The sequence below is a fragment of the Neofelis nebulosa genome, chromosome 16 (assembly GCF_028018385.1).
Source record: "Neofelis nebulosa isolate mNeoNeb1 chromosome 16, mNeoNeb1.pri, whole genome shotgun sequence".
In the NCBI taxonomy this organism is placed as follows: Eukaryota; Metazoa; Chordata; class Mammalia; order Carnivora; family Felidae; genus Neofelis; species Neofelis nebulosa.
The window spans coordinates 10,463,323-10,524,401 of NC_080797.1; the positions used below are offsets into that span (position 1 = coordinate 10,463,323).

Here is a 61,079-nt window from a genome sequence, read left to right on the forward strand (position 1 = left end):
AGGGGAGCGCGGCTCGGGGAACCGTGTGGGCAGCCCGGAAGCCCCTCTCCGGATGGGTGGTTTGGCGGCCTTGGCCAGGTCGGGGCTGTTGCTCTCTCCAGGTTGTGCGCTCCCAGAAGGTAGGCCTGGGCTTTTCATGTCAGGAACCCAGCATGGCCCTGGGCCATGGGCAGGTGTTCGAGTCAGTGGGGGAAGCGAGGGACGGAACCAACGTGGGTGTGAGCGTGCAGGGGCCAGGCAGGCGTGGGGGGCTCTCACCTGACGCGGCTGTGCTCCCTGGAGCACCCCGTGCAGAGTCCACGCAGCCCAGGAATCGCAAGGCCCTGTGAGAGAATGGCCCTGAGAGAGCACCTGGTCCAACCCTTGCCCCTCATTTACAGATAGGTAAACTGAGCCCCAAGAACAAGAGACTGCCCGGAGTCCCAGTGGCAGCGCTGGGACCCAAACTTGGGTCTCCTGATCTTGGTCCAGGTCTCTTTTCTCTCCATATGCCATGTACACCAAGGACTTTCAACTTGAAAGTCAAACCATACCGGGAACGAACAGCCCATAAGAAATTCCACCACAGCTGGGTGGGATTTTCCTGCCAGGCTGAAGGCCAAACGGAAACATTTTCTGTTGCAAAGCTGCCCTTGGAAGTCATTTGCCCCTTGGCCTCCAAAGCAGAGGGGAGTCCTGTTCCGTGTCCATGAGCTCACCGTGTGTCTCTTCCGCAGGCCTGCTCAGCGTACTGGACCTCTCCGGCCAGGCCATCATCTACGAATTGGCCACCGCAGTCTACATGGTGAGTTTCTTATGGTGGTAACTTCCGCACGCCCTCCATGCCGGCCCGGCCCCGCTGACGGCCTGGGGTGTCACAGAAGAGGGGCAGGCTGTCCCCCTAAAGGCCATCTCTCTCTCAGATGACCTCCTTGTGCCCATTAGGTCCGGGCCCTGCCAGACACACACAGGTGGCCCCCAGCTGCTCCACCGAGAGCAATACTGAACTCCCATGATGTTAGAATTTTTAAATTAATCAGTGCCACTTAAAAACGGGAATATTTCACATCATAATCTGAAGTTTTGCATTTTCTTGGAAAACGGGACATTCCGTTTAGCAGCAGGCCCGCATTCCTGCAAACCCGAGTCAGCGAGAGCTCAGTGACCGCGTCCCTGGCTGGGGGGCTCACTGCTGTCCCCCACCCCCCCACAGCCCCATAGCTCCCTCCTCTTCTTACAGAGACATGGGTTGTCCCATGTGACTGCGTATGCCTCTGCCAGCTTTCTGGGGACATGCAGACTGCGACCCCTTGGGGACATGCAGTCTGAGTTTAAGGAAATGATTCACAAAAGTCTACACTTACAGCACTAAGGTATAAGGTGCTTAATTTTACAAAGGGTTTTCCCAGAATTTTGTTTTTCTAACAGGGAGCTTTTCTGGCATACTTAAGACCACATTCAACTCTTAAAAATGCACTTACTTACGAGGTTTTGGCAACACATTGATTCTGGTTGCAGGGCCAGTCTGGCTGTGATTTGTTTTTTAATTTTTTTTTTTTAATGTTTATTTATTTTTGAGAGAGACAGAGACAGAATATGAGTGGGTTAGGGGCAGAGAGAGAGGGAGACACAGAATCGGAAGCAGGCTCCAGGCTCTGAGCTGTCAGCACAGAGCCCGACGCGGGGCTCGAACTCATGAGCCATGAGGTCATGACCTGAGCCGAAGTCGGACGCTCAACCAACTGAGCCACCCAGGCGCCCCTGCCTGTGATGTCTGATGGTGCCGGTGGGGGCAGGACTGACGGGCTTGCTGAGGGTGCCCCCACCCCATCTCCCAACCTCAGCTGTGAATGCCCTCTCTCCTCACGCTGCCTTCCTGGGATCCATCCTGTCTTCCTGCTTTCCTCCAGCTGGCCCCCTGATGGAGGGTTAGAGGGCTGTTCCCCCTGGCCCCCTCCGCCGCCCCCGGCACAAGCCTCTTCCTGGCTCAGGATCCAGCCCACCAGCCCCTTCCAGGGGCAGGAGGTTGATTCTACTGATGGCCCCTTATCTCTGATCGCAGATTCCCCTGGGGCTCAGCAACGCCGTCTGTGTCCGAGTGGGGATGGCCCTGGGAGCTGCAGATACAGTGCAAGCCAAGCGGTGGGCCAAGTCAGGCATGTTTTGCACAGGTGGGTGGAATCCTCTGGGGGTGGGGGCGGGGCTTGGGAAGTTGGAGCCTGGGGCAGGGGACAAATCTTCAATACCTGGCCCGGAGGAGCCCCAGCTGAATTGACGCCACCCTCCTACCCTCCCCCCCGTCCCCACCCCCACTCCCTCCTCTTCCCCCCCACCAGCAAACCTCTCTTGTCCTGCATTCCTTCCCTGCTGCTGTTCTCGGGTTCTCCCAGGGACAGGTCACCAGTTTCCACCTTCATGTGACCCTGTGAAGTCCCCTTCTCCCCAGACTTCTGCCTCCATGTCCAGGGGCCTTCTGCAAATTTGCCTTCCCAGCATCCCCAAGGATCTCAGGACCTGCCCCATCCCACCCCTCAGGACCAACCGATCTTGTGTCCCCTTCCCGGGCTCTGCTTTCTGAGGCTGACAGATTCAGATCAGCTGTGGACACCAGTGGTTCTCAGGCTTTAGACTATCAGAATCAGCTGGAAAGATTAGAATCAGATTGGCAGGCCTCCCCCCCATTGGAGTTTCTGATTCAGTAGGTCTGAGATGGGGTCTGAGAACCTCCATTTCTCTTTTTTTTATGTTTATTTATTTTTGAGAGAGACAGAGCGTGAGTGGGGGAGGGGCAGAGAGAGGGGGAGACACAGAGTCCGAAGCAGGCTCCAGGCTCTGAGCTGTCAGCACGGAGCCCGACGCGGGGCTCAAACTCACAGACGGCGAGATCATGACCGGAGCCAAAGTCGGATGCTTAATGGACTGAGCCACCCAGGCGCCCCTGAGAACCTCCATTTCTAACAAGTTACTAGGTGATGCTGTTGCTGCTGGTCCCGGAACCCCACTTTGAGAACCACAGGGGGAAAGGCATTTCCTATGCCTTCCTGCCTTGCACTGACCTAAGCTGCTCCTCCAGGGGTTGGGGGCAAATGCTCTTCCTTTGGTCTCTTCCAGGCGGCACCTCGCTGGTTGTGGGCATTGTGCTGAGCACCCTGAAAAATAAACTGGGGCGTATTTTTACAAATGATGAGTAGGTAATCAGTTTTCTTCACTGACTTCTGGGAAATGTCAGAGTGGCTTGCAGCTGGTCCTCAGAGATTCGTCACCTGGCTGGCTCAGCACCAGGTCCAGAGGAAGCAGGACCAGCCTCAACTTTGCTCTTGCTGGGAAGAAGCTAGCATTGATGCTTCTCCCCCCGGACCACGGCCTCTGTCACTTGCTGGTCCGTAGACAGGATGCCGAGGGCAGGCAGTACAACATTGCGGGGCTCTCCTGGAGCTTAGGGCTCCATGCAGAAACTTAGGGCTGGGAGTGTCAGGTTTGTGTGTGTGTGTGTGGGGGTAACTACCTCCGTTCCAATCATTTTTAGGAGGAGGCACAACAGGGAGGGCGTGGGTCTCAAGAACGCAGTGATGTCTTAATGCTCCAAGTGAATGTTCTTTTCGGTTTCTCCCGCAGACAAGTCATTGCCCTGGTGAACAAGGTCTTGCCAATTTACACCGTCTTTCAGCTCTTTGAGGCCATCTGTGTGAGTACTGCCCTGATGTGAAGCCAGACTCCCCTGTACGAGTCCATGCTCACGGGCCCTCCCTGAGGCCTCGTCGGGCTGCGAGGATTAACCCATTCAAACATGTAAAGGGGGATGGGGCGCCTGGGTGGCTCCGTCGGTTAAGTGTCCGACTTCAGCTCAGGTCATGATCTCACAGAGGGTTCGAGCCCCGAGTCCAGCTCTGTGCTGACAGCTCAAAACCTGGAGCCTGCTTCAGATTCTGTGTCTCCCTCTCTCTCTGCCTCTCCCCTGCTCATGCTCTGTCTCTCTGTCTCTCTCTCTCTCTCAAAGATAGATAAACATTAAAAAATAAATAAAAGATGGGGCGCCTGGGTGGCGCAGTCGGTTTAGCATCCGACTTCAGCCAGGTCATGATCTCACGGTCCGTGAGTTCGAGCCCCGCGTCAGGCTCTGGGCTGACGGCTCGGAGCCTGGAGCCTGCTTCCGATTCTGTGTCTCCCTCTCTCTCTGCCCCTCCCCCGTTCATGCTCTGTCTCTCTTGTCCCAAAAATAAAAAAAATTAAAAAAAATAAAAATAAAAAATAAATAAATAAAAGTTAAAAAACTTGTAAAGGGCTAACTCTGTAGTAAGTGCCCAATGTGTCTGCTTGGATTAATTCTATTATTATTCAAAACAATGAATCCCCTTCTCTTCTGCAATTCCAACAAGCCAAAAGACGCATGCGGATTGGCAAAAAAACCAAAAACAAAACAAAAAAAACACCTGAAAAATTACACCCACATAAACTCACAAATGTGGATGATGTGAATTTTAAAGAGCATGACATAAAACAAGAAAACACTGAAGTCTCCTTTTATTATTTTTTTAATTCATTTATTATTTTGAAAGAATGTGCATGTGCACAAGCGGGGGAGGGGCAGAGAGAGCGATGGGGAGAGAATCCCAAGTGGGGTCCGCATTGTCAGTATGCGGCCTGATGTGGGGCTCGAACTCACGAACCTCAGGATCATGACCTGAGCTGAAATCGGATGCTTAACCGACTGAGCCACCCAGGTGCCCCCAAATCCTCATTTTATTTTTATTTTTTTTAATTTTTAAAATTATGTGTGTTTATTTGGAGAGAGACAGAGTGCGAGTGGGGGAGGGGCAGAGAGAAAGGGAGACACAAAATCCGAAGCAGGCTTCAGGCTCCGGGCTCTGAGCTGCCAGCACAGAGCCCAATTCAGGACTTGAACCCACGAGCCGTGAGATCATGACCTGAGCGAAGTCGGACACTTAACTGACTGAGGCACCCAGGCGCCCCTCCCCTTTAAATATTGGACAGAATTCACCAGTGAAGCCATCTGGGCCTGGGTTTCTGTCAGAAGATTTTTTAATTAATTCAATTTATTTATTTGTCTCTTCACTTTCTATTTCTTGAGTTACTTTCAGTAATCTGTGTCTTTCAAGTAACTTATTTACTTCAACTAAATTTGTCTAATTCTCTGGCACCAAGTTGCTAATAGTATTTTCTTATAATCTTTTTCTGTATGGTCAGTAGTAATGTCTCTTCTTTCACACCTGACTTTGGTCATTTGGGTCTTCGCTTTCTTATTTTCTTGGTCTTATTTTACCAAGGTCAAATCCTTGGCAAATGTTCATCCTTTTTGTGGATATTATCAAATACCTAAAATTTTGGGTTTCGTTGATTTTCTGTGGTTTTTTTCTGTCATCGATTTCAGTAATTTCCCCTGTCATCATTATCCCCATCCTTCTGTTTTATTTGGGTAGAGTTTGCTCTTCCTTGTTTCTTAATGTGGGGTATTATTAGGCTCTGGATTTGAGGCCTTTCTTCTTTTTGGATATAGGCATTTACGGCTGTGCGTTTCTAAGCACCGTGGTAGTGGCACGTACTAAATTTGATATGTCGTTTTATTCTTCGTTCAAAATATTTAAAACTTTCTCCTGCTACTTATTCTTTGTGTTAACCAAATGTTGGGAGCATGCCCATTTTTCTTTCTTGTCGGCGTCTCTAATTGAATTCTCTTGTGTGGCCTTGCACAGCCCCATCCCAGAGAACGTCAAAGCGTGTGTGACCTTTCTCTGAGGCCTCTTGTCGTATTTAGGAATTTGCCTGGACTATTTATTTCTGTGAATCCCGCCTCCTCTACAGCCTGGAGCTGCGATCTCTACTCAGTTTTGTTTTCTGGGTTTTTCTCTATGCTTATTTTAGGCTTAGCTTCCTAGGGGTCACACCCTTTTGTCTGCACAGCTCGGTGTTGAGGCAGTTGTTGGTCGGAGGTTGTGTTCAAACACCTGACAGCTCGTGAGGCTTCCGTTCTCTGCCCAAGGATCTGAATGTGCATGGGGGCTGTTTTCGAGTCTGCCCGGCTCTTACTTCCTTCTGGGTTCTCGCGTGTCTCTTCCGTCCACGTGCACAGGCTCCATTGTCCACGACGTGTGGGAGGCTGGGGCCTGCCCTGGTCTCCGCTATGTGCACACACAGCCTGTAGTCAACTTGGAATATATGCAGAACGTATCGAGCTCCCTCTCCCCGCCACCTGGTTGTTTCGCCTCCTGTTAAATCCCTGCCTAGCGCACTGGTCCGCTGCCTCTCCCAAACAGACCCAAACCTTCTCAACCGCACAGACTGGTGGGGCCACTGGCCCTTCCTGGGTGCTTGCCTCTGACGTTGTCACCGTGACTCAAAATGCTTTAAAGGGCTTCTCAACCTTGGCACTGTGACATTTCGGGATGGAGAATCCTTGGTTGTAAGGGGGCCGCCCTGTGCCTTGTAAGGTGTTTAACAGCATTCAGGGCTTCAACCCTATGCAGGTAGCACTCCTCGGGTTGTGACAACCCAAACCATCCCCCGATACTTGCCAAGTGTCCCCTGGAGGGCGAAAGTCGCCCCCGGGGTTGAGATATACTTGTTTAGAGCTCATCAATCATAATTTGGGAGAAGTCTTCTTCTAACCAAAAGATATCTTCTATGTCAAAGTAGATGACAATGGGAAACAAACATGCCACATTCAGAGTTCAAGAGGCACACACCTCCCATCCCAAATGCATTACCTCTTTGCTCAAAAATGTGAAAGCAAACCACAAAATACTCCACATCCTTCATCTTTTTTTTTTTTTTTAAGCTTATTTATTTTGAGAGAGAGAGAGCGGGGAAGGGGCAGGGAGAGGGGGAGAGAGAGAGAGAATCCCAAGCAGGCTCTGTGCTGCCAGCACGGATCCCAGTGTGGGACTTGAACCCACTAACCGCGAGATCATGACCTGAGCCGAAACCAAGAGCCGGATGCTCAGCCGACTTGAGGCCCCCCAGGCGCCCCGCTCCACATCCTTTATCTTAACAAAATGAAAATAACCGAATAGCTATTCGTCAGTAGCACTGCCCAAGCATGAGCTGTGCCTGTCGCTCTTTAGTTCATCAGCTCTGAGATCAGGCTGGGAGGATGACCCTAGGAAAATAAAGCAGGGGTTAGTGCTTTCTCCAAAGTCGTTCTTGTCCGTGAGCATTACGGGGACAGGAGCAAGCAAGGACTGCGTGTCTCATCTGGAGCAGATGACACCTTTGTTTGCCACGTGCGGTATCCAGAATGATGGCCCCCCAAAGATCTCCACATCCTGATCCCCAGACCTGTGAATGTCAGGTGGCAAAAGGGGACTTTTTTGACACTTTGTCACTTGTGACTAAGTGAAAGGTCTTGAGATGGGGAGATTATCGTGGATTATCCAGATGACCCAAAGTAATCGCAAGGGTTCTCACAGGCGAGAGAGGGGAGGGAGACAGAAGGAGATGGAAACACCACGACAGCCGCAGAGGGTGGACCGATGCCACCACTGTCTGGGGGCCGGGAATGCAGGGCGGCCTATAGAGGCCAGAAAAGGCAAAGACACACAAATTCTCCGCAGGGGCCTCCAGAAGGAACCCGCCCTGACTAGAGGGCGGTGAGACCCATTTCAGACTCATAACCTCCAGGACCAGAAACCAGTGCACGTGTCTTGTCCCAAGCCACTAATCTACAGTAATTTGCCACAGCAGCACTGCCAAGGCAACACAACTCTGTGTGACGTCAGTCCAGCCTCCGGGGCTAGCTGGTGGTCGGTTTCCAATTTTACCTTGAGTTTCTAGAGAGGCAGTCCTAGTGTGGAGGGGAAGACGGGGCCTCTGGAGTTGTGTTCAAGACACAACTACTCTTGTGCAGCCGTGGGCAAGTGACTTGCCCCGACTCGGTCTCCCCACGGATGGGGACAAGAGCACCATCGTTGGGCTTAGAGTGAAATCAGGCCGTGCGACATGAGTGGCTTAGAAGGGAGCCCGCTGCAGGATCCCTGCCGTCAGGCTCACGCCCACCTCTCGCCCCTTTCTGCCTCCCCTCCCAGTGCGTCTATAGCGGAGTTCTGAGAGGAAGCGGCAAGCAGGCCTTTGGAGCCGTCGTGAACATGGTCATGTATTATGTCATCGGCCTCCCGCTGGGCATTGTTCTGACCTTTGTGGTCAGAATGGGAATCATGGGTATGTGCTGCGAGGGAAAGTGGGGGGAGGCCTGGGAGGACGCTGTCCCCATTTGTCACTTGTCTCCCCCAGGCCTCTGGCTGGGCATGCTGGCCTGCGGCCTCCTGGGAGCTGCTGCGTTTGCTGTCTACACTGCCCGGATGGACTGGAAGCTAGCTGCAGAGGAGGTGAGCGTGCAGAGATGCTCAGAGCACATCAGGCCTCAGCAGCAGTGACCTGTGGGATGAGCTGGGAGGGCGGGGGGTCACGGAGGGGCCCCCTCAGCCTCAACATCTCCGGGCACCGTAACTGGACCCCAGACAGTGCCAGGATACGGTCTAATTTCAAGGAGAGGCACACACACCAAAAAGCTTCCACAGCCAGCCCAAGCTGCTTGAAACCAAAGCAAAGAGCTCAAACTAGTCTGAACCCGGATGAGCCCCCAAGAGTGTGTGCCCGACTTTGGAAGGGGGGGAACACCATCACTCTGTCCAACATCCTCTTGGCCAAACATTTTTTTTTTTCTTTTTAATGTTTATTTTTGAGAGATAGAGCACGAGCAGGGGAGGGGCAGAGAGAGGGAGACACGGAATCCAAAACAGGCTCCAGGCTCTGAGCTGTCAACACAGAGCCCGACGCAGGGCTCGAACCCACAAACCGTGAGATCCTGACCTGAGCCGAAATCAGACGCTTAATTGACTGAGCCACCCAGGCGCCCCTTGGCCGAACTTTTTAAACAGGGGAGGCCCGCGCCTGCTTCTCAGACACAGTAACGGTGACAGCTCGGTCTGAAGGCAGAGACGGAGGGGGGGGGGGGGGGGGTGCACTCTCAAAGACCCCGAATCTGCTCTTTTAGGCCCAGAAACATGCCGGACTGCTGCCGCAGAGCACTGACAGCACGGTGGCCACGGTGGCCACGGTCCCCCGACCCGGGCCTGCAGAAGCCGTCACCTCTTCAGGTAACGTCGCAGTGCTTCAGCCAGGTGGGCCCCAATGCCAGTGGCAGCCTCTTGTGTGCCCCGGGCAAGTACAAGTCCAAGCCGCCGGTCCTCCTCTTGGCACAAACATGGTGTTCTAAGCGCCAGGAAGACGACACCACTCCCTGTGACTCAGAGGCCCCACGTGAAGCACGTCACATCCTTAGCCTCGTGAGGCAGCCAGCTGTAGCCCCATCCTCGGGTGAGGGAGCCAGGCTGAGAGCTCAGGTCTCTCCCCCGACGATGGTCCCGCAACTGGAAAAGGTGAGACGATCCCAGTGTGGGCCCGTCAGACTCAAGGGCACGTGCTCACCACGGAAGCCCAGCCCGGGCCAGAAGGCCACATCCCGGCCTACGGCAGCTGGGTCTCGGCGGGTCCGCCTGGCTGGACCGGCTGGTGGGGGGGCACTTCCCCTGCCTGCCTCTCTGTACCCCATCAGACAGGCGGGCACCTCTGGTGTATATCCAGCGTGTCTGTGATGCAGCGATGGCCTCGGCCCGAGGCGCAGGGGCCCTCCCGTCCCGGGCTGGTGAGGGGCACCAGGTCTGGGTATCCGCAGCCCAGAGCCCTCACTTATCCGGTGACCTCATCTCCCCCGGGGCCCTGCCGTCGTCAGCGCAGCAGCGAGCTAGCTGACAAACACTCCGGGAGCCTAGAGCGTCACGAGAGACGAAGGTGAGGTCCGACCGTCTGAGCGTTTAAGACGTGCTCCGAAGGCACGTGTGGGAGTGACACCCCATCGCGTGTCATCACAAGGCTCAGACGGGAACGCGCCTCACGTGATCTTACGAGCAGCTTTCTCTCTGCGTCACGCTCACGTGTTGAGGTGTTTTCCCACATCATTGCACCCAGCGTGACAAAGGCAGCCGGGCTTCCTGGTTCCAAGGCCACAGCTGTCTCCCAGGCCCCCGGCGCCGCTGACTGCTCCCGTTTGCCTCCGCAGTGGCCACGGGTGCCTCTCCTGGCGTCACCCTGACAACGTATTCAAGGCCCGAGAGCCACCTGGACCTCTTCAGGGCTCCGGAGGCGGCCCAGGCCCTTCCAGCTCCGGCCAGCAGACTGTCAGCCAGACAGCTGGCCATCCGCCGCGGGGCCGCCCTGGGGATGGCGTCAGGCACGCTGACGGCCGGGCTGGTCGTCCGGGTCCTGACCGCCAGACACTAGCCGAGTGGCTCGGAGACGGAAAGGAGGCCAAGGGTGGCCGCACCCACAGGCCTCCACACCGGTCCCCCTACAACAGCACCCTGGGGATCCAGTGCGGGTGGATGGACACTTTGGACCGCACCTCAAAAACAAAACCTTCGGCCGGCGCCTCGTGTGACGTGACGGTTCTGTCGACCTGGCCTTCTCTGCTCTGCTCTTTAAGAGGACGTCAGCCGACCGGAGAGGGACAATCCTGGGGTTGCTTCAAATTGGGAGATTTCAAATCAAGACACAATGTAAAAAACCAGTTACCCAATTAAAAGCTACATATTTCCTAGGTGAGTCTGCCGCCCCCCCCCCCCCCCATCTGTTCACAAAGCCTTTGAGAAGCTTGGACAAGGGGGCCCACGGGCCCTGCATGGGCAGCCCGGTTCGCCACGACTCCCATGTGCCCTGTGCCCCACGGGCCCCTGCAGATCCAAGCACTGGCAACCCCGAAGGGGCAGGTGGCTGTCCACAGACCCTTCATTCCATCAGCATTGTGCTGATCACAGACCTTGAGAAACCCTTGTTCTTACAGCAGCGATGGGGTAGAAACAAGAGTAGCAAAACCAGATTGATCGCTTGGCCATGCAGCCTGGGGGTGAATGCAACGCAGACCCAAATTCCAGGCTGCTTCTCTTTGTGGCCTGGGACTGCCGAATATTTTCAGGCTGCACGCTGTCATCCAAAGTGGAGGCAGTCTGGCCTCCGCTGCCACAGTCCCTTAGGTATCAGTGGCTCTACACATGTTCACAAAATGATCAAAGCCAATTAAAAAAAAAAGTACACACAGGATGTAATCCCTGTTTGAAGAGTCAACATGAATTCATGTTGTTTTCGGTACCTGGTGACAGTCCAGGCCTCCCGCTCACAGGGAGGAAGAAGCTGATACCCTCGTCCGTGACAGACACCTTAGTGAGCTTCTGGCAACCAAACAAAACGACTGAGGACGGGGCACAGAGAAGCAATGCCGTCGTTTCCCCAGAGGTGCTCTAAGGTTGAAAAAGGATCGCGAGAAAAGGGTTCCACGGTCAAGAAGTTTGGGAAACGACCCCCACTAAACGCCACACAGGTTCTACAGGACTCGGATCCTTTGAGATGCTAGCATGCTTTACAAATCCTGACACACAGGATGGGTGGTGGGATCAGTGTCTGTGTAAAACCTTATGGAATTAGTGTTCCTGGAGTACTCTTATGGAAACACTTGGTTTAGACTGGCAAATGGGGATAGGAGGGCTTAACTGGAAAAACCCTAAACTCCACAGGTGCTTTAAAAAATAAAAACCCGTAAGGGACAGAGAAAGAGCTGGAGAAAATCTTCTTGGGTAAGAATTTCAGGGAGAAAGCAGGACTTAAAGAAAGTTGATGAATACCACCTCTGAACAGATGAAGGCCAAAACTGGATTTATCGTTGGGGCAAAATGTCTGGCCAAAGAATGGTCTCTATCGGGACATAAGAGGTTCCCCACTAGGAATCTTCTTAAAATTCATGCCACTTTTATCAAATATGACGTATTTATTTTGCAGCAGAACATAGTAGCAGACAAGCCAGTGATTTAGCGTAACTAGAAATCACAGGGCACAATTTAATGTGCTAAACGAAAGCTCCGTATTGAAATTTTGTCTAAGGTATTTCGTGACCGATTATCCTGACATCTTAAACTAGCCTAGTGATTGACACTGCATCCTGTGATGAAGACAGTGAACTTCAGACAGCCTCCCTGGGACAGATTCATTCAAGGCAGCTGATTACACGTTCTCTAAAGTGAATTACCTTCTCTCACTTGGGGGGGGGGGGGTGGGGCAGGGAGAGTGGAGGCACCGTAGCCAGGAGTCACCAATGCTTGGCAGGGAGGCTGCATTCCACAGGGCTCCTTCCCACCCTGGCTGAAGTCCCTCAGGTCTCAGCCATGCTCAGGAGATCCCCTTCCTGTGTCCTCTGTCCCCTTCTCTTCCAGCGGGACGCCGTGGCTTACACAGTCCTTCTCCAAATGTTCCACCGTCAGCCCCCCTGAGGCTCTCAAGCTCCACAGTCCAGAATATCCAAGGCCTCTGGCCCGTGACAGGAAATGGCTTTCCACGTTAAGTCCAGAAGGCTGAATTTATTCAAAAAGGGATCTCTCTGAAGTTTAAAAAAGTGAAATTTACTTGCATTGTGCTACGGAAATAAGAAACTTAAAAGATCTGTCCTTGAAGATCCACTGACTTGAAACTTTTAAGATCCTGAGAGTGTTTTGGTTTTTTTTTTCAACATTTATTTTTGAGAGAGCATGAGTTGGGGAGGGACAGAGAGGGAGACACAGAATGTGAAGTGGGCTCCAGGCTCTGAGCTGTCAGCACGGGGCCCCACACGGGGCTCGAACTCACAAACTGCGAGATTGTGACCTGTGCTGCAGTCAGACGCCCAACCGACCGAGCCACCCAGGCGCCCCTGAGAATAAGTGTTGTTGTAAGTAATTTTATTACAGCATCGTAAAAGTGCCAGTTAGGTTTTATAAGATGCAGAATTCTACAACTCCTGCCCAGTAAGAATGACGGGTGATACTTGCATGGAAATTGGCAACTGTCTTCCCTGGAAGCCCTGGGATCTGCGGGAAGTCTTGCGTGGCGTTAGTTACAGAAGGCATCTGCGGATGGCCACAAAAGACTGTCACAAACCAAATACAAGAGAGGGTGGAGAATGGACGGGAAAGGAGGAAGACTACTGGTCAGACAGCACGTTTGACAGGAGGGCTGGCTCCGGAAGGTCAAGTCCTCAAGTCCCAGTGGGTGAGGGACAGGGACCTCCCCCCATCCCCAACACACAGATCCGGTGCCTCAAACCTCAGGCAGGGCTGGGAAGATCTTTCCTCACCTCTGCGGGCTGCAGAGGGCTGTTGATAACCCTGGGCAGGGAGGAGCCCCCTGGAAGCTTCACAGAGTGATGGCGGAAGGCGGGGGGGCGGGGAGGGGGGGGGGGTCCTGTGTCCCATGAACTGGAGTAACAAGTCACTCAACAGGTTCAGAGACTCCTTTTACATCTCCCTGGGAGTCAGCCTAGTACCTTCTCCGCCCCCACCCCGCCCCCCACCGCAAGCTGAGGAACACAACGTAAAAGAGGTTCTCTGAGTGTACCCCCACAGTGGGGGAAGGCTGGGGGGGGGGTCAGATGAAACGGGAAGTTTTATTAATGGTGAGTGGCAATGACTTGCAGGCTTGATTAGGGTGCATTTGCATATTTCCTTCCTATTTTTGGCAGGATTTCAAAATGACTGGTTCGTTAACTATTTAAGAGAGGAATAATTCAGTACAGGCAACTAGGAGGTTGAACAGGATCTTTCTTCAGTAGTATCCCGCCTAGAGAGAGGAGAAAGGAAGCCAGGTTACTCTGCTGCTGGTTTAAAACCCCCACGCAACCGGCCCTGGAACACGAACTCAGTATCGGGACTCTATCAAATGCCTGCTATTTTAAGAGATGCTTGAATGTGCCGTATACAAAAGGTCCCTGTGTCCCTAAGAAGGTAAGTGCAGTCTGGGCTGATAAAAGATTAGGGCCTTCCCTGCAAAGCGACAGTAACAAGGTGGCGACGGAGGCAGTGTTGTCTGTTATCAGCGAGACGACAGCAGGGTTGACACAGGAGTGGAAAATACTCATTTACTATCCTCCTGTTGTGCATGGGGAGCTGAAGTCTCTACGTGAAGTCTGAAAATGGATCAACACTTTTGTTTCTAAAGTCCAAAGTAGTATTGAATAGAATCCATACCGACTGAGCCCAAAGGAGTTCTGGCAGCCGTCTCAAGAGTTTGTCATATTTCATTTTCAAGGGCCTAATGACATCTATCAATTTTAAACCTTCTATGCTTTTCAACGTTTTAACACCCATACCTCCTGCAAGGCTTTTGGTGGCTTAAGCTTTATAGGAACTTTACTTTGTGTAGACGTGTAGACACACACACACACACACACACACACACACATCTTTTAAATGTTTTCGGAACACTCCTTTCCACTCTGAGGCTGACCTGTTCCCTTTAGACTAATAATCACTACTTTCAATTTCCCATTTAAAAATGTTCCAAGACCATCCTCACTGTGGTAAAGAGAGTTAATGAAATCACATCCAAGCATGTAACAGAATCACCAAGTGCAGAAAAGCCGTTTCAGAAAAAAATGACTGCAGTTGGAATAAAGACTCCTCAAACAAAAGCACAGTTTGAGCTTAGAATCACTTACTTAAAATAAGAGGTGATTTGAGAAAGAGGACAGAGAGGCTCAGAGAGAAGCAGCAAAGAGGGAAAGAAAGCCAGATCCTGAGCGGTCTCACACTGAATCCAAAGCGGTGTGGACCACGAACACGGCAGCTCACGGTAATGGGAACCGAGGAGCGCCCTGGAAGATCGCTGTAGGCTGCCCTTGTCCTAGAGACGAGCAAGCCAAGCGAGGCCCCAAGGCGGGCTCAGAAAAGGCCTTGCTCAGAGTCAGAAATCTGCTGATCTCAGAACCAGGAATTAAAGCCACATTTTGTTGTTACCAGGTTCCATGTTTTTACACACTGCTGCCTCTCGAGATCTTATCAGAGAGAGGCTTGCCCGCCACACCCTCTTGGGAGTTCACGCGGGCTACCGGCCTGCCCCCGCCTGCCTGGCCCAGCGCACTTCGGCGGTGGGAACCTTCCTGGGTTAGAGGGGGAGCACAGTCAGCCTCCGAATTTGCCACGGCACTACGAAGTTCCATCCCCGGGAAGAAGGTGTGTGTCAGGCTGGGGACTGATGTCCTGGGATCAGAGATGACAGGCAGGTAAGGGCCAGAGAGCCGAGCACACCTGGGACCTCAGGACGATGCGGAGGCAGGAACAGAAAGCCTCCCAGCTGCAATGTTTTGATTCGCTCAGTCTGCCACCATGAATTCTAAAGCCAAACTTCTTGTTAAACACCGAAACAATGCAGAACCAAACGGGACTCGGAGAGTTTTAGAAGACAGGCCTCAAATTATAAAACAATGCGTTCACTGTGTCCGTGTGCTTCTCACAGATCTCAGCTGGTCAGTGGGCACGTCCTCTGGGAGGGCTGAGTAGACGGGGAGGAGGGGGGAGGAGCTCACGTGACTCCTCTTCTAGAAAAGATGCTTCCTCTAGATGCTTCGTCTAGACCTAGCAGGGCCACGTTACCTCCGCCTCCACACGTTTTTTTAAGATCCCCGCAAACCACCCCCGCCCTTTCAACGGTATGGGTAAGTTTTGATGCCCTGGGATGCTGGGCCAGGCTCCAAAAGGTCTGGAGACAGAGAGGTGAAACGCTGGTTCGATAACCCCTAAGCCTCTAGCTATACAGAAACCACTAAAAGAAAACATACCCCCGCCTGGCCCACTTTACAGAGACAGAGAACAAGCAGTTCCTACCTCACTCTTAACAGACAGAGCTGGGTCCCGAGTTCTGCGGCTCTCATCACTGCTTACTGGACGACAGAGTCTGAACTGCCAGAAAAATCAACAGGGCCTTTCTCCTCAGCACAGCTTGGTATTTCTGAGAAAACCCAAATGAGTTCAAATGCAACTGGTATTTCCAGTTCCACCAAAGCTGTGACACTCGCTTAAGACAAGCCGACCCCCTTTCTGACCTTGAAACAAAACCACAGACGTGAACAAGCCATCTTCATTCAGCGCTCGAATCTCGCCTCTTTTCCGAGGCTGCTGACCACGAGTGTTGCCGCTATTTTCAACGCGTCTCGTCAGCTGGCTGGCCGAGGGCTCCAGGGACACGGTCGCCCTGCCCTACTCCACCTTAACTTCCAAAATCCTGGCTCTGTTCCCTCAGCCCAAGGATATGCGGACCGCCTCGGGACGCCAGCTCTCAGGAGGGCCGGGCGGTGAGCCCGCGTCTACGACAACTAATCGCCAAAGACAGAACGTACGTGGCAGAGTTAACTCTGGAGGAAACACATTCCGCGCCTCGCTCGCCGAAGTTGTCAATTCTCTCCTTCGTCTCCACGGCCTGCTGACCGCAGGCACACTCGAGAACACGACTGACACGGACATACGGGAGGCAGAAGGATCAGAGGGCTGAACAGCTCAGAGTGCGACAAGTTCTACGGGGCCTTAAACTCTTTTTTTTATTATTATTATTATTAATTTATCTTTGAGAGAGGCAGAGCACGAGCAGGGGAGGGGCAGAGACAGAGAGAGAGACAGAATCAGAAACAGGCTCCAGGCTCTGAGCTGTCAGCACAGAGCCTGACGCGGGGCTCGAACTCACGAACTGCGAGATCGTGACCCAAGCCGAAGTCAGACTACTCAAGCGACTGAGCCACCCAGGCGCCCCTACGGGGCCTTACACTCTTAAACCAGAGGTCGGCACACTTCTGGAATCGTTTAGGTTCTGCGAGCCACACGGCCACCTGTCCCCAGGACTCAACTCTCGCTACAACGAGTCAGTGAGGGGTTGTGGCTGTTCCTCTGGCAAGACGGGCCGGCAGGCCGCGAGTTCGAGGACCCTGTCCCAGACTCAAGGTTAATTTAAGAGACGGAGTCGGATTTCTACAATCAGAGGAACTCCTGGACAGAAGACGCGCATCTGGCAGCCACGTGGGACCAGAGAGGCGGGGACTTACCTTGACAAGCACAGCCGCCACGATGCCCAGGAAAGCAAGTAACAGGAGACCGAGCTTTCCTTTGTTGAAGCGTTTCAGGAGGAAAAATTTGGCCCAATCCACCTTTGACTGGCTGTTGGGAGGGTACCTGAGCTTGTTAGCACCTTCCCTCTTTAAAGTTTTCAGTAAGCAGGGACGTTGATGCGAGAAAGTATCAAAACTATGTTTGCCGTGGTAAGCGCCCATCCCACTGGAACCTGAAAGAGAGGAAGGCAAAACAGGCTCCGCTGGAGGTGACACAAGCCACAAGAAAGCCACAAAGCTCCTGCCGCCGGGGACGCCCCCCTCTCGCTTCTCAGCGCGAGTGGCTCTTCCGGGAAATTGCTCCCAGCGCCCCCAGGACCCCCAGCAAGGTGAACCTCCCTGTCAGACAGGCCGCTTTCCGGGGCGCCTGGGTGGCTCAGCCGGTTGAGCGTCCGACTCGGTTTCGGCTCAGGTTATGATGTCGCGGTTCGTGGCATCGAGCCCGGCGTCAGGCTCTGTGCTGATGGTACAGAGCCCACTTGGGGTTCTCCCTCTGCCCCCCTCTCTCTGTTCCGACCCCGCTCACGCTCTCTCTCTCAAAACAAAATAAACATTAACAAGAAGACAAAACAGGACGCTTCCCAGGAGTCGAGCCAGGACCTGCCGCTCTCCGGCAGTGGCTGTCACTGATACCAAAGACCACACTGTGTTCGCTCCCGCCACAACCCCACTGTACAAAGTCACCATCGCCCCCAGTTCCAGGCAGGGAAAGGGAGCTTGGCCGCTCAGGTAACCTGCCCAAGGTGGGGAATGCAAAGCCAGAACGCTCAGTCCAGGTCGGCTGGACTCTTCGGCACTGTGTCCTCTCTTCCTTCTGTTCCATATGGCTCTACGTACCCACAGCCCTTATTCACCCACTAATGTCCTCAAAGATGCGACAAAGTAACAAAGGCAGGATGACAGGGTTCCCGCTGCCGGGTGAGAGCTAATACGCAAGTATAAACCTCTGCCTTTTTTTTTTTTTTTTTTTTTTTAACGTTTATTTATTTTTGAGACAGAGAGAGACAGAGCATGAACGGGGGAGGAGCAGAGAGAGAGGGAGACACAGAATCTGAAACAGGCTCCGGGCTCTGAGCCGTCAGCACAGAGCCCGACGCGGGGCTCGAACTCACGGACCGTGAGATCATGACCTGAGCCGAAGTCGGACGCTTAACCGACTGAGCCACCCAGGCGCCCCAACCTCTGCCTTCTTAAAAAGCCATGCCCTGTGACAGTTTTCACGTCCTTATCGTGGGTGCTACGTGGCAGCTACATACGTATGCCACGAGGGTATAAGGCACGGACGAATGGGGCCACGAAGCACTTTACTGGTACTTTACAGGCTGCTGGGACGTCATTTAGGGGCAACCAAAGCTGCGGAGAAATCTGGCAATATACGTCAAACGAGATGCGTTTTTAAGGAAAACTCGAAACTGTCAATATGTTAATAGTGTTTGTGCCTGGGGGGCGCCTGGGGGGCTCAGTCGGTTCAGCATCTGACTCTGAGTTTCAGCTCAGGTCATGATCTCACGGTTTGTGACAACACCGTGTGACATTTTCTCACATCGGTATGCTTGTGCGTCACAGTTTAGTAACTGCATGCTGTTCCAGCCTACGAATGCCGCCTTAGGGTCTCAGGATTCCACACTTTTTGTGTGATGATTCTGATGTATTTTTGTGCAGTTTCTCATTATTTCCTTAGGGAAGAGGTCTAAGAGTGTAACTGCTGTGTTACAAAGGCTTGTAAAGTGAAATGCTTTTTTCTCCCAATTCTAAAAGTAATACAGGTTTTAAGGGGAAAAGGGCCAAAACAAATAAAACACTACAGAATGGGCATAAACATACAGGCATAAACCCTATTTTTTTTTTAAGTTTGTTTTGAGAGAGAGAGAGATTGCGCTTGTGGGGGTACGAATGGGGGAGGGGCAGAGAGAGAGAGAGAGAGAGAGAGAGAATCCCAAGCAGGATCTGTGAGGCAAGTGCAGAGCTGGATGTGGGACTTGAACTCATGAAACTGTGAGATCAGGACCTGAGCTGAAACTAAGAGTCGGACGCTTAACCCACTGAGCCACCCAGGCGCCCCAAAGGTTATCTCTAAATAGTGGGGTATGGAAAATCTAAGTATTTATTCTTTGGGGTCTTCTCTCTTTTCTTAAGAAGCCTATATTCCTGGGGATCGGGACATGATCTTGCGGTTCGTGAGTTCAAGCCCCACAAGGGGCTCCGTGCTGACAATGTGGAGCCTCCTTGGGATTCTCTCTCCCTCCCTCTCTCTCTGCCCCCCTCCTCCTCTCACTCTGTCTCTCTCTCAAAAATAAATAAACTTTAAAAAAAAATTAAAAATTTAAAAATTAAAAAAAAAAAACGAGCGAAGCCTGTATTCCTTTTGTATTTAACAGGAGGAAGAGTTTGTTTCGTTGTAAAGAAGAAGAGGGTACGATGGGGCGCCTGGGTGGCGCAGTCGGTTAAGCGTCCGACTTCAGCCAGGTCACGATCTCGCGGTCCGTGAGTTCGAGCCCCGCGTCAGGCTCTGGGGCTGATGGCTCGGAGCCTGGAGCCTGTTTCCGATTCTGTGTCTCCCTCTCTCTCTGCCCCTCCCCCGTTCATGCTCTGTCTCTCTCTGTCCCAAAAATAAATTAGAAAAAAAAAAAAAAAAAGAAGAAGAGGGTACGATCAATGACACTGAATGCCACCTAGTCAAGTCAAGTTGGGACTGAACAGACGTCACTCGACTTGCACTCGGGAGGCATCAGTGACTCCGGGTGGAACAATGAGAGTCTTCAGTGGGAACCGGGACCCCGTGGGGCCCTGAGGAACGGGAGACCGGAGTCGGAGTGAATCCTCTAAGAATCTGGGCAGTAAAATTCGAATCACGGCAGCCCTGGTCCTCCAGGCTACCCTTCCTTTCCTTCACCACGTCCCCACTACGACATACTCAATCCATCAGGCAAATCCTGTTACCCGACTCCCCGGATCCACTCAGCCCCTTTCCCCAACCACCCAAGTCCCAGCCACCACTCGCGCCAGCCCGGACCCCTGACCCGCCCTCTGCCCACTCGCCCCTCGCGTACGCCGGCCCTGCGCTGGGTACTGCCGATTCCTTCGCCTCCTAGGAAGGGACACGTGGCCTGCGGCGGAAGCAGGCCACGGGAGGAGCTGGCCTCGACTGGGAACAGGTAGTCCGGCTAAAATGAGCCATTTCATTCCCAGGGACGACTTCACTTCTGCTCTTACAGAGGAACAGAACACAGCAGAGCTTTCGAGACGGCAGCTTTTGTTGTCTGCTTTTTATTACGAGAGTTCCTCCGATGCGCTCGTTATTTGTGATTCTTCGATGACCTATTAGAGAGGCCTACCACCTAGCTCCTGAAGGAAAGATACAGAGTTGAGCCGTCATCTCTGGCATCAAAGAGGCAGGCGGGTCACAGCCCAAAGGGCATGTGTCCACGGAGCTTCACTGGGAATACTTCCTGCCCGTCTTCTCTAGAACACAGGACATCTCGTGCTCTTCTCAAATCACGAGACAATGTGAGGAGAGGCTAGTCCCCACACCAGGGGCTTGGGGAGCAGTGCAGGTGGGGATTGAGGACTACTTAATGCCACCCTGAGCAGACAGCAAACGGACATCAGAAACCCCAGAATGCTGTCTGCCCTTGGCATTCTGAACCTGTCATTCACGACCTCATCTTGAAAAAGACAGATGGAGGGGCGCCTGGGTGGCTCAGTCGGTTAAGCGTCCGACTTGGGCTCAGGTCATGATGTCGCCATCCAGGAGTTCGAGCCCCGCATCGGGCTCTGTGCTGACAGATCGAAGCCCGGAGCCTGCTTTGGATTCTGTGTCTCCCTCTCCCTCTGCCCCTCCCCCATTTACACTCTGTCTCTCTCTCTCAAAAATAAATAAAAACACTAAAATTTTTTTTTTAATTTAAATAAACATTAAAAAAAAAAAAGACAGGGGAAACTTATCAATTAATTTGAGACCTGACTTCCGGCCAAAAAAAAATCCCCTAAGTCTAGGGAAAGGACAATAACTGAGTAAGAACCAACATACAAGCAAGTCGACAAAAGGAGCAGAACAGTTCCAGACTGTGGTGAGTGCTAAGGGTGGAAAGTGGGTGACAGGACACATAGTCACCCCTCGGCAGGGGGGGGCCTGGCAGGGTGGCGTCCCCCGGGAGAACACCGTCGAGTGGGGACCCCAGACCGCCGGGGCAGATGATGCAATTTGCCGTCTACGCCACGGAGGGCGGAGAGGAACACTCACCCACTCCTCCAAAGGGTAAAGAACTGAGCGTGAAGTGCATGATGACGTCGTTGGCCGTGACGCCACCGCTGGACGTGCTGTCAATCATCCGTCTGATGAGCTGCGGAACAGAACAAAGGCTCCGGGTCAGCAGCATCTGGGGGACCTGCACTTGCTGACTTCACGCGCTGGCACGACTACTCGGGTTTGGGACACTGTGCCAAACGTTCCCGAAGATGTAAACAACTTAACGGGCTGTTCAATTTAGCAAACGTGTCATCAGTATCTTAACTTCTTAGATGCACGTCTCGTCCTTCGAGGGAGGCGGCACTGAACCAGTGCTGCTCACTCCATCACGGCCCAGAGCAGGACTACCCAATGTAGCCACAAAAGTCTTCGTTTAGAAGGGACAGTGTGGGGGCGCCCGGGGGGCTCAGTTGGTTAAGCGGCCGACTCTTAATTTCGGCCTGGGTCGCGATCTCACGGTTCGTGGGTTCGGGCCCTGCGTCGGGCTCTGTGCTCACAGCGTGGAGCCTGCTTCGGATCTTGTCTCCCTCTCCCTGTCCCTCCCCTCCCTTCAAAAATTAATAAATTTAAAGACATCCGGATGGCCAACAGGCACATGAAAAGATGTTCAACGTCGCTCCTTATCAGGGAAATACAAATCAAAACCACACTCAGATATCACCTCACGCCAGTCAGAGTGGCCAAAATGAACAAATCTAGGAGACTATAGATGCTGGAGAGGATGTGGAGAAACGGGAACCCTCTTGCACTGTTGGTGGGAATGCAAATTGGTGCAGCCGCTCTGGAAAACAGTGTGGAGGTTCCTCAGAAAATTAAAAATAGACCTACCCTATGACCCAGCAATAGCACTGCTAGGAATTTACCCAAGGGATACAGGAGTACTGATGCATAGGGGCACTTGTACCCCAATGTTTATAGCAGCACTCTCAACAATAGCCAAATTATGGAAAGAGCCTCAATGTCCATCAACTGATGAATGGATAAAGAAATTGTGGTTTATATACACAATGGAGTACTACGTGGCAATGAGAAAGAATGAAATATGGCCTTTTGTAGCGACGTGGATGGAACTGGAGAGCGTGATGCTAAGTGAAATAAGCCATACAGAGAAAGACAGATACCATATGGTTTCACTCTTATGTGGATCCTGAGAAACTTAACAGAAACCCATGGAGGAGGGGAAGGGAAAAAAAAAAAAAAAGAGGTTAGAGGGGGAGGGAGCCAAAGCAGAAGAGACTCTTAAAAACTGAGAACAAACTGAGGGTTGATGGGGGGTGGGAGGGAGGGGAGGGTGGGGGATGGGTATTGAGGAGGGCACCTTTTGGGATGAGCACTGGGTGTTGTATGGAAACCAATTTGACAATAAATTTCATATATTGAAAAAAATAAAAGATTAAAAAATTAAAACAATTAAATTAAATTAAATTAAAAAAAATAAGGGGCGCCTGGGTGGCGCAGTCGGTTAAGCGTCCGACTTCAGCCAGGTCACGATCTCGCGGTCCGTGAGTTCGAGCCCCGCGTCAGGCTCTGGGCTGATGGCTCGGAGCCTGGAGCCTGTTTCCGATTCTGTGTCTCCCTCTCTCTCTGCCCCTCCCCCGTTCATGCTCTGTCTCTCTCTGTCCCAAAAATAAATTAAAAACATTAAAAAAAAAAAAAAAATTTATAAAAAAAAAAAAAAAAAAATTAAAAAAATAAATAAATAAATTTAAAAAAAAAATGAAAAAAAAGAAAGGACCGTTCAGACTACATATCTGGTTGTTAAACATTGGTAAGATTTCTCTATCTCTGTTCTAAATCATGGCATACAATTAATAGATGCCGTTCAGTTTTTGGGAACTGCAAAGAGCTGACATTCTAGTTTTGGGAATTGCAAAGAGCTGACATTTTAGTTTTGAAGAAATCGTTGGCCTGAGACCAGAACAGGCATGATGACACCTGACTGGGAAATTTCGCCTCGCTGCCTAGGTGAAACTCACCAACAAGCGCTTGAGAGTTCTAGAATGAATGTCACAATGGCCTGTGGTCACCACAGGTGACCCCCATTGTGGGAAGAGCACCTCACTGACCTGCACCCTGACCGGCAGACTTTCTGCTTCAAGGTTCCTATCCACGTTACCTACGGTCCTTTAAAACGTCATGACCGTCGTCAATGACCCATTTTGTATTGAGCCCCATGCATCTGATCTCACTTCACAAAGCTTCATCTCCACGGCACAGTAGGCTCTAGAAGCTGCCATGAGAGGCTCTCCTGAAAACGTGTGGTCTGTGAACTCCTCAGACCTTGACCGATCCCCATCTCCCCTTTCTAGATTTCCCTCTTCTCCAGAGGGCTCGAACCTACTTGCCCACCTTGAGGCCACTGTCCCTCTGCAAGAGCCAGTCCCCTTCCGATGCAAACGAACAGGCCCCGCAGCAAAGCGGCTGCCCAGTGCCTGCCCTGGCTACGGTATGACGCGCTCCCTGGGCTGGTATGGTTGCATCGCTCGAACAACAAAGGGATACCGCTGGAAAGACGGAAGTGTGAGGTTTTGCAACCATTTCCACGGCTGCGCCAGAGATCGTGGTGCCACATGGCCCACTTCAGTGGCTGCAAATGCCATCGGGGTGAGAGACAAAGCTCTTACACAGGGAAGCCCTGTGGGTTAACGGCAGAACACGCAAGTCTTCCAATTCCAGGGGAGATGTTTGCGAGTCAAAGAACTTGTGACACAACCCTGAAGACTCCTGCTGAACCCCAGGGAGTATAGGAAAGGTTACAGCAACAACCCCAGAGCCTCATTACCCAAGACGGCAAGCTGCGACTACAGCCTCACTTGGTGGAACTCTGCTGGAAACCGTCGTTGCTTTGTGGCAAAGAAGGGACACGGTCTGAGGTGGCGGCTTCTGCCAGGGAGCCGTTCTCCGCAAAGTTTACCTTCTCGTTGTGAGAAAAGATGTAGAAGGCCAGAGGCTTTTCACGGTTGTTTATGAACTTTATGGCTTCATCGGCATTCCGCACAGGCACTATTGGAAGAATTGGTCCGAAAATTTCTTCCTGCATCACCTTGGTTTCGGGATCGACGTCGGTAAGGATCGTTGGTGCTGAGAAAAGAAATAAGCAAAATGAAATCCTAAAGTAGAAGACCGGAATGCCAAACTCTCATCCTCCGTTTGTTTCGCTGGGTCACCTATCCATCCCCTTCCCACTCCTGCCCAAGTATTAGCTATTGAGGAAAGAGTCCCGAGGACGCATGTGGATGAACCGTGCATGTGTCTCCGAGCGTGTGCATCAGGGGATCCCCATGCAAACCGAGAGAAAGATCCACACACCTGAGTATATTCATACTTAACCCTGTTCATAGCCATATTCCTATGTACCAGGAGGTTATGTTTCCACCTTTCTGTGGACAGGTCTTTTTGGGAGTGTAGACAGCCCCTCTGTGGATCAAATCAACACCACTTCTTAATTCAAGTGCTTTCACACATATGATCTCGTTGACCTTATTTCAACTCCGTTAGAGAGGTTAGGAGAATGTATTTAAAATGGCCAAGGCTCCCTTAGTTCAGTGTTCTATCCGCTGTGGGGAAGGGACGCAAGGAGGGAGGGCAACATGGATGCTGACGAAGCTTTGCAGAGTGTCCGGGCGTCCACACGAGGTCAGTCCCCAACGAGCAGTGCTCCAAAAGACGCTGTAAACAAGCTGGGTCACCAATGAAAAGGGAAGACACTCGACAATGACAAGCTTGCTCTCTTCGCTTCCCCCTAATTTCCTGCCAGGATACCCTGGCGATGCGGCAGAAGATGGCTGTTGCCAGCACCTTCCAGGGGGACCTATGCGGCTACCCCAAATCCACTGCCCGCCGCTGCCCGGGCTCAGAGAACCGTTTCGGTTTGGGTATCTATACTCTCCACATAGCCATGTGCTCAGGTAAGGTGACCCTGGCGCCAGGTCAGGGGGAGGTTCCTAACTGGTTGAGCGAATCACAATAGACCTTTCCTCCTGCCACTGATTGGCCTGGGAGTGGGCAAAAGCAATGGCTGATGGGAGAACAGAAAGACGAAAGAATTAGGGGTTTTGAGGCCATTACTGGGCCACCAAATGAACAGGCCAGAAGTGCCTTGGGATGGCTCATGACCAGAGAATGTACTTTTCCTTATTGTTTTAAGTCCTTTAAGGTTTTAGGGTTTTCTGGTGACGTGCAGCATCCGACCTACTAAGAAGGGATAAGTAAAGCTATTTGGGGCAGCTTTTTTTTTTTTTTTTTTTTTTGCCAAGTAAGTATCTCCGCAATCCCCAACATCTTATGTTATTTTAGAGCAACATGTTTAAAATTCAATAGCAATGGAGTGCCTGGGTGGCTCAGTCGGTTAAGCGTCCGACTTCAGCGCAGGTCACGATCTCGCAGTTCATGAGTTCGAGTCCTGCATCGGGCTCTGCGCTGACAGCTCAGAGACGGGAGCCTGCTTCGGATTCTGTGTCTCCCTCTGTCTCTGCCCCTCCCCCACTTGTGCTCTGAATTTCTCAAAAATAAACATTAAAAATAAATTAAAAATAAAATTCAACAACAAGACATATTCATAGCAAAGAATAAAAGAACACAAAAACAGTACACAAGTAATAAGGTCCAGCACAACAGATCAACACATTATTTCTGCACTTGATCTTAGCCAAAAGAAAGCAATTCAACACATTATTTCTGGAAGCGAACCGTGACTGGTTACTTGTAAAATTGCAGTTAAGTGATTTCCTTCTTTGTGCTGTTGTTTTCCCAGCCAGAATCCAGAAATAACCACACGGAGTCCTATTTTGCTTCTCAGGGTTGTTAGGTTACAGGTTGTAGGAGGAAAACAAACCAACAAAAAAACAGATGAAACGTGTAGAGGCAAAAAGCCAGTGCATCACAGGTGGTGTTATTTATAAAGACGTAAAACCCTCTTGAAATGGGTTAGGAAGCAGCATACCAGACCACAGTCTATAATCTTTGATTAAACGTTATGTATCTAAGGGCTTATTTAGTATGGGTAAAGAGCGTCAATAAAAACCATCAAACTGCACGTCCCCACAGCAAAAGGTGAATTTCCATTACCTATATAGCGTGTGGCCTCGTCGGTCTCGCCACCAAAGGCTATCTTTTGTCCTTCAAGCAAACTCTGTATCCTCTTAAAATGGCGAAGATTGATGATCCTTTCGTAATCAGGGGATTCTTTTATATTTTCTCCATAAAATTCCTATTGAAAACAACAGCATTTAATTGCCACAAAAGACCCATGTGTCAATTTCCTTAATAACTATTAAAACCCGCTCATGCCCCCAAAACTGATCTGGGGGGCCCGATCTGATATCCTCACCCTCCTCCCTCAAGTAATAGTGCCTAAGCTTTCTGGCAGGTCAAGGACACGTGCACAGACCTAGGACTCTCCATAGTTTTGGGGCTTCATGGTGATCCCTCGCAGACCCCCGGGGGGCTGTCCCGGGGGATGAATGTGGGTGTAGGGGGAGGTCTGGCTCTGAGTCAGGGCCACCCATTCGTTTACAATGCGACTGTGGCCGTCCTCCTCCTGCTTATTGTAACAGAAACCCGTGGCCTGCTGCAAAGCCTAAAATATTTACTATTTAGCCCTTTACGGAAAAAAGTTTGCTGAACTTTCTGCTACTGCACTATTTTATATCTTCTCTGGACTGGTATTGCCAGCAGTCACAGGTGCCAGGAAAACGAAATCATATGATCGGCACCAATTACGTAAAACAAACACAAAATTACTGAATTGCCACATCACTTCGAGGCTTTGTGAACGCTCTTGATGTGCTCTCCAATCACAACAAGCGTTCACCCACCCTCCAACCAAATGCCCTCAAGCCTGGGTGGCAGCCTGCTGGTGCCAGTTCCTGTGCCCCAACTCCGGAGCCACCAATGATGGTGTCCATGCTGGCTGTACCTGAGGGTCACGTCGAGACCCCAGACCAACTGAGTCACAGTCTTTGCAAGGTGAGGAGCAGAAACTTTTCGTTAATTAAACGGCTCCCTGGTGAACCTCAGTTACGAACCGCTTAAGAATACAAAGCCCGCAAGGCAGGCAGAGGGGAGATCTTTCTTATTCCTCTGAAACCGAGTTCATTTCCATCCTCAGCTAAGCACGTCTTCAATCTCCAAGGGCTTTCTGTGCCATAGGTATCCTGAACCCCACGCTGCCGCCCCACATTCCATGTTCTCCTTGTCTGGCCCCATCTCCAGTCCTAGCTCTCACATCCAATTCCCCCATCAACACCTTCCACCCCTCGCGCCTGGATCACCATTCTTCTTCTAAACTTCCCGGCATATACGCTTTCCATTGTCTGATCGTGTGTGTTACCCTTCAGTGTTCCTGATCCTTCCTTCCAGTGCTCAGTTAGCATCTGTTGAGTGAACAATGACTGTCCCAATAATTTCTTCCACTCAGGGGGCTTAACGACCCCTTCCGACGGGTGAGCTCAGTCACCCCAAGCCTTGCTTCCAATCCAAATCCTACATTTCTCTGATGCTTAGCTCAGATCACTACCATACAGCATTCCCTGATTCCCTCTACAGAGAGCTTGAGTTTCAACACCCCGAAAGACTGATAACCAAGTCAAGAGTATTCTACCAACAGGTACTGGATAAACTATCCCCTCTAAACTACTGGTCTTCCTACGCCCCTTCACGCACAAGAACGGATAACCTTAATCAGCAATGGCCAGTATGCCGAAGGACCTCTGGGTGCACTTCAAAGAACTGGCAACATTCTCTCAAAACCACGAAACACAGTTATTTACTCTTTTTTTCAAAGCATGTGCCACAGCTAACCCGTGGTTTCGTCAACAAAACTAGCCAGTTGATGTGGGTTAAATGCCAACTTAACCTGGCTACTAGCAGACCCTTCTGTGAAAGGTGCACGGGGCGTTTTTCATAAGCCCACAAATGAATGCAGCCACATGTGCTACTGGAATTTTCCTGGGGGGAGGGGAAACAGGGGTGCTGCCTGCAAAGAGCTGATTTGACTCCATTATCTTAACGGAACCAATGAGATCAGATGTGTTAAAACACAAACCTTCACGGTTTCCTTAATCTTCTGCACAATTTGATTCTGGAGGGATGGTTCGCAGAGAACGTAGTCAGGAGCAATGCAGGTCTGACCACAGTTCATGTACTTCCCCCACGCTATGCGCCTGGGGGGAGATGGGGAAACCAGAACATCCATAAAATCCAGCCTACTATGCATTTGACACACTTTTGTATTGTTTGAGTATTTTGCAACTAGCAAGCACTCACAGATTTACTTAATACTCTTTATAAAGAATCAAAATGCTGGGGCGCCTGGGTGGCTCAGTCGGTTGAGCATCTGACTTCGGCTCAGGTCATGATCTCGCGGTTTGTGAGTTCGAGCCCCGCATCGGGCTCTGTGCTGACAGCTCGGAGCCCGGAGCCTGCTTCGGATTCTGTGTCTCCCTCTCTCTCTCTGCCCCTCCCCTGCTCTCACTCTGTCTCTCTCTCAAAAATAAATTAACATTAACAAAAATTTAGAGAATGAAAATGTTGTAAAACTCATCTCTAAATCAGTTGGTTGGAACCTAGAATGCATTCTCCAACTGACACAGAACATTCTACGGAGGAAGGGAATTCTCGTGCCAGCTCATGGGAAACAGCACTTTACGAGCAGTGACGCCACGGCCTGCTTCCAGAAAAGAAAGCCCCCCCCACACCCTCCTTTTCTCCCACTTCAGCCAACGGGACATCAGGGATGACGCGAGTTCCACACAGACTTCACTTCTGGTTGTGGCTCTAAATGCGGTGGCAAGATGTTCAGGTACAGGCAGGACAACAGCCAGCCTCCAAGACACCCGCATGTCTGTGGAGCCCCCTCCCCACTTTGGAAAGCTGTGCCCAGACACGGATCAAAACCTTCACTGGGGGCCTCACGTTCTGGCAAGGAGACTTCTATTTACACAGCCAACCTGGACGCGGCCTGATTGCCTACAAACCGTCCTCGCCCATCTCTGAAGGGGAGAAAAGAGCCACACCACCCCAAACACGCAGTCTGTTCTAGGTCTGGGTGCTTCCTGGTAGATGAACCTGATTTAGCAGGGTGAATCTGCAACGTTTTGTTTTCTGGTTCCCAGCCTGACAAGATGGTATTCCTTTTTTCTCTATTAGAGAGAGAGAGAGAGAGAGAACACGCCCAAGTGGGAGAGAGGGCAGAGAAAGTGGGGGAGAAAGAATCCCAAGCAGGCTCTATGCTGTCAGCGCAGAGCCCTGCATGGGGCGCGATCCCACGACTGTGAGACCGTGACCTGAGGCAAAATCCAGAGTTAGACGCTTAACCGACTGAGCCACCCAGGCGCCCCTGCAAGATGTTACTCTCAGTTAAAACGGGAGTCTGAGTAATCCTGAGTTTGTCAACAAAAGGACTTGTTAAAGAGGTCAACAACCTTTCTTTGGGGAACTTAAGGATTTTATTAGGTACACACGAGACTTCATCTACTTCCTGGATCATCTGCCAGCAAAACAGTTAAATCTCCTGCCACAGCCAGACAAAACTTTTTTCCTAACTCCTAAGGACAACCACGCGACGTCCAGAAACGCTGCTCTTCCGGCAGTGGCACCAGAGTCCGCTTGGGAACAAGTCCCAGTGCCCTTGAGGACGTCAACCACTGTAGGCTCATGATGTCTCTCAGAGCTGGGGGGCCCAGGGTCTCAGTGCCAAGAGGAACCATCAACCCGTCAGGTTGTCGGGAACCCCCCGGGGAACCAGACAGCCTCACCTGCAGGCGACGTCCAGGTCACAGTCTCTGTCCACGTAACACGGACTCTTCCCTCCTAGTTCAAGAGTCACAGGGGTCAGATGCTTGGCGGCGGCCTCCATGACGATTTTTCCCACCGCCGTGCTTCCCGTATAGAGAATGTGGTCAAATCGCTGCTTCAGCAGCTCTGTGGTTTCCTCCACGCCACCATTGATAACGACATACAGGTCCTTCAAGAAGGAGAAACGCAAGCACTTGTGTGGGTACGTTAACCCTAGCCTCGGACGAGCAATTTCTTCAGCATAAACCTGTCGCCTTCGGAGACCGCCCCCTGTGAGGACAGACGAGGGAACGGACAGAGGACAAGTGGAGAACACAGTCCGATGGCATCTGAGAACCATCAACCTGCGGTGGAACTGACCAGAGAGTCCACTGTTTTCCACCTGAGCTCAGCAGGGTAGACGCCAACGAGAGCAGTTGGATCCAAACAGTTGGATTCGACCAGGGAAATGCATGAGATGTGGGCTGTGCAGGCTCAAGATTTTGGTGAAGAGTCTGCCGTCAGAGACCGCAGGACGGGTCCCGGCTGAATGTCTTAACCTGAACGTTCTCGCCCGACCAACAGTGCAGGGCTTAGCCCGTGGCAGGAACCAAGTAAAGGTCTGCTGAATGAGGGGCGTGCGAAGCAGCGGCGGGTGAGAGCACTCGCCTTTGAGGTCAGATCTGGACCGAACCTGGGCTCCGTCACTCACTAGCTCGTGTGACCCTGGGCAACCTGCTGAACATCTCTGAGCCTCAGTTTCCTCACTTGTTACCGGGGAGAAGTCACACAGCTTTGGACCGAGCCCTTACGTGCACTGTGCTGTTATTAAGAGCTATTGTGAAAGAGAGTATCTGGCGTAACAGCAGCCGGGAGAGAAATGACAAGAGAATGGACGGCAAGGAAGGAACACGGACTCACATACTCAAAGGATTCTGAGTTACGGCCCTAAAACGAAAGGTGGCTTGTGGGGGCGCCGGGGGGGCTCAGTTGGTTAAGCGTGCGACTCTTGATTTCAGCTCAGGTCACGATCTCACGGTTTGTGAGTTCGAGCCTTGCGTCAGGCTCTGCAGTGGGAGCACACAGCCTGCTTGGGATTCTCTCTCTCCCTCTCTCTCTGCCCCTCCCCCTGCCTGTGCTGGCTTACTCTCAAAACAAATAATTCTTTTCTTCCTTTTAAAGGTGGCGGGGCACCTGGGTGGCTCAGTCGGTTAAGCGTCCGACTCCAGCTCAGGTCGTGATCCTACAGCCCCTGAGTTTGAGCCTGGAGTCAGGTTCTAAGCCTGCTTCAGATTCTGTGTCTCCCTCTCTCTCTCTGCCCCTCCCCTGCTGGTGCTCTGTCCCTGTCTCTCAAAAATGAATAAACATTTTTTTAAAATGTTTTTCTTAAATAAATAAATAATTTTTAACCAAAAAAAATGTTTTTAATTTTTTTAATGTTTAGATGTATTTATTTTGAGAGAGGGAGAGGGGGAGAGAGAGAATCCCAAGCAGCCTCCCCACCCAGCACAGAGCTTGGTGCAGAGCTCGAACCCACGAACCTCGAAATCGACCTGAGCAGAAATCAAGAGTCAAAGGCTTAACAGACTGAGCCACCCAGGTGGCCCTGCAGCTCTGACATTTTGAAGCTGCCTTTCCGTGGAAGCTGGACGAGGGCTCCTCTCCACAGTGATTCCACGTCGACAGGCATCCATGACACGTGCCAGCAGGAAGATCCGATGTGCAACCCACCCCCCTCCGTGAGCAGACACATTGAAGGTGGGTGAAGACAACGTTACCTGGTCTAAATACTGTGGCAGGAGTTGGGCCAAGACCGTGGCTGTTTTTTCACATAGTTCAGAAGGCTTGATAATGACAGCATTTCCTAAACAAGGCAAAAAAAAGCAGGACAGTGCCATTTAATACCCGAGTAACCTTAATACCTATGAAAACGGTGCCCGTGGGAGGCGGGGAGGGGGATCCAGGCTAGGTGCTCCAGTTGGCCTCCAAATCTGCTGTTCCTCAGTGAGTATCAGAACTTGTCTGACTTCCTCAGATGCAAACTCCTTGGTTCTCATTCCCTTCACGGGCTCCACTATCCTCCCCGACTGCTTCAGCTCTTCTCTCCGTTTCCTCCCCCTCTCACGACTAGACTTTCCTGTTTGCCTTGGAATTATTGGGCAAACAGGCCTCATCAATTAAAGCTGTCACTCCGGATCCAGCTGAAGTGAGAAAGCAACCTCTTGGCATTTGCTGTATACTCAAGCCAGCAATACTTCCGGGGCCCATATCTGAAGGAGGAAACTGATCAGACTGAATCCGATGATTCATCCGAGGCCACGGCCGGCAACTGAAACCACTGGAATATGGATGGCTAACTCCAAACTCATGGGCCCGTCAACTCACGACTTTAGAACCTCACAGGTTCACTTTCCGGGTATTAAGAAACGAAACAAAACAAAACAAAACAAAACAAAAAACAGTCACCATGCAAATCTCTGGAGCCCATTTAAAAAATAATAACAAAAGGGTGCCTGGCTGGCTCAGTCGATAGAGTGTGCGACTCTTGATCTTGGGGTTGTGAGCCTGAGCCCCAAGTTGGGTGTAGAGATTACTTTAAAAAAAAATTCCTGGGGCACCTGGGTGGCTCAGTCGGTTAGGCGGCCGACTTTGGCTCAGGTCACCGTCTCGCGGTCCGTGAGTTTGAGCCCCGCGTCGGGCTCTGGGCTGACAGCTCAGAGCCTGGAGCCTGTTTCGGATTCTGTGTCTCCCTCTCTCTCTGACCCTCCCCCGTTCATGCTCTGTCTCTCTCTGTCTCAAAAATAAATAAATGTTTAAAAAAAATTAAAAAAAAAAAAAATTCCTTCAGGGCACCTGGGTGGCTCAGTCAGTTAAGCGTCGACTTTGGCTCAGGTCATGATCTCATGGTTCGTTGAGTTCGAGCCCCACATCAGGCTCTGTGCTGACAGCTCAGAGCCTGGAGCCTGTTTCAGATTCTGTCTCCCTCTCTCTGCCCCGCCACCTCTCGCACTCTGTGTCTGTCTCTCTCTCTCTCTCTCTCTCAAAAGTAAATAAACATTTAAAAAAAAATTATTTTTTAAGTCTTAAAAATAATAAAATCCTTTTGTACAATATGGCTCATCTCAGCCCAGAGAGACCCAATAATACCCAATCCCAAACAGCCCAGGGCTCGTTCCACCTCACGGGACCTGCCTGCTCTCCCACCTTGAGAGTTGTAATTTCACTTTAAGAAACTGTTTGGAACTTGCTAAGAAATACATGATAATATTTTCTAATTCTCGGTTCACTGCTGGTGTACACAAAGGCAAACCACCAGGGCAAACACGTGTATTCAATTGGACACTATCCTTAATTTACAACCCACGTGAGAGGATGAGCCCGTCCCCAAGGTCATGAAGAGAGAAACTGACGCCAGACCTGCCGCAATGGCTCCTATCAGAGGCTGAATGGTGAGAACGAAAGGGTAGTTCCAGGCTCCGATAATCAGTACGACTCCCAGGGGCTCGGAGTGAATGTAGGCCTCATCCAGCATGGTGAACAGATTCTTCTTAGCTGGCTTAGCAGCGACCCATTCAGGAAGATTCTCCAGCACGAGATCAAGTTCTCCAAGAACGGTAATGACCTCCTGACTGTATGCATTGAGTTCACTCTGTTATAAGAGGATCACAGTTAATCTTGCCCGAGCACGACACACCCGGCCGTGAAGAGTCAGGCCAGATACACCTGCTGTGACAAACGGCATTATCAGACTAGCTGGTTTGCCATTCAGATCCCTTTCGTAACCTTCAGGGTCTGAGGATTTGCTAACTCCCTCACGAATATATTCAATCCCTCTAAATCCTGCTTTACTGATCCAAGCCTTTTAAAGTCAGGATTAAACACTGTCTCATTCAGAAACATTTCCATGATCAATATTAGCCTGCCTTGATCAACCTTCGTAAACCAATTATGCTCCTGATGTATATCTTGGTATTACACCCTTGGACACTGATTTATAACCGTACTCACATTGTATCTGTGTTTGTTCCGTCTACCAAATTGAAATCCCTCAAGGGCAAGGAACTTCTGTATATGTCTTCAGTAGTCCTACGTATATACATACGTAAGTATCTCATGCTTACAGAAAGACTGATTGATCCTTTTTGAAATCTTAATTATGTCACCTTGTTCATTTGCTATCACAGCCTCCTCTCTCTGTCAAAAGTCCGAGAAAGGAAATTTTATATAGTTACTGTTGTTACTGCTACTCCTGATGTTACTACCCCTCAAAATAATCTTTGGGGGTTAAGATCTTTGGGGGAAGTGAGAGAGACCCACAGAGCCAGAGCGTGGTCTGGCTGCCCCTAGAATTCGTTAAAGCGTAAAAACAAAATGAAAACAGTATTAGAAAATATAGACTGATATATCTGCACCCTAAAGGCTACTCCAAACCTTGCAACTCAAAGAGTGGTTCTGGGTCTTCCCGTTGAAGATGGCAGAGGAGGATCCTGAGGTCTAACTCCTCCCATGGACACTCCCTGGCTACAAGTGCATATACAGTAACTGTCTGAGAATGACCTAAGGACCCACAGGACACGTCGTCCACAGCTAAAGTCCCAAAGAAAAAAGCAACACGGAGAGGGGTAGGAGGGGCAGAGATGCGGTCCAGATGGAACCCACACCCTGGCACGGGGCCCCACAAACAGCAAGGATATCACAGGTATGGAGATCCTCCCTGAAAAGGGAGGGCTTCAAGCTGCACATCAGGTGTCCTCGCCCTGGGAACCTGCACCAGCAAGAGGGGCCTCTAGAACTCGGGCTTTAAAGATCAGCGGGACTTAACTGGGACGGGCTTAGTTAACAACCGCAGGGCTACAGGGGACTCAGCTCTTACACTGCCTGCATGCAAACTCACTCCCTCTGAGACCCAGCACAGAGGTAGCAGTCTGGAAAGCACCTGGGCCAAACATGACAGAGATTTATGAACTAATCTTAGGGTGTGTCTGCTATTAAAAACAGAAATACCACAAAATCCAGGAATTCCACTTCTGGGTATTTAGCCGAAGAAAATGAAAACACGAACTCAAAAAGATCTGTGCATCCCTGTGTTCACAGCATTAGTTACAACAGCCACATCATGAAAGTGACCTAAGTGTCTGATAGATGAATGGATAAAGGAAATGTGGCATATACACACACACATATGTATTTATTATGGAGTGCTACTCAGCCATTAAAAAAAAAAAAACAAACACACATGAAATCTTGCCATTTGTGACAATATGGATGGACCTAGAGAATATTATGCTAAATGAAATAAGCTGTACTGTGCACCTGTGTTGTACCCCAAACTAATATATTGTATACCAACTAAACTGCAATTAAAAAACAGTAAAATTTTAGAAAAGGGTAGTTCCCAAACAGGAAGCATGGTATCACCTGGGAGCTTGCTAGACTCTCAGGTGCCCTCCAAGCCGTGCTGAACCATAACTTACATTTTAACAAGATCCCCAAGTGACTCATCAAGACACCGGAGTTTGAGGAACACTGGCCTAACACAAAGTCAAGGAGGAAAATTTCAGTGCAACAACGACAGCCGAAAAACCTCTGTCTACGAAAGAAATCGTAAAAAGACAAAAGCAAATAGACCCGAGGAAAAACAAACAATGTACTAAGCTGACAAATTAGCAAAATCCACACTATACAAAAGATTCGTACAAATAATAAAGCAAAGAACCATAAATGCAACAGAAAAACAGGCAAAAATATAAAAGGCAATTCACAAAAGAGCAACAGAGGCCAGAAGACACATGTGTCTTTATTTCTCTGTATCTGCAAGGTAAGAAGATCGGGAAAGTCCATGGAAATTTGCCTTATCACGACTGCTGGAGACAATACTCCCACAGTGCTTGCATAATCAAAAATAAATTAAAAAAAAAAAAAAAAAGGCAGCAAAAGCTCGGGTGGAATGCGGTTCCCCAGAGGTAGACGGCTGTCCTGGCTCCGCCCGCGGGGCGCGTACCTTGCACAGGTCGGCGGCGATGGCCTCCAGGATGTCCTTCTCGCGCTCCTGCACCATCCTGCGCAGGGCCTCGAGCTGCTGCAGCCGGAACCTCAGGGGGCGCGACCGGCCGGACGCGAACGCGTCGCGAACCCGCTGGATCTTGCTGTCCATGGCCTTGTCCTAAGGGGAAAGAGGAGGTCGGGCAGCGCCGCGGAGGCGTGGCGGGCCGGAGGGATGCAGCTGCGGGCGGGCGCCGTCCCCCTCCCCGCCCACCCGGCGACCCTCTGCGACGGCCCGGAGCCCTACCTCGCTCACCCGCCCGCCGGCCCGCTCGCTCCGCCGCGTTCTCCGCGCCCGCCGCGTCCCACTGCCCAACAGCGGCCGGGCGGAGCTGGGCTGGACCCGCCGCCGCGCGCCGATTGGCCGCCGCGCCCCACGTGACCTCGGCGGGCCGGACGCCGCTCCGGGGATCTAGCCCGGGGGTGGGGGCTGCGGCCGCCGGGGGCCGGGGGAGGGGCGCGGCGTCGGGGTGCGGGTGCTGGCGAGGTGGCTTCAGACAGGGGACGGGGAGTGGCCGGGAAGTGGGCCGAGACGCGGAGGGCGAGGGGCTGGGCGCCCGAGAGAGCCCGGCGCGGGGCAGGAAGCTCCCTGACAGCCGGCGGAATGCGGCCCATGCGCCCCGGCGCTTTCGCCATCGCTTTTCCCTCCCGCCTCCATTTTGTGGCTCTCAGAGGTGGCCGAGCGGACCGAGGCGGGGGGGGGACGCCCGGCGCCGCGCAATGCCGGGCCCGGCCTCTCGGCGTCCGTGGAGAGCGGGCGCCAGCACCCCGCGCGCCGCCTTAGCGCTCTGGGCCCCGAGGCCGCCGCCGGGGGAGGTGGCGCAGCCCCGACTGAGAGCTGCGAGGACGGGTTGGCAGAAGGCCCTCCGACGAACGTCCCCGGAGGGCAGGAAGCCAGGACCTCATCCACGCCGTTGCTGGCCGTGCCGTTGCTGGCCGTGCCGTTGCTGGCCGTGCCGTTGCTGGCCGTGCAGCCGTCCAGTTCGCCGGCGCTGTGCAAACGTCATCATCGCCCATCCCCTAAGAGCAATGTCCCTCGGCTGCTTATCAGCCGCCAGCCACCTTCCCGTTTTTCCGTTCCCCTCTGCGGCCGATCTCCCCAGAGAGGGAACCCACGCCACCCAGTGTGCCTCCCCACCGGCTGGGTGCCAAATCCAATGTGTAATCCTCAGGTCCCGTCTCGCTCTGCTCAGCGACGGCTGGCACAACCGAGCATGGCCATCTTCTGGAGACCCTGGCTTGGCTTGTTTTCCGTCTCCCTGCACTCTGCTGGTTTTCTTTTCACCTTCCTGGCTGAGCCCTCTGGGTTTTTGTTGTTTTGTTGTTGTTTTGGGTTTTTTTTGCTGAACCAGTCCTTGGACTTCTTCCCTTTCCAGAGTTCCGACTTCCTCCTCTAAGCCCATGGGTGGTCATCAGAGGCTTTCATTCCATCTCTGGTCCCACCCTTTCCTCCAGACCCGAATGGCTGCGTTCAGCTACATCCTGTTCGTCTCTATGAATGTATAAAGGGCATCTTCGGTCAACTTTAATTAGAACTTTTCATTTACCCTCATCCACCAAACAAATACAGTGCACATCCCCCTCTAGTGTTCCCTGTCTCATAAATGGGACACCCTTTATCCCGTTTCCTGGGGCCACAGTCCTTGCAATCATTCTCCACTCCTCTTTGACCCTGTCTTCCAAAAATATGTTGACTCCCACCACTTTTACCCTAGTCCAAGCCATATCATGTCACCTGCATCATGTATTTGGCACCAGCATCCTCCTGGGTTCCCTGCTTCCACTCTTGATTCTTGGTACAGATGTGATTTCTCGTGTCTACATTTGCCCATTTATACTGCACTGCAGGGGTCCAGAGTGGATGAAAATCTGTTCCCCTGAAAGCTCCCTCTGCCTGAAATAAGTGGAGTGCTTTCTCTCTCCCCGTGACTAGACCCTTACTGAGACACTTGGCTACATGCAGCCTTTTCTCCACCGAGCGGTTCACGATCCTTTCAGAAGGTATCTTGACCGTGTTAACTTCCTGCTCAAAACTTTCTAACGGCTTACCGTGACATTTAGAGTAAAATCCAAACTCACGGCTACATTCTACGATCCCTGTAGGTTCTGGCTTCTGGCCTCTTCTCCAGCGTCCAGCTGTGGAGGATTCTCTCATTTAATGGGGGTGGATTCCTCACTGTCCACGGAACACGAAGCACTTCCCCACCCCGGGGCTTTTCCGGCCTGCTGTTTTCCTTGCCTGGAGTGCTCAGCTAACTTTCTCCCTTAATTTAATCTCTGCTTAAAAGTTACCTCCTTAGGGGCGCCTGGGTGGCTCAGTCGATTGAGCGTCCGACTTCGGCTCAGGTCACGATCTCGCGGTCCGCGAGTTCGAGCCCCGCGTCGGGCTCTGGGCTGATGGCTCGGAGCCTGGAGCCTGCTTCCGATTCTGTGTCTCCCTCTCTCTCTGCCCCTGCCCCGTTCATGCTGTGTCTCTCTCTGTCTCAAAAATAAAATAAAACGTTAAAAAAAATTTTTTAAAAAGTTACCTCCTTAAAGAAGCCTTCATTGACCACCATGTCTAAAATAGCAGGCTATACTTCCCTGTCCCTTATCCCGTTTTAGTTTATGTCTGTTGTCCCCCTTGGAATGTCTTAAAAAGTCAGGGACTTTGTCTTTCGTGCTCGTGGTAATATTAGCGTCTAGTGTAGAGCATGGCCATGAGTTCGTATTCAATAAACATTCATTGAATGGATGAAGGACACACTGTGAAATACTCTAGTCTCTGTGTCTTGGCAATGTCCACATTTGCGACTTTCTCAACAGCTTGTAAAAATTGGGGCTTATTTAGGGGCACCTGGGTAGCTCGGTTAAGTATCTGACTCTTGATCTCTGCTCAGGTCATGATCTCTGGGTTCGTGGGATCGAGCCCCGCATCGGGCTCTGTGCTGACTGTGTGGAGCCCGCTTGGGATTCTCTCTCTCCCTCTCTCTCTCTGTCCACTCCCCTCCTCTCCCTCAAAATCAATAAACTTGAAAAAAATGGAAGCTTATTGATAGAGATTTCTAGGGGAGGAAGAAAGTTGACATGACCATCAAACTCTTCTCCTCTACTTCTCCCTTGCCTTGTTTTGGCAAAAAACAAAAGAAAAAAAGAAAGGAAAAAAAGGGGAGGGAGAGATACCATGGTTAAAGAGGAGATCGCAGGTGAGCAGGCTTCTTACATTCAGGGAAAAGCTATAGTCTCTTAACACACACCAAGTCTTTAAACCAACTCCATAGCTAACAGAGTTGCTTGTGAATAGGAGGCCAACCATCTAATGTCAATATTTAGAATTGTGGAGCAATGTTTGAATTAGCTCAAAGTTCACCACAGAGTATACCCGACTATCTTTTTGATCATATCTGAGTGTCCATTTTTAAACTCTCAGCTAGTAATCTTTACGTAAGGGACTAGGTAAGCCGAAATGCAAATCTTGCCACGGTCCAAAAAAATGCAAATAAAGAACATAATTCCACCATGAAAATAGAATAGGAACCAGTAGCATCTAAGGCCAATTCATCTCTAAGTACGGAGCTGCTTCTGCTGAGGATAAGAGGTGAGGGTTTCTTTAAAAGAATCTATTCTCATGATTCTAATGGCACAGTCGCGAGAGCTTGACGCTTTACCAACTCTTGAACACTTTCTTTTTTTTAAAATTTTTTTCAACGTTTTTTATTCATTTTTGGGACAGAGAGAGACAGAGCATGAACGGGGGAGGGGCAGAGAGAGAAGGAGACACAGAATCGGAAACAGGCTCCAGGCTCCGAGCCATCAGCCCAGAGCCTGACGCGGGGCTCGAACTCGCGGACCGCGAGATCGTGACCTGGCTGAAGTCGGAGGCTTAACCGACTGCACCACCCAGGCGCCCCTTGAACACTTTCTTTATTAGCTGGAGAAATCGATGGCGTTTTGTTGGGCCCACTTAAAAATCACATCCAAATGCTTTCGCAGAACAAGGTGATATATGTGTGGAACCAAAGAGACACTGGGAATTCTTTCACCACGCTCCCAGGGTGATAAACGCTTTCAGCTTTTAAATGTGATAAATGCATCGATTCAAGGAGCTATGAGCCAGCGCAATCACCCCTGCAGGACACAAGACTAGGACATGAGTACGTACAAGCTATTTCTCTCAGGAAATGTAGTCGACTGTGGTAATCTTAGTTTGCCTGCCCACCATACTTTTCCTAACCCCCCTCTTTTTGTTGTAAAAGAACGTTTCTTTATTGTGGGTGATGCACTCCACAACCCCTCTTTATCACCTCACGTTTCCATGTGACCCGTGCCTGTCTAGTCAGAGTATCAAACCCTCCTAGCCGTAAGAACTGTGATTGATTCAGGAACATCCAAATGACTCATGCCTGACCATTCAGCCCTCCCAGGAGCTTTTGTTAGAACTAGGAGGCATGCCTGCCTGCCTGCCTGCCTGCCTGCCGGCCGGCCTGCCTTCCTTCCTCCCTTCCTCCCTCCCTTCCTTCCAATCTCTACACCCAATGTGGGATTCGAACTCACAACCCCAAGATCAAGGGTCACATGCTCTACCGACTAGGCCAGCCAGGCGGCCCCCACTCCCTCCTCGAACATGCTTTTCCCCATGGGATCACAGGCTAATCAGTTGGCACTCTGAGGGAAACCACTTGCTGAGAAGACAGCTAATACAGAGAAAGGCAGACCTCGGAGACCGTGTCTTGATAAGATTATTTGTATCTAGTAAGGCTTGAAGCGAAAACTACATCTGTGGAGTTCATCTTCCCAGTTTCATAAGCCGATAAATTTCCACGTGTTACAGACCCGAAGTCTGAACTGAATTTTTGCCACTTGCTACCCAAAAGAGACTTCTTATAGGAACCCTTGCTACACTTAATTCTGTTGTCTACATCCTCCGATTAATTCCACTATGGGGTAAAAGGAGTTAAAAGATCTTAAAAGCATGAAAATATACGTGAGCAGTCAATGTACTCCTTGCAGGAGAGCATAAGGTATACCAAATCATCCAACTTTCTAGGAATCCAAATTGGGGCCAGAAGGAAGAAGTCCTGGGCACACACACTCACAACCTTAGTCGCCCTGAGGCTGAGAGATCAAGGGTGTCTATTTCACTTCTGCCTTTATGAAAACTCTCCCTGGGGCTCCTGGGTGGCTCAATCAATGAAGGGTCCGACTCTTGATTTTGGCTCAGGTCATGATCTCATGGTTCGTGAGATCAAGCCTTGCATCGGACTCCGCACTTACAGCTTGGGATTCTCTCTCTCTCCCTCTCTCTCTCTCTGGTCCCTCCCCAGCTTGTGCACTCTCTCGCAAAATAAATAAATTACTAAAAAAAAAAAAAAAAAGAAAAGAAAAATGAACTATTCTGGTGGATGTGTAGTTGGTATCTCATTGTGAAGAAGATTTTCGGAGAGGCATTTAAGACAACAAATCTCAACTGAAGCCTCACTGTCCGACCTGTCCTAACACCACACTCTTCTTCAGCAAACGCTTGCCTGGTACAGCTGTTTGTGTCCACACATCAGTCATAGGAAAGAACATAGGACCCATCCGTAGACACCACTCACCTGCACACACACACACACACACACACACACACACACCCCTCTAAGGAAGTAGAGATAAAAACCTTATACAAAAGAAGTATCCACATGTGTAGTTCTCACAGTCTCTTGAGAAATAGATACAACCTTTGAAAAGAAAAAGAGCCAGAAGAAATAGATTAGCGATAGATTACATAGAAAAAAAGACGTAGGACAGTAGGAGAAGGCAAACACCAGTAATTAAAACTCCGGAAAGAAATGGAAGGGAAAAGAAACGCTTTCAGAGAGCTGAAAGCCAACTGGAAAAACAAAAGGCAGAATAAGAGATAAAAAGGGAAGTGTGGCAAAATTACATAAGATGAAATGGAGACAAATATTGCATGACTCCAGTTACATGTGTTACCTAGAGTAGTCAAACTCATAGAGACAGACACAGAATGGTGTTACCAAGGTCTGGAGGCTGGTGGTGGAGTTTTGATAGGTACATGGTTTCCATCTGGAATAATGAAAAAGTTCTCGAGATAGATGGCGGTGAAGGCACTTAATGCCACTGAATTATACACTTTAAAAGAGTTAAAATGGTGAATCTGTGTTATGTACATTTTACCACGGGGCACCTGGCCAACTCAGTCAGTAGAGCGTGCAACTCTTGATCTCAGGGTCATGAGTTCAAGCCCCGCATTGGGAGTGGAGCCTACTTAAAAAAAAAGTTCTTAAAAAATAAAATGGGAGAGAAAACATAAAAGTTATTAAAACAAGAAAAGATTCTTCAACATGAGAAAGGTCATCAAGGAAAAGCTAACAGCTAACATCGTACTCAATAGTGAAAGACAGAGGGGCACCTGTGTGGCTCAGTCGGTTAGGCATCCGACTTCGGCTCAGGTCATGATCTCACTGCTCCTGGGTTCGAGCCCCGAGTCGGGCTCTGTGCTGACAGCTCAGAGCCTGGAGCCTGCTTTGGATTCTGTGTCTCCCTCTCTCTCTCTGCCCCTCCCATGCCTGTGCTCTGTCTCTCAATAATGAATGAACATTAAAAAAAAAATTAAGATTAAAAATTTTTTTTTAAGTTTATTTATTTTGAGAGAGAGAGGGAGTGGGGGAGGGGCAGAGAGAGGGAGAGAGAGAAAATCCCAAGCAGGCTCCGCACTGTCAGCACAAAGCCTGATGCGGGGCTCCAACTCACGAACTGTGAGATCCATGACCTGAGCCCAAACCAAGAGTTGGACGCTTAACAGACTGAGCCACCCAGGCGCCCCAAGATTTTTCTCTATTTTGAAGTAATCTCGACACCAAATGTGGGGCTCAAACTCACAAAACCAAGATCGCTTCTGCTCGGGCATGCTTTTATCCTTTTCCTTGTGGAGCTTTTACACATTTCTTGTTAAATTTCCCTCTGGCCGTTTCATCTTTCTGTTGCCATTGTAGGTAAGGCCTTCCTTTTCGTTACATGATCCAAGTGGCTATTGTTGGTATGTAGGAAGGTTGTTAATTACTATGTGTGAATTTTGTGTCTTGTTAAAAATTTGAATTCCCCTTACCATTTACGGTAGTTTTCAGTCGATTCTCACAGGTTTTCCAAGGATACAATCCTATCATCTGCTAATAAGCTTAATTTTATATTCTCCTTTCCAGAGTGATACCACTGATTTCTTCTCCTATGTTCAAGACTTCAGAGATAACATTCTCAATGTTTCTCTGCTAATAGTATGCTGGCTTTGGGCTGACATGCACACACATGCAAACACACACACACACACACACACACACACACATAAATAAATTTGTGTGTTCGTGTGTTTTAAAATCATGTACAGGAAGTATTCAGGGAGTCTGTTTTATTGAATGTTTCCAACAAGAATCATTGAGCATTCTGTCCAATGACTTCATAGTGTTTATAAATAATCCTATAGATTTTCTCCTTAGATCTATTATGATGGTAAGTGATATTAATTGGTTTCTTCATATTGAACTATTCTGGTTACTATGTGTGAGTTTATTAAGTTGCTGGACTCTGTTAATATTGTATTTAAGAATTTTTCAATGATATTTATAAGTAAGATTAGTCTTTAGTTTTGTGTGTAATCTTTCTTAGGTTTTGATATTAATGCTATCAATATTATATCAATATCAATTATCAAATATTCAAAAAAAGAAGAATTAATGTTTTTTTTTTTTCCTTTTTGCATGCCCTGGAACAATTTACACAGAATAGGAATGGGATGTTTTATAAAGGTTTCGTGGAGTTTTTTTATGAAACTGTTGTGACCTGGTGTTTTGGAGAAGTTTATTCTTACAGATTTCATGATTTCTGCTCAGAAAATCAGTGTTTAGACCTATCCTTTGTTGGGTCAACTTTAGCAAATTATATATTTTTAAATAAAATTACCCATTCAATCAAGATTCTAAATGTATGGAATTGTGCAAAATAATCTATCACGTGCTTTGGAGGTAAATTGTTATATATGTATTTGTGGTTTTATGCACACTTGCAAATCTCTATGTATTTCCTTCAGTAACAATGATTGTATTATTTTTAGAAACAATGGACTGGATGCTATAGTAGGTATCCAAACATGTATTCAAATATGTAGTATACATTCAAACAGCTCCTTTTTTCCTGTATCCAATTAGTACATTTTTACCATGGAAAAATTTTGAACCGGCCCCCATTTCTCTGAAACTTTAATCTTGCTGCTGTCAGAAGAGCCTCCCCTGTGTCCACACAAACAGGTGATTAGTTTCTTATCTTTTTTGGAAATGTTACTTGGTGGCTTAATGAGTAACTGTCTTTGACTTCATCTCTCTTTTTAGAGACTGGAACAGAACGGGGGGCCGATGGGGCATTCGATTGATGTCCAGCTGGACTTTCTCGTTCTCTATTTGGGACACACAACTGCCAAATATTTATTACTATCTCATCTCTACCAAGCACCATCCTAAACATCGGGGAAATGCCATTTAACCACATTGCAAGAGCCCCTACCTTTAATAAGCTGCTGGGGTTTTACAATTCGACTTTACTTTTTTTTTTTAAATTTTTTTTTAACGTTTATTTATTTTTGAGACAGAGAGAGACAGAGCATGAACGGGGAAGGGTCAGAGAGAGGGAGACACAGAATCCGAAACAGGCTCCAGGCTCCAAGCTGTCAGCACAGAGCCCGACGCGGGGCCCGAACCCATGGACCGTGAGATCATGACCTGAGCCGAAGCCGGCCGCTCAACCGACTGAGCCACCCAGGCGCCCCTCGACTTTACTTTAAAAAAACAAAAATGGGGAGCACTTGGGTGACTCAGTTGGTTAAGCATTCGACTGTGGCTCAGGACATGATCTTGCAGTTATAGTGAGTTTGAGCCCTGCATTGGGCTCTGTGCTGATGGCTCAGAGCCTGGAGCCTGCTTTGGATTCTGTGTCTCCCTCTCTCTCTGCCCCTCCCCTGCTTGGGCTCTGTCTCTCTCTCTCTCTCTCTCAATAAATAAATAAACATTAAGAAGATTTAAAAAAGACATGTCAGATTTCTCTCTTTGTCCACAAAAGCACTTCTGTAGTGTGTAGAATCTATAGGTATTCAGATTTCTTAAATAGCCCTTTTAAATTATTAAAGTTATACTTTAACAGTATGGAATATTTGTGAAAGTGCAACAAAATGTAAAGAAGAAAATTTAAGTTACCTACTCCTCAAATATAAAAACTGAGGCATTTTGGGGCACCTGGGTGGCTCAGTCAGTTAAGCAGCCAACTTCGGCTCAGGTCATGATCTCACAGTCCGTGAGTTTGAGCCCCACGTTGGGCTCTGTGCTGACAGCTCAGAGTCTGGAGCCTGTTTCAGATTCTGTGTCTCCCTCTCTCTGACCCTCCCCTATTCATGCTCTGTCTCTCCCTGTCTCAAAAATTAAAAAAAAAAAAAAAAAAAAACGGTAAAAAATATTTTTTTTAAAAAACTGCGGCATTTCAATGTCTTCTATTTCAGTATTTAAAAACTGTCTTATCCAGTATTTTTCCACTTAGTCACAAATGTAGGATTATACTGAATATGTAATCCTATCCCATGTTAAAGACCTGGTTTTTAGTACCTCTATAATATTTCCTTATATCGTCTCTTTAATGCTTCCATAACAGTGGACATTTAAATTGCTTCTCTCTCTCTCTCTCTCTCTCTCTCTCTCTCTCTCTCTCTCTCTCTCTCTCTCCCTCTCTTTTTGAGGGGGGTGGGTAGGGCAGAGAGAGAGAGGGAGAGAGAGAGAGTCCCAAGCAGGCTCTCTGCCCACTATCAAAGCCCAATGAACTGTGAGATCATGACCTGAGTTGAAATCAAGAGTTGAACACTTAACTGACTGAGCCACTTGAGTGCCCCAAATTGTTACTCTTTGAAAATAAGATTGTGATGACCATCTTGAATGATTTACTAACATTCCTGACTCTTTCCTTAGGAATGGAATTCCTAGGAATGGAATCACTCAATCGAAGTGTGTAAACTGTCCATCCACCTACTTCTCAACGGAGGAGAAGTTGGATTTAATTATCAGGAGACTTGTTTAATTCCAGTTTTGTATAATCAGCAAGAGCCTACAGAGGACTAGTCTCAGTGTGCCTCAGTGAGGCCCCAGACATGTCATGAATGAATTAATGGACTAATTCTCAATTTATGCCATATTCCATCTGTAATCAAAGCAGCCTGCTTTGTAGTGAAATTGTTGATATGCAAGTGGATATTTTATATCCACTTTGATATATGATGTTATTTAAGTGGTTTAAATAGTTTCTTCTCATAAGTAGACAGGCATTGTTTATGTCATTTTTTAATGGATCTTTATGTTCTCAATAAGGCATTGGAGATAGCTTTTTTTTCTTTTTTTTTTTTTTTGTTGTTTATTTATTTTTGAAAGAAACAGAGGGGCGCCTGAGTGGCTCAGTCGGTTAAACGTCCGACTTCAGCTCAGGTCACGATCTCGAGGCCCGTGAGTTCGAGCCCCGCGTCGGGCTCTGGGCTGATGGCTCAGAGCCTGGAGCCTGCTTCCGATTCTGTGTCTCCCTCTCTCTCTACACCTCCCCCGTTCATGCTGTGTCTCTCTCTGTCTCAACAATAAATTAAAAAAAAAAAAAAAGAAAGAGACAGAGACAGAATGTGAGTAGGTTGGGGCAGGGAGAGAGGGAGACACAGAAATTGAAGCAGACTCCAGACTCTGAGCTGTCAGCACAGAGCCCAACGTGGGGCTCGAACTCACGAGCTGCGAGATCATGACCTGAGCCACAGCCAGACGCTCAACTGACTGAGCCACCCCAGCGCCCCAGAGATAGCATTTTAAAGTGGGCTTTTGAGGGGCACCTGGGTGGCTAAGTCGGTTAAGCACCCAACTCTTGATCACAGCTCAAGTCTTGGTCTCAACGTCATGGGTTCAAACCCCACACTGGGCTCCACGCTGGGCATGAAGCTCACTTGAAAACAACAACAAAATGGGGCACCTGGGTGGCTCAGTCAGTTAAGCGTCTGACTTCAGCCTAGGTCATGATCTCGTTGTTCCCGAGTTCAAGCCCCACATTGGGCTCTGTGCTGACAGCTCAGAGCCTGGAGCCTGTGTCTCCCCCCCACCTGCCCCTCCCCCACTCGTGCTCGGTCTCTCTCAAAAATAAATAAACATCAAAAAAATTAAAGTGGGCTTCTGAAAACCTCAGGTCTCACATCCACAGATGCACACACCAGTCTTAAGCCCTTCAGTGGTTCCCATTAGAGTTGGAATCAAACCCCGATCTTTCCGGGCCCAGACGCCCATCATCATGTCCTGCTTCCCTGACCTTCTCCCCTCCACTCCCTCGCTCCCCTGCTCCTTCCCAACTGGCCTTCCTGCCCCTGGGACTTGCGGGCCGGTTTCCCCTGGGCCAGGCCTGCTCTTCCCTCCACCTGCAGGGCCTGTCCTGTCACTGTCACAGCGGGCTCCTCACCCTCGGCGGCCACCTGCCCGTCTCCCTGCCTCTGGGCCGCAGGCCACCCCTCCAGCGCTCTGCCCAGCGTCTCCCACGGCCCTCATCACCCTGCCAGCCGTCACGTTTGCTTCCTTGGTTGCCCTGTGTCTCCCCCAGCGGCACAGAAGCTCCACGAGGGCACTGATCCCGTCAGCCTGTTCGGTTCTGTGTTAGACACAGCACTTCAGGCAGCGCCCGGCACAAACAAAGCCAGTAAATGCTTGTTAAACAGTCAACGTATGAAGCGGCGAACAGGCTCGTGCCGTTTTCACTCTTCGTGGGTCCGTTGCTTGCCACCGATCCACCCACGGTGAGCTTGAGTCTAATCCTGGCCCGTAATTATCTCAGTTTCGGGGGAGTTATTTTAACCGCAGCTTATCGTGCAGATCCAGAAGTTTGGGAAGCACGTTAATGACGACGGGAGCGGAACTGGAGGGCCTCTGAGCCGTGACTCTCACCCTCCATCCCTAGGTCTCTGGTCTGGATTGATAGTCTGTGTCTTCTTTCAAGCCCTTTTCTACCTGGTGCTCGTCTGGAGGACAGACTGGAAGAGAGTTGCGGAGCAGGTAAGAGCGTGTCCTTGGAGAAGCGTGGCTCTTGCCCGGTCGCAACGGCACCGGAAGGACTCTTCGCGGGTCAGAATGCCGAGAATGCCACGGGCGGCGTGACTCCCTTTGACCCGTGAAGAGGGTCTAAGGTGACAGTTAGGGGCCACGAACATCACATCTCCGCGCATTTTCCCCTGAGTGTAGGGCCGGTGCAGGATCCGCTGACTAGGGCTCAACAACAACAGCAAGGAATTAGCTTAGGAAATACTTTGCTGTTTTCGTATAACAGTCCTTAGGAGAGCAGTCGTCTTTTCCCCCTACTTACACTGAGTTGTTACGCGTTTTTAGGCCTCTTTCTACCGACATTTTTGGTCCGTGTTTTCCATATGCTGAGCGTCTGTGATCGGTGGGAAGTAGGTGGGGCAGAGCCATACCCTGCACGGAGAGGACAGGCTCTTGACTCAGTGGGCATCGCCGTGTCGAACTGTGAGCCCCGTTTATTCTGTCGAGGCTTGAGATGGGATGGACGGGGGGCCGGCTTAGGGGCGGTGTCACCGATGAGGAGACGGGAGGATGAGCTCAGGTGCGCCAAGCGTCCCTGCTTACCTCTTGTCCCCCCTCCAGGTTTCTCCCGGCTTTGGCTTTCCTCATCGTGATGTGTGATGTCTTCCGTAGCGTAGTGTGATTCGTGGAGGAAGTAAAGTGTACAGGGTATCGAGTTGGGCCATAAACTCCCCTCTATGTGATAGCACCGTTTGCCTTTAGACTTTATTCCTCATATCAGTGCTTAGGAACACTGACGTGCACGGAGCAAAAAATGTTACATTTGCAACTAGAGCGGCGGGTAGCTTTTCATTATAGAAACCCTGAGCTTTCCCTGTTCTTCTAGCATAAATTCTAAGTAGAGTTTTCAAAGACCATGACCGAAACAGAAGAAGATTCACCAGCCTACAAACTGGAAATTTTAATCAAGTGCCACATATGAAGCATGGAGACTGACCTTATCATGGTTTTTTCTCAACTCTGGGTGCACAGGGTATCAGTGGTGTTTTCTTAATTTTTCAGAGGATCTGGATTATCCTAGTGGAGATCAAGAAGGGAGCTACAATTTTAAGTAAAAATTTCTCCCAAACATTAACTATCATGTATACATTTGATTTTCCTTTTTATAAAATTCTTACGCTTTCTTTTTGTTAATGTTTATTCATTTTTTGAGAGAGAGAGAGAGAGAGAGAGAAAGAGAGAGAGAGAGAGAGAGAGAGAGAGAGAGAGAGAGCCTGAGTGGGGGAGGGGCAGAGAGAGAGGAGACACAGAATCTGAAGCAGGCTCCAGACTCTGAGCTGTCAGCACAGAACTCGATGTGGGGCTCGAACTCACCAACCACGGGATCATGACCTGAGCCAAGGTTGGATGCTTAACCAAACGACTAAGCCAACCAGATGCCCCTAGGTTATCCAATTTATTACCATACAATTGTTATAATATTCTTTTATGATCTTATTTTTTAATTAAAAAAAAAATTTTTTTTTAATGTTTATTCTTGAGACAGAGATAGAGCGTGAACAGGGGAGGGGCAGAGAGAGAGGGAGAGACAGAATCTGAAACAGGCTCCAGGCTCCGAGCCATCAGCACAGAGCCCTGTGTGGGGCTCGAACTCATGAGCCGTGAGATCATGACCTGAGCGGAAGTCGGAGGGTCAACCGACTGAGCCACGCGGGCGGCCCTCTGCCTATTTTTAATTGTTTTTTTGCTATTGAGTATTGGCACTAAAGTTTTTAATTGTTTTTGATGAAGTCCTGTTTATTTATTTTGTTGTTGTTGCCCGTGCTGTTGGTGTCATATCTGGGGATCCATCGCCAAATTGTGAAAAAACAATTGGGCGCTGTTGGGATAGAAAAATATTATAGAAAAAAAAAAAAAGAAAAATATTATAGAAACAAATTAAAAGCTAAATAGAAGACTTTGAGTTTCAAGTCTGATATATAAGTAGCTCAGAAGTCATCACCCCTGAAGGGGAGGCGAAATTTTACCCCTACCCTCTTAGCGTAGCTTTTTCAGTTGGGCCTGAGAATTAAACTGATAGGAAGACAAACTGACAGGAGAAAAATATACAAATCTGCAGAAATTTCATGGGACTCGGGAGCTCTCATAAGGAAATGAAGATGTGAAGAAGCAGCGAAACCTACATGCTGTTACAGAAGGTTGAACAAAGACAGGCAATCGTGTGAAAGTAACTACACCGGGCGCCTGGGTGGCTCAGTCGGTTGAGCGTCTGCCTCTTGGTTTCGGCTCAGGTCATGATCTCACGGTTCGTGGGCTCGAGCCCCACATCAGGCTCTGTGCTGTGAGTGCAGAGACTGCTTGGGATTCACACTCCCTCACTCCCTCGCTCTGCCCTTCCCTTGCTTGTGTGTGTGTGTATGTGTGCCCTCTCTCAAAAATTAAAAAAAAAAAAAGTAAGTAAACCATGTGGAGAGGCTGAAGGAAGATAAGGATTAACAAGGTCTGTATAGAATTCTCTCAGCTTTGACTCCCCATCAAAGAATGTTTCTTTTCCTCTGGTATAGGGAGGGCTTCTTTCACATGTGAGTTTTGTTTTTTTTTTTCACATGTGAGTTTTTATGTCCTCTTTTTGGGATGAAAGCCAGAGATTAAAATATTCTTCTAATTTCTTTCTTTCTTTCTTTCTTTCTTTCTTTCTTTCTTTCTTTCTTTCTTTCTTTCTTCTTTTTCTTCCTTCCTTTCTTCCTTCCTTCCTTTCTAAGTTTATTTATTTATTTTTTAGACAGAGAGAGGCAGAGGGAGAGAGAGAATCCCACGCAGACTCCATGCTGTCAGCCTGACATTAGTTTGGGAATAGGTCAATTCATTAATGCCTGGGTAGCTCAGTCGGTTAAGTGTCCGACTTCAGCTCAGGTCATGATTCATGGGTTCGGGCACCACGTCGGGCTCTGTGCTGATAGCTCGGAGCCTGGAGCCTTCTTCGGATTCTGTGTCTCCCTCTCTCTCTGCACCTCCCCCACTTGCACTCTATCTTTCTCAAAAAAAAAAAACAACATTAAAAAAATAAAAAGAATCGGGATTATTCCTGAGTACGTAGACCATAAGGACATCACCAGATTGATAGTTCTTTTGCTCTGCAAAGAACCCTGTTGATGAAATGAAAGGAAAAGCCGAGGACTAGGAGAAAACCTTTGTAAGAACATCCTGAAAAAGGACTAAACCCAAACAAAATATACCCAAGCCAAACCAAACACAAACCACTTAAAATTCAACAAGAGCAAAACAATCCAATTAAAAAAATGAGTGAAAGATCTAAAAAAGACCTCAGCACAGAATATATACACATGACAAATAAGCAGGTAAGTCATCACTGAATTGCAGTTCACAACAGTGAGATACCACTCTTCACCTGTTAGAACGGCCAACATTCGGAATGATGAAAACACCAAATGCTGTCGAGGATATGGAACAACAGGAACTCTCACACATCATTGGGAGGAACCAAAGCGGTGCAGCCACTTTGAAAGAGTTTGGCGGCTGCCTACAAAGCGAAGCATAGGGTTACCACGTGATCGAATACTCACGGTGCATGTCTCTACCCAAATGAGTCAAAAACTTATGTCCACGCAAAATAACTTGCGCACGATGTTAATGGCAGCTGTATTCATAATTGCCCAAACTTGGATGCCCAAACCAAGATGTCCTTCAACCAGCGAGTAGATAAGCAAACCGTACCAAATCTATACGATGGAGTCTTATTCGGTGGTAAGACGAAATGAGCTATCAAGCTCTGAAAAAACATGGAGAAACCTTAAGTATGTGTTACTAAGTGAACGAAGCCAGTCTGAAAAAATTACGTATTCTAGGATTGCAGTTATAGGACATTCTGGAGTAGGCAAAACCATAGAGACTTTATAAAGATCGGTGGCTGCCAGGAGTTTGGGTGTGGGAGAGATGAATACATAGTGCAAAGGGCATTTTTAGGCCAGTTAAGCTACTCTGCCTGATAGATAGAGCAGATACAGGACATTGCACATTTGCCAAAACCTATAGAACTGGGTGATACAAAGAGTCAACCCCAAGCTAAACTACAGACTTTCATTAATGATAAGCTATCAATGTTCATTCATCAATTATAACAAATTTATTACTCGAATGCACAATGTTAATAATGGGAGAAACTGCGCAGGGCTGTGGGTGGGTGGCAGCATTTATGGGAACGCTATACGTTCTGTGAAACTTCTCTGTAAACCTAAAACTGCTCTGGAAAATAAAGTCTATTTTTCAAATGGGCAAAGGATCTATCTGCATCAGCGTTCCTCCAAAGATAATATAAAAGTGGACAATGAGCCCACTAAGGCGCTCAACATCTCAGTCATTAGACTCATGCAAACGAAAACACAGGTGATATGACATGTACTAGGTGGCAATAATGAAACTCACAGACGTAGGTGTAGGTGTGGAGAAATGTGGAGTCCCTGTGGAACACAATTTTGCAGTTCCTCAGACAGTTGAATATAAAGTTTCATTTGACCCAGCAAATTGTATTCCTGGGTATATACCCAAGAGAACTGAAAATGTATGCCCACACAGAAACTTCTACATGAACGTTCCCAGCTTCACTAGCCCAAACCTGTTTAAGGAAATCTCTGTCTAATCACTGGATGACCACCGAGGTAATGGAACTGGGACTCAGTGGCTACACACAATAAAGAATGTTGTTTTGGGGCGCTTGCGTGGCTCAGTCAGTTAAGCAACTGACTTTGGCTCAGGTCATGATCTTGCAGTTCCTGAGTTCAAGCCCCGCGTCGGGCTCCGTGCTGACAGCTCGGAGCCTGCTTCGGATTTTGTGTCTCCCTCTCTCTCTCTCTGTCCCTCCCCTGCTCACACTCTGTCTCTCTCACTTTCTCTCAAAAATAAATAAACATTAAAAAAATTTTTTTAAGAATATTTTTTAACAAAAATATTTCAAGTAACAAGACACACTAAAATCCTTCTCAAGCAGCACGAATGCAAAGAATCTGACTTCCAGAGTTGCCAGATTATAATGATAACACCCCCTAATTTTCAATACAAAATCACTAGGCATGCAAGAATCAAGAATGTAAGTAAGTCGCATTTATGGGAAGAAAAGATTAATAGATACTGTCTCTGTAGAAGCCCAGGTAATGTATCTATCTGGGAAATAATTTAAATTGGTGGTCTTAAATATGCTCGAAGTGCTAAAGAAACCACTGACAAAGAATTAAAGGAGACCAAGAGCACGGCGCCTCAACGAATGAAGAATACCAATAAAGAAATAGAAAGCACAGGAACCAAATAGAAATCCTAGAGCCAAATAATACGATAACAAATGAAAATTTCACTAGCAAGGTTTAGCAGCAGACTGGAGCATGGAGAAGAAAGAGTCGACGAACCTGAAGACAGGACTATTGTGATAACGATCATCTGACAACAGCTGCGTGTTGTACAATTCAATTCAACCTAATTCTGACACCAAGTACCTGGAGTTAGCATCCGATTCCACAGACCAAAGGACAAGGTCCTCAACAGACCGCACTTTCTTCAGGCGCCAGCCACAGGTGGGATCCCCAGGATACCCGTATCCCTGCCCAGCCAACTATAAATTTGGAGTTTTCCACAACTATGTGGAGTTTTCTTCCATTCTATAATTTACTACAACATGGCCCAGAGCTCACTGAAAATTTTTTACTTACCTTACAATTCTTATAAGGGATACAACTCAGGAATTACCAGATGAAGCAGATACATAAGGCAAAGACGGGGGGTCAAAAGATGATGCAGGGCTTCCGGGCTCTCTCCTTTTGGAATCTGGACCCATTACCCTCCCAGCACATCAAGTGTTCACCAACCAGGAAGCTCCCCTGAGTTTTATACCCAAGTGTTTTTATATTGGGTTTCATTACATAGGCATGGTTGATCACATCATTTGGCAACATGTTTGAACTCAGTTCTAGCCAAGGCTGAAATTTCCAACCCTCTAAATATGTGGTTGGTTTTCCTGGTGACCAGCCCCCATCTCGGAGCTAACTGGGGCCCTGTTATCTGTCACCCCATGGTTCAGACATTATTATCACTCAGGACATTCCAAAGGTTTTTTGTTTTTTGTTTTTTGTTTTTTTAATTTTATTTTTGGGACAGAGAGAGACAGAGCATGAACGGGGGAGGGGCAGAGAGAGAGGGAGATACAGAATCGGAAACAGGCTCCAGGCTCCGAGCCATCAGCCCAGAGCCTGACGCGGGGCTCGAACTCACGGACCGCGAGATCGTGACCGGGCTGAAGTCGGACGCTTCACCGACTGCGCCACCCAGGCGCCCCCATTCCAAAGGTTTTTAAAGCTCTGTGCCAGGAACTGGGGACAAAGTCCAGATAGCTTCTTTATTATATAAAAATAGGTCAGTTGAGCTTATCCAGTATGAGTAGCAGAAAGGAAAAAAAGATTGAAGTGGTGCTTGGGTGGCTCAATCAGTTAAGCATCCAACTTCAGCTCAGGTCACGATCTCATCTCATGGTTTGTGGGGTCAAGCCCCACGTTGGGATCTGCACTGACAGCTTGGAGCCTGAAGGCTGCTTCAGATTCTGTCTCCCTCTCTCTGCCCTTCCCCTGCTTGTGCTCTCTCGCTCTCTCTCTCCCTCAAAAACAAATAAACATTGAAAAAAAAAAAGATTAAAAAAATAATAAACAGAGCCTAGGACCTATTAGACACCATCAAACATAGCAATGTATTCTAATGAGAGTGCCAGAAGGAGATGAAAGGGACAGAAGTGATATTTGAAGAAAGGTCAAAAACTTCCCAAACTTGATGAAATACATTTACACATCCAAGAACCTCGGTGAACCCGAAGCAAGTGAAATTCAAAGACAATGAGGCATATTATCATCATACTGTTCAAAGACAAAAAGAATTTTGAAAGTATCAAGAGAGAAGTGACTCATCATGCAGACGGGAATCCTCAATCAGACTGACAACCGATTTCCCATCAGACACCATGGAGGACAGAAGATAGATGACATATTTAAAGTGCTGAAAGAAAAAAATTGGCAGCCAAGAATTCCATATTCAGCACAACTCTCCAGATGGCAGGAATATTCTTGCCTAGAATATTTCCGGATAAAGCTGAAAAAAATGTGTTACCAGTAGACCTGCCCTATAAGAAATGCTAAGAGGAATCTTTAGGTTGAAATGAAAGGACACTAGAGAAAAATTCAAAAACAATACAAAAAAATGAAAAACACTGGTAAAGGTAACTATGTAGCTAATTATAAAAGTCAATGTTATTATATCTTTGGTTTGTAATGCCTCTTTTTTTCCTGTATAATTTATAAGACAAATGCACACAACTATCATCTATAAATGTATGTTAATGGGTACACTATGTATAAAGTTGCAATTTGTGGGGCACCAGGGTGGCTCAGTCGGTTAAGTGTCCAACTCTTGATTTTGGCTCAGGTCATGATCTCATGTTTCATGAGATCAAGCCCTGCATTCGGGTTTGGCACTACGTCTGTCTGGGATTCTCTCTCTCTCAAAATAGATAAAGATTTAAAATAATAATACAGGTGTAATTTGTGACAATATCATAAAGAGGGACTCAGATCTATTTAGGAGTAGAGTTCTTGTATACTATTAAAGCTAAGTTGTCATTAATTCAAACTATATTGCTGTAAGTTTAAGATGTTAATCATAAGCCCCAATGTAACCATTACGAAAAAACTAAAAAATCTGCAGAAAAAGGAAATGGATTGGGAATCAAACTTTACTAGAAAAAAAAATCAATACAAAAGAAGGCAGTAATGGATGAACTGAGAGACAAAAACATATTGAACAGGGAAAACAAATAGCAAAAGTCCTTCATTATCAGTAACTACTTTAAATGTAAATGGATTAAATTCTCCAATTTAAAGCCAATACTGGCAGAATGGATAAAGAAAACATGATCCAATTATATACAGCCTATTAGAAACTCACTTTAGATACAAAGAGATGGAAAGTGAAAGGACGGAATATTTCATACAGACTGTAACCAAGAGAGACTGGAGTGGCTATGCTCATAGCAGTATATTACAATATATACAAAATAGACAAATAGTCAAATTGTTACAAGAGTCAATGAAGGACATTATATATCAGAAAAGGGTCAATCCATCAAGAAGATATAATGATTATGAACACACACTCACCTAACAACAAAAACCCAATATGTAGTAATCAAAACAGATACAACTGGAGACAGAAATAGACAGTTCCACAATACTAGTTGGAGACTGCAATACTCCACTTCCTGTAATGATTAGAACAACTAAATGAAAGATCAATAAGGAAATAGAGATTCTGAACATTGCTATAAACCTCACATACGTATACTGAACACTCCACCTAAGAGTGGCACAATATACACTCTTTAGGTTTACATAAAATATTCTCTTAGATAGACCACAAAGCCATTCTTAATAAATGCAAATGAATTTGAAATCATAGAAAGTATATTCTCTGACCACAATGAAATTAACAGAAGGAAATCAATAACAGAAGGAAAATCTGGGGGCGCCTGGTTGGCTCAGTTGATTAAGTGTCCAGCTCTTGATTTCAGCACAGGTCATGATCTCATGGTTTGTGGGACTGAGCCCCGATTCGGGGTCCACGCTGACAGTGCTTGGGATTCTCTCTCTCTCTCTGCTGCTCCCCCATTTGCTCATGTACATATGCTCTCTTTTCCTCTCTCAAAAATAAATAAATAAACATTTTTTAAAGAAGAAGGAAAATGTGAAAATTCACAAAGATGGGGAAATTACACAAAACCATCTTAAACACGTAAATCTCAAGGGAACTCAGAAAACAGTTTGAGACAGATTAAACAACATACCCAAACTTCTGGCATGCAGTGGAAGCAGTTCTGAGGGGGAAGTTTGTAACTTAAATATCTATATAAGAAAACCAGACCTCAAATCAACAACCTAACTTTACGCCTTAAGGAATCAGAAAAAGAAAATCAAACTAAACCCAAAGCCAGAAGCAGGAAGGAAATTATAATAAAGACTGGAGCCAAGATAGACAAACAGAGAATAGAAAAAATGGTAGAGAGTCAACAAAACCCAAAGTTGGTTCTTTGAAAAGATCAAGGAAACTGACAAACCTTTAGGTAGACTGACAATGGAAAAAAGAGAAAAGACACAAATTAATAAATCAGATATAAACAAGGAGACATCACTACTGACTTTACAGAAATATAAGAGAATACTATGAACATATGCCAACAAATAGTATCACTTAGATGAATTAGAAAAATTTGTAGAAACAGAGCGAGTACCAAAACAGACTCAAGAAGAATAGAAGACCTTAAGAGACCTATCACAACTGAAGAGATGAAATCAGCAAGGAAACAAACCTCGCATCTGGAGGGAAAAAAGGAGGACTAGATGACTTCACTGGCAAATTCTATCAAACGTTTAAAGAATTGGCATCAATCCTTCTCAACGTCATTCAAAGGAATAGAAGAGGATGGAACCCTTCCTAACTCACTCTCTGAGGCCAGCCTTACCCTAGTATCAAAACCAAAGACATCACAAGAAAACTACAGACCAATATTCCTTATGAATATTGACACAAAAGTTCTCAACAGAATACTAGCAAACCAAATCCAGTAGCATGTGGGACGTATATACACCATTACCAAGTGAGATTTATCCCAGAAATGCAATATTAAAAAATCAATTAAAACAATACACCACACTCTCAACAATAAATAAACATTAAAAACTTAAAAAAAAAAAGGGGGGGGGGGGTGCCTGGGTAGCTCAGCCAATTAAAAGTCCAACTTTGGCTCAAGTCATGATTTCATGGTTTGTGAGTTCGAGCCCTGCGTCGGGCTCTGTGCTGACAGCTCAGAGCCTGCAGCCTGCTTCAGATTCTGTGTCTGCTTCTCTCTCTGCCCTTCCCATACTCACGCTCTGTCTCTCTCGCTCAAAAATAAATAAACATTAAAAAAAAACTTTTTAAATACACATTAATCGAACAAAGGGAAAAAAACCACATGACCATCTCAACCGATGCAGAAAATGCATTTGGCAAAACCCAATACTCTGTTATGATAAAAACACTCAACAAACTAGGACTAGAAGGGAGCTTCCTCAACCTGGTAAAGGGCTTCTATTTAACACTAAAGGTACCATCATTCTCGGTGTTGAAAGACTGAAAGCTCTCACCTGAAGGTCACAAATAAGACATGGATGGCTGCTTTTGCTACTTCTGTTTAACATCGAGCCAGAAGTTCTAGCCTTTATTAGGGCTTTTCAGGGACACAGAGAGACAGAGAGATTTAAGGCACTGTGAGGCTGGAAGGCCAGGAAAGAGTTGAAGTTTTGGAGAGTACTCACATTATGGAGAGTACTCTGTTTTCTCAAAGTCAGCTGAAACCAAGAGTCAGACACTTCACACACTGAGCCACCCACATGCCCAGGATTTCCCATTTTGATTTTCCTTTGTATTAGCACAATTTTGTCATTTTCTCCTCTTGGACCTTTTTTTTTTTTTTTTTTTTTTTTTTTTTTTTTTTTACAGCTTTATTGAGGTCCTCTTGTCACAGAACTGCACATATATTGAGTAAGGGTACAATTCAGTAAGTTTTGACCTATGTACACATTCGTGAAACCATCATCACAATCGTAACGAACACTTACCCCAAATATTTCTTTGTCCTCCTTTAGAATTTTTCCCTCACTGTTCTCACCCAAATGCAACCAGTGAGCTGCTTTCTATGTCTATCATTAAGTTGACCATTTCTGGAATTTTATATAAATGGAATTATACGATATATAGTCATTTTCACCCAGCTTACTCGGCATTTACTCACGTTGTTGCATGCATCAATAGTTCTTTCCTTTTTTATTGCTGAGTAGTATTGCTTTGTATGGACATACCACAATGTGTTTACCCATTGCTGATGCACATCTGAATTGTTAAGTTTGGGGTTATTACCAATAAACCTTCCATGAACATTCACACGGAGGCCATTTTGTGGACCCATTCTCCCATCTCTCTGGTGTAAACACTTAGGAATGGAAGGCAGGTGGGTATGGGATGGGGTGAGGCCACAGACTACTGACAGGGTTGACAGATGTGTCTCCCATTGTCTGGGAATGTCTTTACTCTTTTGCAAAACTGAAGAGTTCAGGTTACTCATCTGCATAAATACCTGACTGAGCTCTGGGGAGTGTGAATGTGCATTTTGCCCATTCTACCCCAGGATTACCCTGTTTCGCCGTAGATGCTGTGTGTTCCTTCCCAGGATTCATGCTAATCCTATGCTTCAAGCACAGATTAATGCAGATATCAAAAAATTAAATAAACCATATGAAATGTACACCAATAAATATAAGCTACGTAAGCAGAGAGAACATAATTTATCTTTTTATCATCTTTTACCTTTTTTTTTCTTAAATGTTTATTGTTGAGACAGACAGACAGAACATGATCGGAGGAGGGGCATAGAGGGAGACACAGAATCCAGAGCAGGCTCCAGGCTCTGAGCTGTCAGCACAGAGCCTGACACTGGGCTTGAACTCACGAGCTGTGAGATCATGACCTGAGCCGAAGTTGGACGCTTCATCGACTGAGCCACCCAGGTGCCCCTTAATTAAAATTTCTAATTTATAACTGATGATGTGGAAAGCTTTTGGCTTTTGAAAGCTGACCTCGTATCTTACAAGTTTTCTAAGACTAATAATTTTTCAGCTCTTTTGTATTTTCTAGATGGGTCATCTTATCACATACAATTAACTGCACTCTTCGTCTATTTCTTTCCACATTTGCATCTCACCGGTTGTACCTGTCCTATTGCCCCGGTTGGGTTGAAGAGCTTGAGTTCCAGCAGGCTTTCTTGTATTTGCAGTTACCACGAGCTTTGCTCTGCTGCCATTTCCAGTCCCAGCACGTACTCTGTGAGCTCTCCTTGGGTGGACTGTTTATCCAGGAAGTAGTTTTCAGGGCTTTGTCCCAGGGCAAATGTGGCTGCCACCAGCAACTTAGCATATTGAGGGAGAGGGCCTGTTTGTCCCCAGTTCTCCAGAGAGCATTACCCTGGGGCGCCTGGGTGGCTCAGGTGATTAAGCATCTGACTCTTGATTTTGGCTCAGGTCGTGATCTCACAATCTGTGAGTTCGATCCCCACATCGGGCTCTGTGCTGAAACACGGAGCATGCTTGGGATTCTCTTTGCCCCTCCCCCACTTACTCACACTCTCACTCTCTCTCTCATAAATAATCTTTTTTTAAAAAGTTGTTTGAATTACCCTGATGATGCCCAGAGCCCCCCTGCTGTTCTCTGCATTTAACTCGAAGCTTGTTGATTCTCTGGCATTTTGTTGGAAACTGCTATTCTAGTACTCTCCTACTTATGATTTGGACCACATTTTCTCTTACTCTAATTCTCTGTCAATCTGATCTCATCAGTTTTTTATCACCTAGGAGTTCCCCCAGATGTCTAGCTTAGAAATGGTATTTTTACCATTTCAGGGGGCGCCTGGGTCGTTCCATTGGTTAAGCGTCTCTTGATCTCAGCTCAGGTCTTATCTCAGGGTCCTGAGTTCAAACCCTGCATTGGGCTCCCTGCTGGGCATGAAGGCTACTTAAAACACCTACCATTTCAATGGGATTTGGAGCAGGAAGAAGAGTGATATACGTTTCTAGTCTCCATTTTTATTCAATCATTTTTTTTAAGTTTATTTATTCTTGAGAAGGATAAGGAGAGCACAAGCAGGGGAGGGGCAGAGACAGAGGCGGGCAGCGGATCTGAAGCGGGCTCTGTGCTGAAAGCAGAGAGCCCGACGTGGGGCTCGAACCCACGAACCGTGAGATCATGACCTGAGCCGAAGTTGGATGCTTAACCGACTGAGCCACCTAGGTGCCCCTAGTCTACACTTTAATCTAACCTTCTCTGCCACTGATGTTTTAACCTTTTTTCTTCGATTGTTTCTTGAACACAGCACATG

At 48.3% G+C, this 61,079-nt stretch overlaps 2 protein-coding genes and 1 long non-coding RNA gene across 12 annotated transcripts in view; 1 reads left to right on the forward strand and 2 right to left on the reverse strand.

Annotated features, from left to right (window-relative positions):
- The window catches only part of LOC131498388 (multidrug and toxin extrusion protein 2-like), a 20,209-nt gene extending 9,621 nt beyond the window's left edge, over window positions 1-10,588 (forward strand). For 3 of the 6 annotated variants that reach the window (XM_058705631.1, XM_058705632.1, XM_058705633.1), the window contains 8 exons: window positions 717-784; window positions 2,042-2,150; window positions 3,091-3,166; window positions 3,595-3,664; window positions 8,019-8,151; window positions 8,224-8,318; window positions 8,987-9,089; window positions 10,052-10,588. In XM_058705631.1, the coding sequence (XP_058561614.1) occupies window positions 717-784; window positions 2,042-2,150; window positions 3,091-3,166; window positions 3,595-3,664; window positions 8,019-8,151; window positions 8,224-8,318; window positions 8,987-9,089; window positions 10,052-10,272 (875 nt within the window). In that variant the 3' untranslated portion in view covers window positions 10,273-10,588. Of the gene's footprint in view, window positions 1-716; window positions 785-2,041; window positions 2,151-3,090; window positions 3,167-3,594; window positions 3,665-8,018; window positions 8,152-8,223; window positions 8,319-8,986; window positions 9,372-10,051 lie in introns of all 6 variants that reach the window. The other 3 variants (XR_009255416.1, XR_009255415.1, XR_009255414.1) reach the window with 3 other exon arrangements.
- Window positions 10,589-11,789: 1,201 nt separating this feature from the next.
- On the reverse strand, window positions 11,790-36,393 carry ALDH3A2 (aldehyde dehydrogenase 3 family member A2). 5 transcript variants are annotated; one of them, XM_058705634.1, is made up of 12 exons: window positions 36,256-36,393; window positions 35,968-36,129; window positions 33,384-33,615; window positions 31,745-31,830; window positions 29,948-30,156; window positions 28,237-28,354; window positions 26,259-26,400; window positions 24,106-24,272; window positions 21,186-21,285; window positions 16,880-17,115; window positions 15,672-15,795; window positions 11,790-13,629 (listed from the first exon to the last, which is right to left on the reverse strand). In XM_058705634.1, the coding sequence occupies exons 2-11, from the start codon at window positions 36,118-36,120 to the stop codon at window positions 15,718-15,720; spliced, it is 1,521 nt and encodes a 506-aa protein (XP_058561617.1). In that variant the 5' UTR covers window positions 36,121-36,129; window positions 36,256-36,393; the 3' UTR covers window positions 11,790-13,629; window positions 15,672-15,717. The 5 variants fall into 5 exon arrangements, with proteins under 5 accessions (XP_058561617.1, XP_058561618.1, XP_058561619.1 ...); XM_058705635.1 differs by having other exon boundaries at window positions 36,265-36,334; XM_058705636.1 differs by lacking the exon at window positions 15,672-15,795 and having other exon boundaries at window positions 36,256-36,390.
- Window positions 17,133-21,179, reverse strand: LOC131498391 (uncharacterized). Its single transcript, XR_009255417.1, has 3 exons — window positions 19,603-21,179; window positions 18,123-19,369; window positions 17,133-17,886 (listed from the first exon to the last, which is right to left on the reverse strand). It is a non-coding gene; the product is annotated as an uncharacterized LOC131498391 (long non-coding RNA).
- Window positions 36,394-61,079: the final 24,686 nt, after the last annotated feature.

Bases quoted from the DNA above. Each gene is read 5' to 3' on its own strand.
- ALDH3A2 (XM_058705634.1), bottom strand. From the start codon at position 36,120: ATGGACAGCAAGATCCAGCGGGTTCGCGACGCGTTCGCGTCCGGCCGG. The intron at 31,831-33,383 runs GTCTGGCGTCAG...TGCCTTGTTTAG, and splicing joins GATAGGAGCCATTGCGGCAG to GAAATGCTGTCATTATCAAG. The intron at 26,401-28,236 runs GTTTGTGTTTTA...TGTTTTCAATAG, and splicing joins AGATTAAGGAAACCGTGAAG to GAATTTTATGGAGAAAATAT.